Source organism: Anabrus simplex, chromosome 8, assembly GCF_040414725.1.
Source record: "Anabrus simplex isolate iqAnaSimp1 chromosome 8, ASM4041472v1, whole genome shotgun sequence".
Taxonomy (NCBI): domain Eukaryota; kingdom Metazoa; phylum Arthropoda; class Insecta; order Orthoptera; family Tettigoniidae; genus Anabrus; species Anabrus simplex.
In genome coordinates this window covers 158,022,182-158,079,431 of record NC_090272.1, presented here as the reverse complement: position 1 = coordinate 158,079,431, position 57,250 = coordinate 158,022,182, and the positions used below count along the sequence as shown (strand labels likewise).

The following is a 57,250-nucleotide window of genomic DNA, read 5'->3' as shown; positions in this document are numbered from 1 at the left end:
TTATTTAACTGTCAATATTAGTGTTCTGTTCTTAATCACATGATTTCAATGTGCTTTATAACATAATTCTTGGTTATTTTATTGCATCTTGACATTACATGTCCAAGACATCAACGATCCACAGTTAATACAGATTAATGATGGTTTTACTCTATACTGTATTCTCAGCAGATCCTCCGACTAAGGCCAACCAACGGGATCACTTCAGTCGGGTCAGTTTTTTGTCATTATCACCTTAAATTCTCAAATAAATAACGTCTACACTTTTTTGGGGTTTAGAACAAAATTTCAACATTCGGGGAATTTTTAAGTCTTCTACTACACATTTCCTACACCCAGTTGCGATGGCAAAAATACCTTCTTCCGGTGAAGTATACGAATCACCATTATGAGTTGTGTGCCGATACCAATCTCCTTCTATGAGCACGAATAAAATCCTTACCGCGGAGATTTGGAGAGGCACATCTAATACATGTGTGATTGTGAGTATTTCGTTGATATGTATTTCCGTAGTAGAGATGTGATTCGGCCATTGTTTCTCGATGGAATACCTCACATTTAGTGGCGTGAATTTGTCATATGATGATGCTGGATTTAGAATGTTAAACTAGTAGTATTTCCTGTAATATTTTCCTTCCATGGAATTGCTTGATGTACTGTTGTTGTTGTTGTTGTTGTTGTTGTTTTTGTTGGGTAATTCTATTTTAACTTTAACTGTAAGTTGCCATTGTCACAGGGATATTTCCCAATTGCGATGCATTTGTTAATAATAAAAAACAATTAACAATTTGTTACATAGCAATATTAACATCGTACACTGGCAAAAGACTGAACTAAGTCCTACTGCCAGCCTTGAATTTGTTACGTGTGGAGTACGATATCTAAGAAAAGAGGATTGAAGCTTCGCCGTGGGTGGATGCCAAGGAACACAGAGTAATATAGAGATGACGATAACTACTCGAATGTATTCGCTCGCTGAAGCCGAGTTTTGTGCCCGTCGTCTTATCAGCAAAACCATCAGTGCCAGCCAAGAATAAGATAGAACTCAGAGTTGAAGCCAACGGACACCTGCGGTCGCCTTATTGCTTGAGTCAAAATGTTATAGAAAGGTTCTGTACATTGTTGGTCAATCTAAGACGTTTAAAGCAAGTGCAAGAACACCGTATTACAATTTGAGTTTACTGCGGCGTTGAAAGTAGTTTCAACAAAAATAGAAGTATGCACTTAGCCCTTTCTCACGTGACCCATATGATCGAATGGGTTAGGTTAAAGCATGTGGCGTTAATGAGAAAATTTTGCCGCCTCAACGCGGACTTTAAATGGCTCGTAACTAATTCTGTGGGCGCTGGGCTGAGTATCTTGAACGGTAGAACGCTGGCCTTCTGAGTAGAGTTTGCTTGTGTATGTATCCTTCGAAACACTGAGCCGGCGCTATCAGCTGTCTCGATGCCTCGACACAACAACGCTTTACTGTTTCGATGATAATAATAATAATAATGTTATTTGTTTTACGTCCCACTAACTACTCTTTTATGGTTTTCGGAGACGCCGAAGTGCCGGAATTTTGTCCCGCAGGAGTTCTTGAGCACCTTCAAATACCACCGGACTGAGCCAGGATCGAACCTGCCAAGTTGGGGTCAGAATGCCAGTGCCTCAACCGTCTGAGCCACTCAGCCCGGCTTTCCGTTTCGAAGCAGTGAGATTGTTTCTTGTGTTATCAGAAACTCCAGTCGCTCCGTATGTCAGCTACTTCGATGCTTCAAAACAGTGACGGTGTTTTATCTTCTCGCCTCAATAGAAACATTCCACGTGACATTGTCCTGAAGATGAGCCGAGACGCTTCATATTCTGAACCGCAATTCACGTTACTAAAATAACAATGTACCCCGCGATGTAAGGTCTTTGTTTTACACAGAAAAAGGACATTATTTTCAAAGCAGGGTCATACTATAACAGAAAGACGCTCCCGTTTGTCAAATGCAAAATTTTCTACAATTATGTTTTTAAACTTCAATTTGAAGTAGATTTTTAAACTGGATTAAGTCAAGTTGTAACTTTACTTATAATACCAACCCTTGACTCTTGGATTTAATTTCTCATTTTATAACCGTTCAAATTAGTTAATTTAGTTTCTTACTATCTTACTATGCTTTCGTAACTAGTTTATGTTGTTCGTTAATGTACGTAAAATTCCGATTTCCGACTCATCTTGGGTTTCATTATTCATATTATAATTATTAGTTCATTTACTTTGACTAGTATTTTACTAAGCTTTTGTAACTGGATTAGGCTAAGTTTGTTATTGTACAAAGAATACCTATTTTGAACTCTTCTTAAATTTCATTAATCATTTTATAATTAACTTATTCAAATTAGTTCCTGCTTTCGCTTTTAACTGTAGAATGGTCCCCATTAACATCATGCCATATTTTATCGTTATCAGAACGTCGAACCGTTTATTCAGTGAGCTGAACGTAACTATGAAGCGTGGTTCATGTTTCACCACATCATCACGAATCACTGCTTCTCTTGTAGTCCGAAACAAAAGTGCTCCTTGTGTCGACTCACTGCTTCACCACGCCATCGCGAGACACTGTGCAGGTACTGCTTGTCTTGCAGTCCGAGACGGAAGTGTGCCGTGCGGCGACTCACTGCTTCACCACGCCATCGCGAGACACTGTCCAGATACTGCTTGTCTTGCAGTCCGAGACGGCGACACACTGCTTCACCACGCCATCGCGAGACACTGTGCAGGTACTGCTTGTCTTGCAGTCCGAGACGGAAGTGTGCCGTGTGTCGACTCACTGCTTCACCACGCCATCGCGAGACACTGTGCAGGTACTGCTTGTCTTGCAGTCCGAGACGGAAGTGTGCCGTGTGTCGACTCACTGCTTCACCACGCCATCGCGAGACACTGTGCAGGTACTGCTTGTCTTGCAGTCCGAGATGGAAGTGTGCCGTGCGGCGTCACACTGCTTCACCACGCCATCGCGAGACACCGTCCAGGTACTGCTTGTCTTGCAGTCCGAGACGGCGACACACTGCTTCGAAGCAATTCGCTGTGCCATATCGAACGTTTTAAAATAGTGAGCTGTGTCACTTCGCCCATCTCTAATTCTGAGACTAAGTTCGATCCTGACTCAGTGCGGTGGTATTTGAAGGTGCCCAAATACTTTAGCCTCGAGATTTACTGGCACGTAAAAGAAATCCTTCGAGACTGAATTCAGGAACCCGACGTCTCCGAAAACTGTAAAAGCAGTTAGTGAGGCGTAAAAACCAATAACATAATTAATTCAAGAGGTGGAAGGATATAAAATACTGCCACAAAGAATTAGTTACGAGCTATTTTCAATATTATTTAAACTTTTATCATTCTTTTATGCCAACTAATGAGAAATCTTTCTCAATAAACACGTAATCTGCACGATTGTTTTCGTATCTTTCCGGAACACGTATGGTGGAAAGAATTTTTTAGTATGTTGTCCCATTTACAAAATTTCTTCCATCACAATTTTTTTAAATTTTCAGATGAGAAATAGTTAGGAAAGAAAATCAGAAATGTCACAAAAATGAGGGAAGGGAAGCCACTGCAGTCAGACACCCGAGTATTAGCGATGAAAATTCAATGCCAGGAAATACTCAAAACGGGTTCATTATACTATATATTAATATTTATATGATGTTATGTTATAATTAGTAATATAATTATTTGATCCATTGTTTAATAATGAATTTAGAAACCATAGCTATTGGAGGGTATGGAGGAAATGCCTACTCCCAGCCCTGACCAACTAGGGTGGACATTATCCTGGCAGAAGGTATAAAATGCCCTCTGGGGCTCATTACTTCAGTTGTAATAACGCTACCGATACCGCGGTAGCCCAGTATAATACTTCGGCTTGTGAAGCCCCTTATGCTAATGTTGGTTCGTTAAACGGAACCAGATTGTCTGAGGTAATGCTAGGCAATCAGTGACAGGTGTGCTAGTCTCCTCCACAAGAGGGCAAAAGTGTCTACCACAGGGTGAACTTGCAGATTCCCAGTGCGGAGAGTTCAACCAATTTTTAAGTGCCCTCTGAGCTCACATTCCGGAAACCCCTTATGATTCTTAGGCACTAAAATAAATCCACAGCCTGTTTCCATTCATTCGTTCGGGTCAGGAACGGAATGAATGAAGGATAGGAATCGTGCCGGCTGCCGAAGCCTGTCGTTCTCTTCAGGGACGATGATTAATGACTGACGAATGAAATGAAATGATATTGGAAAGTGTTGTTGGAAGGATAGATGACAGTGAAAAGTGGAGTACTCGGAGAGGAACCTGCCCCGCCTCCATTTCTTCCAGCACAAATATGTCATGGAGTGACCGGGATTTGAAGCACGGAACCCAGCCGTGGGAGACCGGGGCGCTGCCGCCTTAGGCACGGAGACTACGATTCTTGGGCACTACACCAGCATGAATAACGTATCTGTTCGTTTTTTAAATATTGCTGTTAAATATTGTATATTGTTTTCCTTTTATTTAGTGATGAGTAAAAATATTCACTTACTCATAATAATAATAATAATAATAATAATAATAATAATAATAATAATAATAATAATAATAATAATAATAATAATGATAATGTCCGCCTCTGTGGTGTAGTGGTTAGCGTGATTAGCTGCCACCCCCGGAGGCCCGGGTTCGATTCCCGGCTCTGCCACGAAATTTGAAAAGTGGTACGAGGGCTGGAACGGGGTCCACTCAGCCTCGGGAGGTCAACTGAGTAGAGGTGGGTTCGATTCCCACCTCAGCCATCCTGGAAGTGGTTTTCCGTGGTTTCCCACTTCTCCTCCAGGCGAATGCCGGGATGGTACCTAACTTAAGGCCACGGCCGCTTCCTTCCCTCTTCCTTGCCAATCCCTTCCAATCTTCCCATCCCTCCACAAGGCCCCAGTTCAGCATAGCAGGTGAGGCCGCCTGGGCGAGGCACTGGTCATACTCCCCAATTGTATCCCCCGACCAAGAGTCTGAAGCTCCAGGACACTGCCCTTGAGGCGGTAGAGGTGGGATCCCTCTCTAAGTCCGAGGGAAAAACCGAACCTGGAGGGTAAACAGATGATGATGATGATGAATAATAATAATAATAATAATAATAATAATAATAATAACAATAATTAATATTTCGCACTCTGTTCGGCAGCCCCGAAGATGGTTTTCCAATTTTACGGTGGCTGCGCCTTAATTGAGGCCGCATCGTCTCCTTCCCAATTCTTGCTTCCCCAAAAACCTTCACTGTGTTAGAGGGGTGTTAGGCCAGTAGCAAAAAAATAAAAAATAATTCCATAATGTGGTATTTCTTGCAGTATATGATATCATACTATTTCATATCATTAATATTGTTTTAAAAGAATTTTAAAAGAAATTTCGAAAATTTTAAAGAGGTTACTTCCTTACTTCGTTTTATGGCTTTCCCTGCCATCGGTAATTTTAATAATTCTAATTAAAATAACATATTATCGTCTAAGAATTAATACCTCGTATCTCACAATGCTCTTCTTATAGTTTTGTATTACTTATCGATAACCCTCTCAAATATCAGCTTTTTCTTACGTAAACTAGGTATTATTCAAATAATGTATTTGTAGCATCAAAAACCCGTATATTTTACTTCACCTTTACAACCACAGTATGCTTTTAGCAGTTTTTATGGTTCATTAATTACCACATTAATTCTGCTGCTCTCGCAATGGTAACATTAGTTACTGCTTTATTTTAAAATGGGCTGCCTGGCCGAGCCGGTAAAAGGCATGCTCGGTCCCCCCGGAAGGACGTGGGTTCGAATCCCCGTCAGGAAGTCGTAAAATTTAAGAAACGAGATTTCCACTTCCGGAGGTGCATATGGCCCTGAGGTTCACTCAGCCGACACCATAAATAAGTATCAGGTTAATTTTTGGGGGCAAAGGCGGCTGGGCGTAGAGCTAACCACTCTACCCCATTGCGTGCCGAGGTTAACAATGGTGGAAGCCTTTACCTTCCACTCCTCCAAGGGCCTTCATGGCCTGTACGGAGGTGACTTTGCTTTACTTTTATTTTTAAAGAATTTCGAAAATTTTGAAGAGGTTACTTCCTTATTTCGTTTTATGGTTTTCCCTGTCATCGGTAATTTTAATAATTCTAATTAAAATAGCATATCATCGCCTAAGAATTAATACCTCGTATCTCACAATGCTCTTATTACCCGTTATGTTACTGTACTTGACAGGTCACGCCTCCCAGCCACATATGGATATGCGGTCCATCAGAACAATTTTCGTTGTGTTCCTTTTCCTATGGTTTCGTGTAAAGGAAAATGAACCTTACCATACACTACTGTAGGGATGTATATTTGTATGACGTATTTATCCACTCCTATAGTATACAAGGTGAGATACGAGGTATTGCTTCTCAGGCGTCGATATGGTTTCTGCTGAGATATTTCAACTCAATTACAACACACTACAACTCTTACCGTTTTGTTTCCTCTGTGCTTCTTCAATCCTCATTTACAATGAAAAAAATTGACAGCAAGAAATGTCACCCATTTCTTACCTACATTCAGTTACAAATTAACACATTCATGGTATCGAGTAAAACTGCGTCTTTAGGATGGGATGGATATTCATTGAAATAGTTCTAATTCACACTAAAAACAGAAAGAAATAAACGAAATGAAACATACATCATTAGTTTTATTTATTACAATCTTCTGTCACATTCTGAGCATTTAATAATACATATTATACTGAGTAGATCATCCCTCCCTGACATCATATAAAGACACTTAGCTAAAACACTTAGGCCCTATATTATGAAAAGTTGGATATATTATATCCAAACATCTGTGATCTGTAATTTGTACCTCATATAAATAAATAGAAGATAGCGCAGATGGAGATGTATGATAAACGACAAGAAAATGAATGTTACAAGGAATGACAGTGCGGTACCCACTTCATGATTGATGTAAATATAGAAATGGTCGATTGAAAATGAAAATAAACTTAATTATGCTTATACAAGTTATCTGAAACAGTTTGAAACGTGAAAGCCGTGAGATGGATGGTGAGAATGATTACGAACCATTCCGTCTGAAATGTATATTTGTTTTTAAAAAAAGTCACCGTATTACGTCTGTGAATTGACGCTGAATGATGTAGTGCACGGTTGGAAATGTGACGTTGCAATTTGTAAATATCGATTGCATAAATATGCGTTTATTCTCCAGTCATGACTTCCATGAATTCTGAAACAAAACAGAAAAAAATAGCTTATTATTTTTTACTTACTATTAGTCATGTTATAAACATTACATTCCAATTAGCATGAAAATTAGAAACGAAATTCACACACAAGATAATAATAATAACACTAATTTATATATTTAGCCGTTTGGTGATTACAAATTATACATAATTGACACAAGACAAAATTACACTTTAAAGTCCGAGCCTTCCAGTCACTTAATTAATTAAATTAGGGGAGAGAAGGGACAAGTCATCAGGAAATCCAGAATAAGAATTAATAGGGCAGCGTTGGACGAGATGTTCAATCGTCTGTTCTTCTAAACTGCATTCGCACATTGGTGAGCTGATTCAATCCCATTTGTACAGAAAGTAGTTACAGCAACCACGTTCAGTCCTTAATCTGTTGAGACGACACCAAAGGCCCCGGGTTCGATTCCCGGCCAGGTCAGGGATTGTTATCCGGATCTGAGGGCTGGTTCAAGGTCCACTCAACCTATGTAATTAGAATTAAGGAGCTATCTGACGGAGAGATAGCGGCCCCGGTCTAGAAAACCAAGAATAACGGCCGAGAGGATTCGTCGTGCTGACCACACAACAACTCATAACTTGCAGGCATTCGGGCTGAGCAGCGGTCGCTTGGTAGGCCAAGGCCCTTCTGGGCTGGGCTGTAGTGCTATGGGGTTTTCCTTTTTCTAACTTTCATTCAAATGAAATCTATCCGCAGTAAGTTTCCCTGCAATGACACTTGCAGGTCTTCTTGATCCCAATCGTTGCTGTAGCAGATGGCAGAATTCCTGATGCAGTGGTAAAGAAGTCGATGCGAAGAACTTGTTTACGTCTTAGGTGTGGTGGAAGCATGTGACTTAACACAGGTAACCAGTGACATGGAGTTGATTTCACAGTCCTAGTCATGCAAAACATTGTATAACCTTAAATTACCCTACACCAGACCCCTGGGTGGTGCTAAGCGAGCAACAGCAACAAATGTGAGTTACAACAATAATAATAATAATAATAATAATAATAATAATAATAATAATAATAATAATAATAATAATAAGTATAATTTCGTGTGGCTATTTCTAGCCGAGTGCAGCCCTTGTAAGGCAGAACCTCCAATGAGGGTGGGCGACATCTGCCATGTGTAGGTAACTGCGTCTCATTGTGGTGGAGGATAGTGTTATGTGAGGTGTGTGAGTTTCAGGGATGTTGGGGACAGCCAAAACACCCAGTCCCCAAGCCATTGGAATTAGCCAATGAAGGTCAAAATCCCCGACCCGGCTGGGAATCGAACATGGGACCCTCTGAATCGAAGGCTAGTACGCTGATCATTCATCCAACGAGTCGTAAGTAATAATAATAATAATAATAATAATAATAATAATAATAATAATAATAATACCAGCTAACTAAATGCACCCACAACAAACGATATCACTTGAACACCAACCTCAGACACTGCTACACTATAATTCGATCAGAATCTTCTTTTATGGATCAGTGACAAACTATCAGCCTCCCTACGTTAAATTCGCGGGTTCAAACCCGCCAGGGGTAACCGCGTTTTTGATGGAACGGAGAAAAGTCCCTCCACGCTCAATGTTGCACGATGTCGGCGTATGAAAGATATTTGGTAACACTTTTGGAGTGTACCCGACAAAATTAATTGGAACTCAGCTGCAGATTGCTCAACGGACATACGTTCCTCTGCGATCTGGTAGAATAAAATGAAACGTCGAAATTGAACCGCAGGCTGCCTTGATCGCATCAATTCTATATGCCTGCACACGGCAGCTGAGCCCACACGATAATTATTTATCCGATCAGAGGCCATGGATGCAGCGGGATGCCTCAGATTGGTCGAGAAACAGTGGCCAAGAAAACAAAAAAGGAAAGAAAGAGTTTGATAAAATCACGGTGCTATTCAAATACAACACTGAATGCAGAAGGTGGCACAACCACAAACTTCACATAAAGGTGGAAAAGGTAACCGACGTGATTGGGAAAAGAAGAATTATTATCTTTCACGGACATGTACAGTAGAATAGACCAACTGGATCTTTGCCTGCCTTCAGGAGAAGATAACCAGGAGGGCGTCGTTAACTGAAGTGGATAGGGTTCTAATTTTCCTAATGTTATTGGATTTATGTCCCACTGACTACTTTCACGGTTTCCGAAGACGCCGATGTGCCGGTATTTAGTCCCGCAGGAGTTCTTTTACGTGCCAGTAAATCTACCGACATGAGGCTGACGTATTTGAGCATCTTAAAATATCACCGGACGGAGCAAGGATCAAACCAGCCAAGCTGGAGTCATAAGTCCAGTGCCTCAACTACCTGAGCCACTCAGCCCGGCAAAAGCGTTCTTAAGGAAATTGGAATCACATAGGAAAGACATCCTGGATGTGACCCGTTTTAAAAGAAAATTCAAGCACGTCAGATTTTTTAAGCTACAGGCTAGAAAATCGAGTACTGTTTAAAGAAAATCCAAATTTTAAACATCAAAATTCAGTGTGACGGATTGGTCAGTTCGTGAGAATAAATTTGATCGAAATGTAGTCCAGTATCCGAAATAGTAACTCTGTGTTCTCTAGAAACATTAAGTCTGAACTCAAAATGTTGAAAGGGTAAGAACATGTAACTTGCAACTCGAATAACCACCGCTCACCACAAAGTTTGTATAACTATACCAAAGTTGCAAAATTCTTACCATCGAAGTCAACGGTTCCTGAACCGTCACTGTCAATTTCTTCAATCATCATGTCAAGATCCTCGTTAGTAATCTTATCGTCCAACTCCTTCAGGATCTCACGAAGTACAGAGGTAGTGATGTAACCGTTACCTGCAAACGGAATTTCATATTGTTATGATATTATGTTTAAGAATAGAACATAATGTATTACTTATTGCAATGAAATTGGTCTAGTGAGTACTGGACTGGTTTATAGAAATGTACCACACTAAGAGTAAATTATATATTCCGTACATGTGGTTGACTATGCATTAAGAATCACATGAAAGTTTGTAAAGCTAATTTTGAAACGAAAATTCTGTGGCTTGGTTCTAAAAGGGCCAATGTCATTTTTTTTTATCGAAATTGAGATATTAATTGACACAAACGCGTTTTATCCTGGCTTGCAGCATGTTGAAAGGACCGATGTCTCTGTTAAGTACTAAACGAACAGTTAACGTTTAATTAAATAAGCCCTTGCCAATACTGTTAGATTACCACTAAAGACTAGAGACCTGGCAATTTTTAAAGAATACGATAGAAAAAATTAGAGTTTAATAAGGTGACTTCCACAAAGAAAGTATAAAGTTATTTAAAGTTAGTTTTTGAAAAGAAATTGGAAAACTATCAGCAGAACTTCAAATGCTCATAGCTCAGAAACAAGTTTTTTGACATTGGCCCTTTTAGAACCAAGCCACAGAAATCATGAGTGGCCTGACTCTGGGCTGGTACCAAACACCCACACATTCCCTTAGAATAATTTAAAATGTTTTTTTTTTTTTATAACATATTTCTTTCTTCAGTTTATGGGGCTTTTATTTATTATTATTTGTTTAATCCCTTTACCCTCCAGGATTCTTTCCTTCCCCGGGCTAAAATAGGAATCTCACCTCTACCACCTCAAGGGCAGTGTCCTCGACTAAGAGACATTTGGTCTGATGGCTTCATGAGAATGATACTCACCTTCTTTGTCGTAGAGTCGGAAGGCCTCCTTAAGTTCTGCCAGCATCGCCTCACTATCTTCCTCAACCAAGAACCTGCTAGCCAGCTCACAGAACTCCTCAAACTCCAGTTCTCCGGAGCCTGTTCAGAAACACGTATGAATGAGATGTGAACATTCCAGTCATGAAGATGTACACAATAAAAATGTTATTATAGTGACAAGATAGCTTACAGAACGACACAGTTCTAGTTAAATCTGTTTTTAATTAGAAACTTCAATTAATGTACTTGAAAAATTAAAATTGTGTCGTCAAATATTCAATTCTTACTGAGTTACGTTATGTAGTGTGTACTGTATATGCCCTTTAAATATTTATACTTTAATTTGTCAATAAAATATTGGAAATAATTTTAAAATTGTACCGATTATTCTAGAATATTAAATATATAAGGTAAGGTCTACGCTACCGTACAATCGGAATAGTTTTTAAATAATTAAGTATTATTTGAGATGCGTCTAGCGCATAATTGTAAGTTTTACAAGTGTTTTAAAATGGATTCATTGAAATGATAATAATATTGAGATGAATTTGAATCACAGATTTCAACCCACAATATAGCAATAAATATTAAACGTCTAATCATGTAAAACCACTGAGGACCCTGAACATTTCAAGTCCTGATTCATGTTATTTTAGACCCTATTACAGTTTTTTTTTTTGCTAGGGGCTTTACGTCTATTACAGTTTTAATAATTGTATTTTATTTTTAATTTAGTATTATGTGCGAGTAATATACTCCTAGGGACGGTGAGACCAATTGTTTATCTGGCAGTGAAAAGGACACGAAGGGATATATTTCATTATTGGTACTTATGGTAGGAATACATTTTAGAGGACTTCCATTTTTAAATAAACATGAACATGAAATGGCTTATGGCTTTTAGTGCCGGGAGTGTCCGAGGACAAGTTCGGTTTGCCAGATGCAGGTCTTTTGATTTGACTCCCGTAGGCGACCTGCGCGTCATGATGAGGATGAAATGATGATGAAGACGACACATACACCCAGCCCCCGTGCCAGCGAAATTAACCATTATGGTAAAAAAATTCCCAACCCTGCCGGGAATCGAACCCGGGACCTGTGTAACCAATGGCCAGAACGCTAGCCATTTAGCCATGGAGCCGGACTAAATAAACATACTGAAGTAATATGCAAAGCTCACGTCTGTTCCTTCTCCTTAACGTATATCTATTTCCTGGGAGTTCATCAGCAGCGCTAAAGGTAAAATTATTACGAATCGGAATGTGTAAGCTGCATTCGGTGATCAAATTTGGGTATACATCAGTTCCGCTCGGTGGTAAGTTTCCCTATGCCAGCATCTTCCTTCCTATTGTATAGAGACTAGAAACTCTGCGTGGAGCAGTTTTCTATCAGTGGATAAAGTTAAATGCTGTTTAAAATAATTGTAGTAGTGACTTGGTACTCGTTAATGTGTTTAAATGAAATGGCGTACGGCTTTTAGTGCCGGGAGTGTCCGAGGACAAGTTCGGCCCGCCAGATTCAGATCTTTTGATTTGACACCCGTAGACGATCTGCCTGTCGTGATGAGGATGAAATGATGTTGAAGACGACACATACACCCAAACCCTGGGTCAGCGAAATTAACCAATTATGATTAAAATTCCCTACCCTGCCGGGAATCGAACCCGGGACCACTCTGAATAGAGGCCAGCACACTACTGTCCGCACACTTTATCTTGATGCATTTGTGTACGGGGTGAGGAGTAAGGAGCGAGCTGTCCCGGTATCGATAGTTCTGCCTGGTGCTGCCAACTGAATGAAAATGAAATCTGAATTGAATCGAGAATATGATCTATCGATATGAAATTTCTAAACCGTTATCATCTTAAGCCAACAACTATGTCACATACACATTATATAACATTATAAAACATATCTCTCGATGCGAATCTTGTTCCTAGCATGAATTCTATACTTTGACTTTGATGTGTAAACAACAACAGTACTAGTACGTAAAGTTTACGCCAGATGTCGCACAATGATGCTTAAGCGATTCATAGTTTGTGTTGCAAAGGTTGCCAGTATGAATCTCGAAGATCGCCGAGGTCGACCGATTCAGCACTAGGATGTAAATGCACCAAGATAGAGTGTGCGGACAGTAACTATTTAGCCATGGAGCTGGACAAGGTGTTTAAATTAATGTACCGGAAACGTTTTTCTAGTCAGAGTGAATAAAATACTTGGAATAGAATTAATCTGTATTATAATAATTACTAACGCCTTTGAGGAAATATCTCCTTGTCTGTATCGCAAAATTAGCTCATCGACATACAGCTAGTGATTTGTGTTTATGTTTTGGATTGGCTCTATTAGCATTTTCTAGGTCATTCACTTTACGTACTCGTTTGTGTTTCAATAGCATGTGAATGTTCAGTGTTAAAATTAAGTGAGAAAGCTCAATGAAACGCGTCACCTGTATTTGTAGTTCTTTCAGAATTTATTGAAGTTGAAACCCAAATCTAAGGAGGAAATAATACATCAGATGCAATGAAGCATGTAACCAAATAATCTGTGTCTGTGAATTTTGCGTCGACTGGTAGAATGATAATAATTAAATTAGGAAAAATATAATCAGCTTCTACAGAATAGAAGAATTTCAAACCAAATGTTCACTGTAATAATTACTTTTACCGAGCGCAACTGACGTAATTTCTGTTACATGTGTATCAACGGAGTTTGTTTTCTTCATTATTTTCTTCTGTTTATATCTGTTTCATCAAACATTCTTTACACTTCAACATGTCCCTTGAAACGTCATAATATGAAATATTTCTTCCCCTAAACATCACACGTTGGCCTATCCTAGTGTGCTTGATCATATAGTTTTGTGGATGTTCTCTCTAGTCACATAAACTTCAATAGTGCTTTATAATTAGTTAACCAGCTTGTGGCATGATGACCTATAAAACTATAGTCGTGATTTGGCTTGAATACTGCCGTTCTTTATCGAACTATAAGTCTGTTTAGGAATTATTTCCCTGGTATTACTGTAAGCGTTAAATACATATTATAATGTAAATATGAGTAATCAGAAATTCCTACCATCAGCGTCTACTTCCAGGATGATTTCTGCGAGAATTTCATCATCCACAGGATGTTCCAGCATCCTCAGGATAGTCCCCACCATCGCTGTGCTGATTGATCCCTTCTTCTCTCTGTCAAAAGCTTCGAAGGCCTTCTTCAGCACTGAAACAAGAAAAGTAATTAAATTTTTGAAGGTAGAAATCCACAAGATGGCGACACAATCGAATTACATTTACACAAGTTGACTGACCACCACACTGTCAACACTCTTGAAGGCTGTATTCTTTATCAGAATTGGGTACTTGCCAGTAGAAGAGTAGAAAATATCAAATGTGTGAACAGTAAGTTATTTATTTGAAAACGTCTCTGAGAACAAATGTTTGTGGATTTAATTTTGACACTAATTGAAATGAACAATGGAATAACTTTTGATTGATCTTTCGCAAAATATTGATGATAAATTAAAAATTTCGACAAAGGGAAATAAACAACAACAACAAATTTTGAAAGATGTTAAGTCCTAAAAACATACCATACGCGCTATGATACGTTTATCATTCACAGATCGCTAAATAATTTCATTTAAATTCTTCGTTCGCCAAATATGAAATCATGGCCTTCAAAGCTCTTCCCGCCGTCGAATTGAATCTTGGATGCCCTGATGGCGGGCTGATGCGTGTATCAATGCTAATGAGGGACATTTTGAAAATTCCATGAGAAATAGTTTCATTTGGTATGCTGGTACTTCCTGTTCCTGTGTGTGTTTCCGATAGAATTGTAGAAAATAAGTTCTAACATGGATATAAAACGCTTCTAGACCAATGTCCATATCACATATTTTATTCCTCTACTTGTGAGAAATGTGTTCTTAAAGTTTGGCCTACTTTATTGTTACATCCTGCATGTAAGAGCTTGGAAATCGTATATCCAGGTTTAAGGAAGGATTCATTCCCGGTAAGACTTGTAGTCGGTGAAGTTTGTCAGAATTCCAAAGAAGTCGTTTTCTTTGTGAGAAAATATTTCCCATATTGCTAACCAAAATGATTTCGTTCTCCTTGGACCTTACTAGTGAAAAATATACTTCCACATTTCTTTTAAATTTGGTACTTTGTACCTTGTCCGCCTCTGTGGTGTAGTGGTTAGCGTGATTAGCTGCCACCCCTGGAGGTCCGGGTTCGATTCCCGGCTCTGCCACGAAATTTGAAAAGTGGTACGAGGGCTGGAACGGGGTCCACTCAGCCTCGGGAGGTCAACTGAGTAGAGGTGGGTTCGATTCCCACCTCAGCCATCCTAGAAGTGGTTTTCCGTGGTTTCCCACTTCACCTTCAGGCGAATGCCGGGATGGTACCTAACTTAAGGCCACGGCCGCTTCCTTCCCTCTTCCTTATCTATCCCTTCCAATCCTCCCATCCCCCTACAAGGCCCCTGTTCACCATAGCAGATGAGGCCGCCTGAGCGAGGTACTGGTCATACTCCCCAGTTGTATCCCCCGACCAAGAGTCTGAAGCTCCAGGACACTGCCCTTGAGGCGGTAGAGGTGGGATCCCTCGCTGAGTCCGAGGGAAAAGCCAAACCTGGAGGGTAAACAGATGATGATGATGATGATGATGACTTTGTACCTTTCTATTGGTAAGTAGCCAATTGTCAGTATAAGGGCCTCTGTTTACAAATAAGGTCGTATAATACGATCACACACCATTTAACTTCACAGTTATGTATTTAAGTCCAATAGGCTCTGAGACATTTCTGAGAAATTCTGTTGGGCATGATAATTTTTTTATTTAAATTTAATGCAGTTCGGAAGATAACTTTTTTATCAGCATCATATAAAAGTAGTTTTAAAATTATAAAATTCGCAAGCTTATCTCTTAAAGTACTTTCTCAGAAAATGCCCAAACTATTGACATTTTTAGTAAGTTATTATTTCCCCTTAGAAATGTCTCATCTAGATTAAGTAAACTGTAAAGAGACAAATCTGAGGCTTTGATAAGTTACTGAAACAAAATCCTTTAGAAACTTTTGTTAAAATCATTACAGTACCAACATGCACATTTCTTTCTTTGGAACACGATCCGGTTCCCTGTATTTGAGATATTTTTTCACTGAATAGTTATATTTAATATACTTCATCAAGCTTCGAGGTAATTTAACTAATTTCTTAGAACTTTCGTTAAACTTAAAGTGAAACAGAGAAAAATACTCCAATAACACATACAGTCACCAAGGCATACCTGACTCATGATTTAAAGAATATACGAGACAGTTTATTTCAAACCAAGATTAAGCCACATTTTTTTACTAAATGTAGAGACAAACATCATGAGTACTTTTTTTCTGAATTCTAAAGTGATTTCAACAGGTTAAAATTAATTATCACTCACGAGGGAACACATGCATGTGTTACACTCGGATTCGCTTGAAATTTGGTAGGAATATTCGTGGGAGGCAGTAGAATGCTAAGGTGAAAACTGCATGTGCTCAGCGCAAGTTTAAACGCCAAAATTGAAGAAATAAATAGTCGTAAAATTAGAAGTGCCGCGGGGTATCGGTGTGTGGCGGAGAGGTAGGGAGGAGCGAAGCAGCGGATGTGAACCAACCAGGCTGCGTCGAGCTGCGCCAGCAGCCAGGCAACGTTCAGTTAGCGCGTCCTCCTTAACTTCCCGATCAGATGTGCAAAACGTAAAACGGAATATGAAAACAGCACATGAAACACTTATACAAAGGACGAGGTTTGAACAACGATGCCAATAAGGTTATTTTTTTTTGCTAGGGGCTTTACGTCGCACCGACACAGATAGGTCTTATGGCGACGATGGGATAGGAAAGGCCTAGGAGTTAGAAGGAAGCGGCCGTGGCCTTAATTAAGGTACAGCCCCAGCATTTGCCTGGTGTGAAAATGGGAAACCACGGAAAACCATTTTCAGGGGTGCCGATAGTGGGATTCGAACCTACTATCTCCCGGATGCAAGCTCACAGCCGCGCGCCTCAACGCGCACGGCCAACTCGCCCGGTCCAATAAGGTTTGAAAAATTACAACGAGTAACAAGAACTCGGGCATGAATTTTTCAAACCTTATTGGCATCGTTGTTCAAACGTCGTCCTTTGTATACTTGCTTCATGTGCTGTTTTAATATTTACGTTTTGCACATCTGATCGGGAAGTTAAGGGGAGCGCGCTAACCGTACGCTGCCTGGCTGCTGGCGCAGCTCGACGCAGGCCCGGTTGGTTCATGTCCGCTGCTTCTCTCCTCCCTACCTCTCCGCCACACCCCGATACTCCCGCGGCACTTCTAATTTTACGACTATGTATTAATAATAACAATAATAATAATATTAATAATAATGTTATTTGTTTTACGTCCCACTAACTACTTTTTAAGTTCTTCGGAGATGCCGAGGTGCCGGAATTTAGTCCCGCAGGAGTTCTTTTACGAGCCAGTAAATCTACCGACACGGGGCTGTCGTATTTGAGCACCTTCAAATACCACCGGACTGAGCCAGGATCGAACCCGCCAAGTTGGGGTTAGAAGGCCAGCGCCTTAACCGTCTGAGCCACTCAGCCCGACCGACTATTTATTTGTTAAATTTTGGCGTTTAAACTTGGGCTGGCCACATGCAGTTTTCACCTTAGCATTCTACTGCCTCCCATGAATATTCCTACCAAATTTCAATCGAATCCGAGTGTAACACATGTATATGTTCCCCCGTCAGTATTTTATAGCAATCTCCAGTTTCAATTTACACATATTATTTTTCCTCCCCTATTCACAGTGAAGTTCATAAACGTACTTTCTATGTAGAATATTTTACGACTTCATATTAATTTCCACATCTTCATGTACTGGAAGTATTTTTAATATGGAATATGTTGATCATTTCATATAGTATTGTTCATCTGTATTTGATTACAATCATTTGTAGCACATGAAATTACATTACATTACGTAATATTTTGGTTTCAAAAACACTTCAATTATAGGCTTCAACTACCTAACAAGGGGAAAGTGTTCCTCTTGACTAACATTTGTGAGCTCTGAGGTATATCTCTTTGGATCGAACAACTTATTACATTGATAGTAATTAATAATATTGATTCAAACTTGGCTTACATGTTATAAGAGAAGAGTTTGCATTGATAAGCAAAGTTGTTGATTTTATATGCAATGCCATAATAATTATAACACTAATAATAGCTTAATTTTTCTTATCAGTTAGCTTTACTTACTCAAGAATATGATCTTGATGAAGACATAAATCAGTGGAAAAATACATCATTATCAATTTGTCGTAGCCTAATCTAGAAGGTCAAGACACAGAACTTTACCTGGAAGTCACCTGATGTGTATATTAATTTATATGTTAGCATGTTTCAGTCTGTATCAAAGTCGTAGTCTTGAGTAAATGAGGATAAATCATTAATTCATCATCAGCCTAAGCATTCATCTGGATCACGATGCAATTAACCGTTATGAGTATACTTACGGTCAAGCTGTTCCTTTGGTAATTCATCCTGAAACAAAGGAAAAATGGTGGTTATTTATTCATAATAACCTGTGGTATAATACATTAAATAAAACATATTTGCAATAAATTCAGAAATACATGAATATTTATGGGGATTTAAATTACAAATTCAATTGTATATCGAAATTGAAGAAAAGATTAATTCACGAGAAGACAGACAGCCGGAGAATTCTTTTTATATTCTGATTTTTGTTTATGGAAAATAATTTTCAAGTTAACTATTTTATTAACGGTAAAATAACGTCTGAGGTCATTCCTTATTTTGATTTGATTTTCGTCTTCTTCTTTCCAGTCACACGCTGTTCTTTTCACACCATTGTATTTGAAATATTTAGCCCTCTCAAATAAAAGAAGTATATTTTGAGAATACTGTTTGCTGCTCTACCAGCCTTATGCAGCTGGTTTCATCAATCAGTTCATCTGCCATACATAAGAAATCTCTTTTTTTGTCGGCTAGAACATATTCAGTGATGAACTTTCTTTAACGCACGTTCAGATACGATATAAAACAGTATTGGTCATGGATCATATCCCTGTTTGACACTAGCATCAACATTAAAAGTATAACTGAAATTATTTCTAAATAATGATCTGCGCTGTTTTTGTTAACTTGGAGCCCATCCAATCTGTATCATCTTGTCTCGACAAGGCCTTTTGAAGAGTAGTTAAAGTGTTTATATATTTACAATACTACCGCTATCTAAAATTCTCAAAGCAGTTCATCACTTGTCAGTTGACATCGGCTTTGAAAGACTCCACCAATTTAATCACATATTTGTTGTTAAGAACTCTATCAAGAAAAAAACCATCTCCGCGTATACCATACAGGTCCTTTGAGGGGTGGCTGGTAAAGATATCCACGATCTGTAACCTCTTCACTAACAAAAGAAATGTTAGGAATGGATCAGAGAGATTTCAAAAAAACTTTGTAAAGAATCGGTTAAGGTATCCCAAGTTTTATGATAACGGTCATTCTGCTATAAAATTAACTGTAGTGTTACAACTAATTGCTAAAAAAATGGCTGAGTGGCTCCGAGTAATTAGCTATTGATAACAAAACTTGACCTGACGTATACTCTGTTTAATGATATTGATAGTCTATTATAAATGCACACAAAATGCTTCATATTGAAACTGATATTTTGACAAAACGAGTAGGATTTCACTCTCTGCTAACTTATTTTACTAATACTTATATAAAACTAATATTTCACTATTTAATGTTTTAATACTACTGTATCATTTGTAATGGAAGATAAAATATTGTATAGCATGAAATTTTGCTTATATTTACATAAACGTTCACCTTACCGATATAATATTATGGTTAAAAATAAAACAGTGGTAATATATACCACGTATTTGTTGCGGTCATCAGCATAATTTTATAACATGCCTTCAACACAATCACCGGAAAAGTTCTCGACCTCCTGTCAGATATGTGGCAGTCAGGATCCAGGGTGGTACCATGCATTCGATTATCGCTTTAGTTCGCACTCCTGCGCCGGTTCCACAGAATGGACTGCCGAATTGCATTGAGTATGCCTAGACCTTTCTTAAAAGGACAATAATTCCAACCGTCAACATCCACCACTACCGATTCACACCCAAAAAGATGCTGCCATCGAGGAGTGGGAACTTAATAAATGTTCAATGATTTGGCACTGAGCATGCCCCATCACATTCAAACGTTCCTCCGGGGTTCGTGGAGGACAAACACATTATTGACTCATGTGACTGCACTTTCTTAAATTTGTGATGTTCTAACTGAGGAATTCCCTCAATCTGTTTGGTTCACTCAAATACTGAGTTCTTCTTTTCCTTCTAGGTCCAAAGTTACCGAGAAAGGTACGTCTTCGTGATATTTACTACTCTGAGTTTCAAATTTAAAAATAAGGAACAGAACTGCTAAGACTGCCTTAAGGAAAAATGAAGTGCCATTAGATCTGGTACAAGATTGTCGAACATATTCTCTCCGAGTCAGACGAGCCGAGTCTGCGTGAGCTGGGGAGAGACCGTTCTATGGGTACATGTACGGCCGGGAAAGAAGAAGAAGGTTCCAATTCCGAACAACAGAAACTTGTATAAGTTAGGCTATGGTGAACTATTTTGATGAGTCTAGTGTGGAGCTAAGTTTGTAGAAGACTGTTTGCATCTACTCTGTACGTCATTTGATTTTAGCTAGGTAACCCCAGTCAGAACAGTAGTCTTTCGACCCCTGCACGCTTCAGGAATAATCGGTTGCATTAAATGTATTTCTTCAGAATTTTCTCTAATATCGTCATAGGTCGTTCTGCCCTTCTTCTTCTTCTTCTTCATGTGTCATGTCCTCGAAGAACGTTGACGATCAGAAGCATGATGTGTTGTTTGTTCGTAGCTGTACTGAACAGAGTAAGCTTTGTCACCCCAAACCATTGGCTCAATTTGCCGAGCCACTATGTCCTACTTCTCCCCGGACCACGTTTTCCATTAATTTTCCCTTGAAGAAGGTGGTATTTATTGTTCCGCACCATACGACCAAAGTATTCTGGCCTCCTTCTCTTGATGGTAGTGAGAATTTCTGTTTCTTTGTTCATACGGCGCAAAACTTATATATTGGTCATTTTAGCTGTCCAAGGTATCTTCAGCATCCATCGGTCCGTCCACATTTCAAATGTGTGTAACTTCTTGCACATGGTCTTAGTTAGTGTCCATGCCTCAACGCCGTATAACAGAAAGCTGAAAAGGTAGCAGCGGAGTAGTAATGTCCGTAGTGTAATTGAAAGGTCAGGGCTTGTCGAAAGTTTTCTAAGTCTCTGAAAAGAAGTTCTGTCCTACTCAATTCTGCATCGAGTCTCATGAGCAAGGTCCTAGTCATCATTGATGTGACATCCCAGGTATTTAAACGTTGCCACTCTTGCGATCTGGTCTTTTTATGCTGTGAGATTACATCCACTTTGTCTTCTTTACATTAAGCCTCAAGCCCATGGCGAGTGCTGGCTTCAGTGACAGCATTAAATAGTTCCTGTAGATGCTGGAAATTTGTTGCTAGAAGCACATTGCCATCAGCATACCTGATGTTATTTATGATGAAACCATTAACCACAACTCCTTGAGTCTTTCCGTAAAGAACATCTCGAAAAATCTTTTCTGAATAGGTATTGAAAAGCATGGGTGAAACTCCTTTCATAATTCAGACTTCTTCCGAGACACGACCATCAACTCTTATGTCAGCACTCTGGTTCCAGCATAGATTACCAATAATACGGATGTTCCGCCCATCTAGTTATAATTCTCGAAGAATGTCCATAAGTTTGTCATGGTGGACTGTATCGAAGGCTTTTTCGTAGTCAATTAAACAAGCAAAAACATCGACATTTTCATCTCCGCACCGTTGGACTAATACCTGCAGACTGAATAATGCCTCTCTATTACCAAAACCATGTCTGAAGCCAAACTGTGAGGTTCCGATATTATCCTCACATTTATGGCAAATTCTCGAATGCAAGACCTTTAGGAATACTTTCATAACGTGGCTCATCAAACTAATTGTTCTATATTCATTGCATAATTTTGCATTGGCTTTCTTAGGCAATATTAAGAAAGTTGATTTGAGCCAGTCGCGAGGAATGGTTCCACTGGGGTAAATAATGTTGAATAGGTCAAGTAATAATGAAAGAGATTTTTCTTTCTCATGCAGTTTCAGTATCTCAGCATACATCTCATCCGGGCCTGGAGACTTCCCATTCTTCGCTGTTCTTATGGCATACTCTAGTTCTGCACGTGTGATATTCACACCATCGTCTGCCCAAGCACTATGGTCCTCATTTCTGCGGTCCAAGAAGATATTTTGTACATATTCCATCCATCCATTCCTCCAGTTTCTCTTCTGTGCTCGCTAAGATGTCACAATTCTTATTAAGGAGAACTCCATTACCCTTCTTGTTGTATGAGCCGGCTACTTGTTTCACTTTCTTGTACATGTTGAGAAAATCATGTTTTGAATTAAGTAATTCTATTTCTTCGTTATCCTGAGACAGTTGTTCTTTTGCATTCCTTATTTTTTTGGCGTATTAACTTCTGCAAACTTTTGTACTTTACAGGATCTTTGCTCTTAAAAGACCTTCTTTGGTCCATCAGCTTCAGAATTTCTCCTGTCACCCACGGCTTGTTAATCCTTCTTCCAGCATCCCTTAATTTTACTTGACTTATGGCCTTAATTGCACATTATTGTGATTCCAAGAGCCTTCAACATCATTTAGATTCACGCTGTTTTAAACTTTCGCAAGGTTTACACGTAGGGCTGACTTAACTTCATCTTTCGGTGCTTGATCTTGAAGTTTCTTAATCTCGATCTGAATAAAAAAAAACCTTTAAGTAGCATTTCTTCAGCCGGAGATTCATAGAAGCAAAGAGTAGGCTAAGGTCTGAGTTGATATCGGCACCAGGGTATGTTTTCACACTTTGATAGAATATCTGAACCGCTTATTAATTGTGATGTAATCAATCTTGTTCCTAATACTGCTGTCAGCATTTGAGGTCCACGTATAGCGGCGACGTGGAGATAGCTGAACATATGTGTTTGCTATAATAAGGCCCTTCTCCTGGCACATCTGAACCAGTCGATCACATCAGGGATTGCTTGCTCCTAATCCATAGTCACCAACTATATCAACCCGTCGGCCATGGCCGACTTTAGCATTGAAATCGCCCATCACAATGTTTATCTCAGGTGGTTTGGTGTATGACAAGGCTGCTTCAATTTTGTGTAAAAAATATTCGACATCAACGTCTGACGCATCACATGTTACTTGGATGATATTCATCAAACTTGTTCGTGAATTAAGCTGTAATAAACATACTGTATCTGATACTGGTGCAAATTTTTCACAGACTTACTGATGTCTCAATGTACAATGGAACCCACGCCATTAAGATGGCGAGGATCGTCATTATCTGAATAGTATACCTGGTAACCACTTACTGCACTCTTTCCTGAATAAGGCCAGCGCATTTCGCTAATGCCAAGAACGTCAATCTTGAGTCTTACCATCTCTCTGATGGCGTTATGAGTCTTTCCACTTTGAAACAAGCTACAAACATTCCACGTTGGTATCCTTCTCATGACTGGTCAGGTGATTCTTAGCATTGCCTGCCCACTGAAGGGCTGTCGGGGACTGCGGGCCTTGGCTTTTAAGTTTTCCAGCCATGCTAACGATTTTCCTGGGGATTAAATACGAGTTGGTTTCCCGTTGCCTTCCTCGCGCAGTTTTGAGACCGCTTACACCACTATGGTTACGCTCCCAAATGTGTGTCACATCACCGTATCAGCCGATACCTTGGCTGGCGCCAACGAGCACTTATAACGAAGCTGCTGCCCTCCGCCATTATGGATTCCTGTGGCATTTCCTCCACTGAGGGACCATATCCCTTTCTAAACGGTCAACTGCCCGAAGCCATGGCCTTTAAGGGTGATCAGGTTATGTTCCGCCGCCAACACTCGGCCTTGAGACGCTGGCTGTACGGTCTACTCCATTACCGTAGCAGGATACCCTACCCTTAGGCAGATCCAATCGTGGCTGTGATCTCCATATCTCTCTGCCTTGTGTACTTTTATTTACCTATACTATGCATATCCTTCCTTTACTTTTCTAATAAACGAAATCAAAATTGAAGACCTGTTATCTTATTTTACCGCAATAACCACAAAAACCAATAAATCTGCCTATAGATACGTATACATTCCTAAGAATGGTCAGTTGTCAAGAAGACACCCAGCAATTCTTACTTCTTTCATTTTCATATGGTTGTTACAACAAACGTCCTCAATATTTTTCCTATTACAACAGTTCCCAGGTCTTCCACGTGGATATCTCTTTTCAAAAAATTATTTGCGAATGTAACCCGTACAATGGTGCATCGCATGCCCCCACTACTCTTCTTGTTTGATTGCATCGGTGATAGAAGGTCTATTTTTGACATTGCTGCATAAAATTCCTAAAATTGATGATTATTTGTTCATACAGACAAAAGTGAATTCTTCTGAGGTGTTCCTTCCGTTATGCAGCAAATTTTCTATGCTCTTAATATTATGCATATAACTATGAATTTTGTGCTGTAGAACAGAAATTTTATCGCAAAATCATATTGCATATGTTTACAATGTATTGATATTAAACAAATGGAAAGTGCCAATATCATCAGCCATAGAAAAGTATATTTCTTCGTAAGGATAACTAAGTAATGACAAAGAAACAAAGAAAAAATGAATGAAGTGTCTCAAAACGATTTTTACTCTCATTAATGTCTATTCTTTATTATTTGAAGGTTATTAGAATGTTTATAATTTATCATTCCAAAGGACTTTCATTAGCTCCTCATTGCATAACGTTTCAGATATTTCGAAGTATTTGAATTCGTTGTGTATGTATTTTCACAAATGATAGTGATATCAACTGTGATATTCAATGCTTTACTACTGTAGGGCAACAATTAAAAACAATTTCAGTTAACAAATTTCCGGCTCCAGTATTAAATTGTCAGAATAGTGGCCTTCGTTGCAGAGAGCCCCGTGGTCGACACCCCGGCGGGTCGGGGACTTGCATCTTAAATAGTTAAATCCTTTTGTTCGAGTGCTTTGTGTTTGTGCTGTCTAGAACTTCCCTGTAACTCATACATCACATACAACACAGTAACACGTAGTGTCTTGACTTCCAAGGGCTGCACTAGGCTCTACTAAGTGGCTAATAATTTTTCAGTTATGAACCTTATAACAACATTCATTCCCATAACCATCCTTAGCACTGTTGTTAAATAAGCTGCGCTGTGCGTTGCAAACGACTATAAAGTTAATAAGAAATCTAGTACAAAACGTAATTAAAAACTCTTATTCCATAAAATTATTTTACAAACATTTACGATATAACCGTCCCAGAAAAGTGTATTTTTTCGTAAGGAAGATGTAATTTACTTTACTTTGCTAATATCCAGTTCGCAGAAAATCAAAGGAGATAATAATTTATCACAGTATTGACTTATCAAGAGTTCACCTTTGTTTAAAAGTTGAAATTCCGGAATCCTCTTGAAATTCGTATCGATATTTTACATTGTTTTAATCAGTAAGTGTATTTCTATTAGGCTGTTATTTTAGCATAACTACAATTAATTTTGACTATAATTTAATATTTTGTGTACGATAGTTACAGATGATATCATATGACAAGATTCTATTTTCAGTATCACAAGGTTGGGTAATTGTATCCAAATTATTATTAATGTCATTTGCTTCACGTCCCAGTAACTACTTTTACGGCTTTCGGAGACACCGAGGTGCCGGAATTTAGTCCCGCAGGGGTTCTTTTATGTGCCAGTAAATCTACTGACACGAAACTGACGAATTTGAGCACCTTCAAATACCACTGGACTGAGCCAGGATAAAACCTGCCAAGTTGAGGTCAGAAGGCCAGCGCCTCAACCGTCTGAGCCACTCAGTCCGGCATTATTATTATTATTATTATTATTATTATTATTATTTGCATTTTGAGTGAATTTGCCACTAGTAATATTGTGTTAGGTTAGAAATGGTTAAACATAAGTAAGAAAATACATCCTGAACTTAAATCGTTTTATCTTACCTAGAACTACAAAAAGAAATAAAGAAACCAAACCCCATGGCTCTACAGCCCTTGAAGGGCCTTGGCCTACCAAGCGACCGCTGCTCAACCCGAAGGCCTGCAGATTACGAGGTGTCGTGTGGTCATCACGACGGATCCTCTCGGCTGTTATTCTTGGCTTTCTATACCGGGGCCGCTATATCACCGTCAGATACCTCCTCACTTCTAATCACGTAGGCTGAGTGGACCTCGAACCAACCCTCAGGTCCAGGTAAAAATCCTTGACCGGGCGAGTTGGCCGTGCGCGTAGAGGCGCGCGGCTGTGAGCTTGCATCCGGGAGATAGTAGGTTCGAATCTCACTATCGGCAGCCCTGAAAATGGTTTTCCGTGGTTTCCCATTTTCACACCAGGCAAATGCTGGGGCTGTACCTTAATTAAGGCCACGGCCACTTCCTTCCAACTCCTAAGCCTTTCCTATCCCATCGTCGCCATAAGACCTATCTGTGTCGGTGCGACGTAAAAGCCCCTAGCAAAAAAAAAATCCTTGAACTATCCGAGAATGGAACCCGGGCCCTCCGGGTAAGATGCAGGCACGCTACCCCCTACACCACGGGGCCGCCACAAGAAGAAATAATGAACGCATATTTGCCTTAATAGTTTAGGAATATATGGAAGTAAAATACATATTAGAGTTTGTTATACCACTGCTACCTAATAAATCAATGTGTTTATCTATGAATATTACGAAGATGTTACTTTTATTTAGTAAACTAGGGTGATATTATACCGGGCGAGTTGGCCATGCGGTTAGGGGCGCTCGACTGTGAGTATGCATCTGGGAGATAGTGAGTTCGAATCCCACTGACGGCAGCCCTGAAGATGGTTTTCCGTGGTTTCCAATTTTCACACCAGGCAAATGCTGGGGTTGTACCTTGATTAAGGCCACGGCCGCTTCTTTCCAACTCCTAGGCCTTTCCTATCCCACCGTCGCCATAAGACTTATCTGTGTCGGTGCGACGTAAAACCACTGGCAAAAAAAACGAGTTTGGCAATGAACTGTTTGATGTTTTTGTAAGATGGATTTTATGAAGTACTTCATTTCTCATATTGTCTGAAACGCTGTTACAGAAAAAGTAATACATTGAATGGAGTCACCGAAATGAATTACCTAGGGCTGTACCTCGAACGTAAATGTTTATCGATGAGCAAACAAGTGAATGGGTCTCTTGAGAAAATGCCAAGTTGTGCACCATTTACCAGCTGCAAGCAATTCACACTCCACTTTGTAAATGGTTTAAGTTGCATGCCGCGTTTACTAACTGATGTCACACTCCACGTCTGCTTTAATCAGTGCAGGTACACAGTGGGATTTAGTATTCTTTAGTTGAAGAGCAGGAAACCGGTGATGGACAGACTGAGAGACAAGCGGATAGCCAGACTGAAGGGCGGACAAGCAGAAAGACAAACAGAAAGATGGAGCGATGAAGAGGCAGCCAGTAGACTGAAGATTGACAGATCTTCTTTTCAAAATAAATATTCAGTTGTAAGAGCGTACTTACCATTAAACATTGGTTCCTTAGTTACTTTAGAGAGTAGTGAAAAATAATAACATATGTTCAAAATTCATGTCCAACAAGTGCCACTAGAAGGATTCAGTAATGCCTAGAATGACCTAAATATGAAAATAGTGTCTATTTTTATATTACTGCCTAAAATACCTAAAATCAATGATAATTTATTGATATACCGGGTGAGTTGGCCGTGCGGTTAGGAGCGTGCAGCTGTGAGCTCGCATCCCCACTGTCGGCAGCTCTGAAGATGGTTTTCCGTGGTTTCCCATTTTCACACCAGGCAAATGTACCTTAATTAAGGCCACGGCCGCTTTCTTCCCGTTTCTAGGTCTTTCCTGTCCCATCGTTGTCATAAGACATATCTGTGTCGGTGCGACGTAAAGTAAATAGCACCAAAAAATGTATTCGTACAAACAGCAGTGGATTCTTCTGAGTTACTCATTATCACATGCAGCAAATTTTCTATGCTCTTAATATTATGAATGTAACTTTGATGTAGAAGAATAATAATTTTATCGTAACATTTTTAAAGTTTCCGACATTTTGGGAGCATATAAATAGATCATTTTCGTGCCTAAACTCCCTAAGTCTGTTTATCGCTAGTAGATGGTAATATAGTAAGAGAATATGATTTTAAGCAAAATTTCTAAGTCTCTGCCTTCATAAAAGAGACATGTCATTGCTACCTAACATAGCTGGGATAGTATGAGCGTTATATACAGTTATTATATTATCATGATTAATTAATTATTAATGTTATTTGCTTTACGTTCCACGAACTACTTTTACGGTTTTCGGAGACACTGAGGTGCCGGAATGAAGTCCCGCAGAAGTTATTTTAACTACTAGTAAATCTACCAACACGAAGCTGACGTATTTGAGCATCTTCAAATACTACCAGATTGAACCAGGATCGAACCTGCCAAGGTGGGGTCAGAAGGACAGCGCCTCAACCGTCTGAGCCACTCAGCCCAGCATTTCGATGATTCTGGGGCTGGGTGTGTATTCCATTTTCATAACTGAATCATGGTAATCAAAAAAACTTCTAACTCCACTTATTCTCATTTTTCAGTGTTATGGGGGGAAAGTATTGCAAGTGTGGCCTACTATCCATATATAGCACAAAACACCCACATCCTAAGATAACTAGTCAGCTGCAATCTGTTTGTTATTTCATAGAAATTACAAACCAATTTATTGCATGGAGTCAGCCAGTTTCTCCTTTCCATAAATAACTTACTGCTAGATGGCAGCTCTATCACATGCCAACGGAAGAAGAGAATGACACAAAAACCATAGTTTTCGACTTCTAATGAAATCTCCCTGTTCCCATCACAAACGTTTGTGATGAATTCTACCTCAGGCAGATGTGGGTGGATAACTTTGGTGTACATCGAATATCAGACGATAATCAAGTAATGTATATATACAGTGAAGAAAGGGTATTCTGATGCTTGCAGTATGTTAAGACACTGCGGAAATCAAAAACCACCTACTTACAATACATATAATATTTTTAAAATAAAATTCTATACAACTATCGTTATTTTGATATTCACAGTTTGTTTTTATTATATTATAAACTTAAAAAATATCAAGATGATTTAATGGGAAACATGGCCATAAAATAGTTTTTGTCCCTCCTGTAAAATTTGGTTTACTAGAGTTCGTGGGTTTTTGATTTCCATAATACAATTACATTTCATCACAGATAGAACCCCACTCAAAGAAGCCTATCATGCGTCAACTCGAAAGACCTGTACCAGGCCTAGCCTGGAAATATTCGAAAAATAACTGAAGAATCTTTGAGAGGCTGATCTTGACACTACATGCGTGCTCTTCCTTTGGGGTACGGAATCAAGAAATGACAAAGAAAGGAAAAATATGAATGAAGAGTCTCATAAACGATTTTTACTCTCATGCATGTCCATTCTTTAAGCCTCCGTGGCTCTGGCGGCAGCACGTCGGCCTCTCATCGCTGGGTTCCGTGGTTCAAATCCCGGTCACTCCATGTGAGATTTGTGCTGGACAAAGTGGAGACGGGATAGGTTTTTCTCCGGGTACTCCGGCTTTCCCTGTCATCTTTCATTCCAGCAACACTCTCCAATATCATTTCATCTGTCAATCATTAATCATTGCCCCGGAGGAGTGCGACAGGCTTCGGCAGCCGGCACAATTCCTATCCTCGCCGCTAGATGGGGCTTCATTCATTCCATCCCTGACCCGATCACTGACTGTAAAACAGGTTGTAGGTTTTCATTTTCATATATATTCTTTAAATGAAATATCGCTCGGTGTATATCATATTTATTTCTATTCTTCATGATTCTACCTAGTGACTAGACTATCATCCCAGTAAATAACGTACGAGTACCTTATGGATAATTTTAAGCTCTATGTGAGCAGGTGAAAATCCTCTAAAATTATATCATAAACTGTAAAAGAATGCCGAGGTCTTATGATGGCAATGGAATAGTACAGTAGGCCTACTAGGACTGGGAAGTAAGTGACCATGATTTCAATTCAGGTACAGCCTCAGCATTTGCCTACTGTGAAAACGGGCCGCTGATAGTAAGTTACGAACCTACCATCTCCCGAATGCAAGCTCACAGCTCCGTACGCAAACCGCGAAGTCAACTAGCTCGGTTAAAAAGTCGATATTTAACACCACGTAGAGTGTAATGTTTGAGCATGTGTACAATTTTGCGTTCTACTCGTGTTCTCCTCCCAGGCATATAGTGATAACATAGCGCAGACGGTTGAGGCGCTAGCCTTCTCACCCCAACTTGGCAGGTTCGATCGTGGCTCAGTCCGGTGGTATTTGTAGGTGCTCAAATACGCCTCGTATCGGTAGATTTACTGGCCGGTAAAAGAACCATTGTGGGGAAAAATTCCGGCACCTCGGCATCTCCAAAAACCGTCGATAGTAGTTAGCGGGACGTAAAATCAATCAATAAATTTATTATTTATCGAAATGAGTGTCTTAAAACGGGATTTATGCTCATTCACGGTAGTAACCCCTTGAATTACTATTCGGTACATTTCACCTATTTTTTTTCTTTTCTGCAAGACTGTTACATAGTAGCCTACCAAGCCAGGGAAAATATGTTATTGATATCTTTTAAACTTAACTTAATTAGGTGAAAATGTTCAAAAATTAAGTCATAAATAAATAATATTGAAATTTATCAACAAGGGGTGTTATCTTTGAGAGATGGGTTTTAAGAACTCAGTAACATGAGTATGAAAATTAAAAGCGACTCTTCCTACACTGCGACGAAATCTACTTGGATTACAAGTGCAATAATGTAGTGGACAAAGTGGTTAACCTGGGAAAACAACTGAAAATATCCAAGCTTCCTCAGCCTACACTATACTTAGAAGGCTCTTTTCTTAATTTCACCACAACATTAGTTACTTTTTTAAAGCCATCAAAATAGTGCAAAATATTCACACAGACGAACACACACAGAAGGTCAGAGAATCATTACTAGTCAGTAATCTTTAAAATAAGACAATATTAATCAGAAGACTACTTATTGACAACCTCTGTTATAGTGTATACTGTGTATAGTAAATCGGCTTGAAGGGATTTAATATGAGATATTTAAGCACAATTCAAAAGTACGGCTTTCACACTGCCATTGTGCTTCTTGGAGAATCATTTCATCATCCACTTACGATAACTTCATGAAATTTCAAATCAATCGGAGTGATGATTATAGTATTACGGTATCTCACATCAGACTACTCAGTAGATTTTACGAGCCCATCAGCTAGTGCATTGCCGCCTTTCGTCACGTTACCTTTAATTTGTGCTATATATAACACACAGGACAGTCTTTAAGTCTCTCCCTATAATATACTCGTATACACCCATAACCGCTGGCAAATGTAAAATGTACTATTATTAGTAGTAGTAGTACGACAGTAGTCGTAGTGTACACATTTGGATGAAATTTGTAGTAAAAGGGATGGAATTTTGTTCAACATATTTTTTGATCGGAACTGTTTCATAAAAATGTTTAAATTTGTGGTTTCACTTAGATTAGCCATATGTGGTGTTAAATGCTATGTTAGTGGTTAACGATCAAGATACTACGGTTTTTTACAGGCTTATTTTAGTTTCACTCTGGAGCAAAATACCGATTGACTTAGGAAAGTAATTTATATATATATATATCTGCGTGTGTGCTTGTTTTTATTCTTCATACTGAAAGTGTAATTAAACATGTTTTGACGCATACTGTTAGCGATATCTATAACTGAGCCATCGGCTCTCTAATCTAGAGTTCCTAGTTCGAATCTGAATTATTTCAGGTGAGATTTTCACTAGTGTCAGCGTATTGTAGTAGTAAGACTATTAGTGAAAGAAAAATATTTAGAATATGTTTCAAACCTGAGCTCCTCTGTATATTTTAATATCACCTTCAAAGGAAATCTTGTGAATGAAAGCGTAAGGGCTTAAAGCTAACCTAATTAATATATTTTCTGTACGAAAATATACCATAGGCCTATATTGACCATAAAGTTTAGTCAAGCATGAAACATTTGTAAAAGTAAGGAATATTTCGTATATTTTCTTATAAGCAAACTAAACAGTAACAATAACAATGACGCAGTATTACGCAACAGCTTGACAGAATGTCTCCTTGCTGCAAAGACACTAGCCAAAATAGAAGATACTTCGACTGAGATAAGGAGAGAGTGTTCCTCAGGAAGATCACAGGGCCCATGAAATTGTCAGAATGATTTGCCTTCCACCTGAGGACCAACGTGAAATCACATATGAGAAGAGAAGAGATTATTACCATAATGAGATAAAAGGGCTTCATCAGGCACCTGAAGAGAATGAAACCAGAGAGATTGGAGTATAAAATACTCATTATTCAGAAGAAATGGAAAACCTATCCCCATTTGCTGACCGAATTTCACAAAGATCTCAGTAGAGGTAGTTCAAAATCATCAAAAATTAAAGAAACAAATGTGCAAGCATAATTCAAGTATAATATTTATAAACAAACTATTAAACCGCGGTACAGAAGAATGGCAGAGGAGAATCCGAAGTTGTAAAACCAATGTGGGCATTTAAGAAAAAGGCGTAAGCCTGGGAACAAAATATGGTCAAACAGCTTGTGTATTCGTAGCCTACAGTTGGTATTTTTCGATGTAAATAAATAAAATACATAAATAAATAAATAATGCAATGGCATGTGTTACTATTATTATTATTATTATTATTATTATTATTATTATTATTATATTATTATTATTATTATTATTATTATTATTATTATTATTAGTGGTTGTGGTGGTGGTGGTGGTGGTGGTGGTAATGCACTTTCTTTACGTCCTTTTGAACTGTTAATGGCTCTAAGAGAACTCTCTCCCTTGAATCGGAAGTAGGCCTGTATAATATGGAGATTTAAACTTCAGCAAATGTCACCGACCTTAGCCGGGAGCGAGTACGCTATTTTTGGAACAGAAAGACAACGACTGATGGACTATATCACAAGGGAAAGTTTCCATAATGAAGTTTAAGGCAAGAGCACAATATCAGATCCAACATGAAGAACACCCTGATTATGGTAAAATACCACATATCCTAGGCCTATACATTTTTGGGAGAAAATTTCCGAAACAAAAACCGTGATAGTACCCATAGCAGATTTTCAGACCTGACCCGCTGTCTGAATCCTCTCCACCTCTCGTTGTTAAACATTTCAGTTATGAGTAATGAGAAGTGAATACCATAAACAAAAGACTTAAAATATTTTTCTTTTGAATTTTTACGTGTAAGCCCTGAAAAACTCTGAAAACTCGGAGAAACATCCAGTGGACTTAATTACTACAGTAAGTGGATACGCAGTTTTGAAGAATGTTCACTCGGTCTATTTCTATAGATGACGAGATATTAGCCTCAAATGCTGACAATTGCGTGAGTTTAGAAGTAACATGTCTCAATTGTTCTGTGAGGATATAATGTCCAGGTATTTTTTACATACAGCATAACGAATTGTATTTACCGTCATTATACCAAATTTCTGATGTTTTTCTTATGTAATATTTCATAGAAATTTTTAAACTCCTATAAATACCCACCATCACCTTATTCGAACGATGTTCGCAATTGCCTTTCGGGAACGTTATCATTATCACAAATTATAGGCCTACGAGGAATTCCACGAAGAGTAGAGAAATTATAGCCATACCAACAGGCCCAATTCACTGGCTTATGTTTGACTCCACCGTTTGAAAAGAGGTTTCCGAAATCCAACCGTTGGGTGCACATAAAGAAAATTGCAATAGCTGCGAACCCATAATTCGACACAGCAATACAGATTGGATAGCAAATCTGTGAACATGGTGGTTGTAAATGGTTCATTACTTTTTACTTTTAAGAAACGATTTTTTAATAGTTCTGTGTAACATACGCAAGAGCTAACCTTTCGCTGCTAGACCGCATTACTTTCTGACCATCTCGATTACAATTACACGTATATTTGGAATTGTCTACAGAGCAGACCCCATTTGGAGGAAGAAGAATCCCATTTGTTGTTCAAAATAAAATTGAAAATACCCTATCCTTTATTTCAAAGTTTTCCTTTAAAATTATAATTGGTTGTGCTTTAATGTCTAACCGAAACGTGTGTGTTCATAAGTAAACGTTCCTAATTTTTTAAAATTATATTCTTGTTATTCAAATAAAGTGTATTAACTCAGAATTTAACGATAAAATGTTCCAAACATATTGAGTTCCTCAAATTTAACAAATAATATTTCCCTTATGACTGACTATGTGTACTGTATAATGATAAATATAAATATTTTTTCTGAAACTTTTGCTAGGAGTTATTTCTCTAAAATATAATTTCTGATAGAAGAATAAGAAGCAATAATTAGATTGAAATTTCCAACATATTAAAGCCAAAAGGATCGGTAGCATTCAAAGCATTAAAAACTAGTTTAACCATTTGTATTCACATTGAATCCACGTGCTATCACGTCAAATCGACGTTCTATTGGTGTGGTGTATTAATCTTCTATTATTTCGATAGATGTGCTCGTACGAGATGTGAAAACGAGGGTATCTACTGGGAGACTACTTTGGACGGACAGGGGAACACAATGGCATGACGTACCATGACGCTGGCTTGTTGACGAGAGAGAGAAGCTGCCGACTATCCACTGAGCGAGTTGTACACCAACTGAATAACCTGTGCCTGATCCACGACCACTTCGCACGCACACGATCGCCAGCTAATTTTATCATATAAGAAGAAAAAAGCCAGGAGCACCTCACATTAAAAATACACAAGATACAACTACAGGCTTTGTTTCTTTGTCTGTGTTCCATTTATTGCAAACTACTACAACTTTTCTCTACAGTCTGTTTCCTGACCATATTCATTATAGGAAAACAAATAATTTTAAGCTCTCTCCAGCTGTTTGCTAAATAATTATATGTTAATTAAGGGGCACGCAAGAAGAAAGCTGCTATATTATATCTTAACTGATCTGGCAAAGTGAAAGACAGCAAGATTTCAAGGAATTTTACATAAGTTCTGGATGAGATTTAACTGTATAAAGATAAGATACATTGTGATCACTATTAGGTAGCAGTTCTGGATTTAATTACAATATATCTAACAACCATAAACCATCAATGATCTGCATTTAGGGCTGTTGCTCAGGTGGCAGATTCCGTACCAGTTGTTTACTAGACTTTTCTTAAAAATTTTCAAATAAGTTGGAAATTTATCGAACATCTCACTTCATAAATTATTCCAGTTCCTTATTACTCGTCCTAGAAATAAATATTTGCCCTAGTTTTTCCTCTTGAATTCCAACTCTATCTTCATATTATGATCTTCCTCCTTTTAAAAGATCCACTCAAGCTCACTCGTCTACTAGTGACAGTTCCACGCCATCTCTCCACTGACAGCTCGGAACATACCGCTTAGTAGCGCAGCTCATCTCCTTACTCCCAAGTATCCCTAGCCCGAAGTTTGCAACATGTTCGTAACACTACTCTTTTGTCGATTGATGATCGATTGATTTATGTATGCAATGAGAGAATTATAAATTCAGATGTTATCAAACAAATATTCCACAGGATGCTTAACAAAATCTGCATGCATAAAGATCGCACAAATGAATTTTAAGTTGTACAGCAGCTCTGGAGGCACAAGAGTGATTAGATTTACTTTCTTCTATATTTTGCTGCGTCGATACATGAACATACACTGTTAAGCTCCCTAGGTTTCATTTCCGGCTCTAACACAAAATTAAAACTGGTTCAATAACCTGAAAAGGAGCACACTCAGCCTCAACTAACGCGATTGAGTACAGAAGAGAAGATAAAATCTCCCTGTTGGTCACTCCTCACGGGGTTTTCCGTGGTTTAACACTTCAACTCCGGAAGAATTCTAGGATGAAGAAAATAGTTGCTTGCGCTTATACATTTTTATTTTTATTCTTAGTCATTTGGTGCCTGCTTTCTAATACTCTGGAGAAACTGCGGGTGCGACTTTTGTCTCACATGTCACTCGGGCAAGTTTCATGGCGGTATGCCTTTCTTGACGACAGTTTTTATTTCTTTGGTGAAGGAATACATTCAATAATTACGTGTCTGTGGTGGTTGGTAGTGTGCTGTGTAAATGAATAGGCGTATTTTAAGTCAAAATTCAGTCCTCGATACAGGGGAGTTAACCAAGCTCGACTGGTCCATGGTTAGCATGCTGGCCTTAGGTCACATGAGTCCCGGGTTCGATTCGCGGCTGGGTTGGGAATTTTCACCATCATCGACTTATTCCGCTGGCACGGGGGCTGAGCGTATGTGCCCTCTTCATCAGCATCTCATCCTCATCATGGGGCGTTAAGTCAAAATACCTGCACCTGACGAACTGAGCATGTCCTCGGACTCTCCCGATATTAAAAGCTATAAGCCATTTCATCTATCAGCCTCGACTGAAATCCCCGGCTCGGCCAGGAATCGACATGTGACCCTCTTCCAGTGATCCAAGAAATACCTGGGGAAAAGTAAACACATTTATAAAAAAAATTAAAATATTAATAATTTTGGTTTTGCGAGTCACATACTAACTGTTTCAAGAGACACCTAAGTGCCGAAATTTTGTCCCGTAGGAGTAGTTTTTTCGTATGGTGTATTTGAGTAGCTTCAAATACCACTGAACTGAGGCGGGATTGGATCCGAAAACCTGGGTTCAGAAGCCGTTACTCTACTGTCTGAGCAACTCAGCCCGATCTTTCAGCTTGAGAACCGAGGTCGATAGCTGCAGTCGCTCAAATGCAACCAATGTCCAGTATTCGGGATATGTGGGTTCGAACCCCACTGTCTGCAGCCCTGAAGATGGTTTTCCGTGGTTTCTCACTTTCACACCAGGCAAATGCTGGGCTGTACTTTAATTAAGGCCACGACCGCTTCCTTCACATTCCTAGCTCTTCCCTGTCCCATCGTTGTCATTAGACGGTGTGTCGGTGCGACGTAAAGCAACTTGCAAAAATAAAATCAACTTGAAAATATTCTTATGGTCTAGTGGAGAATACTTCGGAAAATGTATTTATCATTATTTTACGATACATTTTATACTGTTTTTCGTGTTTATAAAAACGAAGATATGTTTTTAAGGAAAGTTAAGAATATAATAAAAGTAATTTCGGTTTTAATGGACTGAATATGTAACTAGAAGCTCTTTACACGTGTCGCAAGGATAGAGGAGTCCTTGCGTTAGCTCCCCCTGTGTAATCAATGTGCATCTGGAGTGGGGTCCACTAGTTTAGTTTACAAATATTTAATGTACGTCGCACCTACACAGATGAGTCTTATGACGATGACGGGATAGGAAAGGGCTAGGAGCGGGAAGTAAGTTTCCGTGGCCTTAATTAAGGCACAGCCTGGTGTGAAAATCGGGAAACCACGAAAAATCACCTTCAGGGTTGCCGACAGTGGGGCTCGAACACACTATCTCCCAAATGCAAGGTGACAACTGCGTGATCCAAACCACGCCGCCACTCACTCGGCGGGATCTACTAGACCACAAGAATACTCCAATGAAACGCTTTTAATGCATCCCTGGTCTTTGTAAACATAGCGTCCGTCACACTGTACAAAGTGTGCTCGAAATGGTGTACACCTGTGTCCAGGACAGTCTGAGAGCGTAGAACAGCTTGCTGCTCGGCTGTACTAAGCATACCTCCATGGATATGCCTGATGCCCCTCTTGATACGCTTCTCTTCACATCGGAACATGTGGGAAGGTTTTCCTGCGCGACCCTGTCTTGCAGTTACCGGTGAATCATGCAAATATTGTAACCCATATCTGGACATTATTCCTACCGAGTTTGGTAGGTGTACTGTGAACAGTTTCTTGTCCAGGGTGGGTTAATTAGGGTAAGTCTAATCGTAACCACGCGATATGTGTATGTGTATCGGCGTTCCTTTATAACTCGAGAACTACTAGAAAGATTTTTATGTGGTTTTTGATGTTGTCTAAAAGGTCTTCTGAGGAAGGTTTCCATGTACTATGATGACTGGAAGACGAGCAGTAATGGTCTCTGCGAAACAACTCGAAGCATTAAGAAGGTCATTATTCCTATTACAATACTAATATTAAAATGAATGAAAAAAGCACAGGGAGACGATTATACCTGCACATTATAATCAATAAACACTTGAAAAAGGTATTCAACACACATTTCACCAACGAGCACTCTTTTACATATTTCAGAGAAAATTGTATGGTTTCAAATAAATAATCTATTTTACATAAATATTTAGCCTATTCATATAAACAATTATGCGCTCATAAAAACGTAGGTTCGATCAATCAATCAATCAATACTGATCAGGATTACCGATCAGGAATTCGAGAAACTTATAAGTGTGACTTCCGCTTATGGAGAGGCACAGGGCCCTGTTGTCCACTCATCCTGCCCCAGAAATAAGCATCAGCTTAATTTTAGGCGACCGGGTATAGAGTCAATCGCTGAGATTACGAGTCTTCGTGTCCCTTACATTGATGACTTTGATATTAGGAAATACGTCTCCAAGTTCAATTCTTATGTGCCTTTCTTGGTGCAAGAAATGGATGGCTGAAAACGTTTTGTCTACCTTGCACAAGCAAACATTAAGTAAGGAGCATGTTATCAAGGAGATTTCTTGGCTAGCTAATACACGGAGGTTGGTATATAATTTTGCCAATAATGAAGTGGTCTTCTAAAACTAGTTTAACTGGTAACATTCACTAATAGGTAAACAACTGATAGGCAATCTATCGTCTGGGTTACAGCTCTAAATACAGAATTGCTCTAAACTTTGCAGGTCATTTTATTAACACAATACAAATACGTATGTTTATTGGCGAAGTGAGTATTGGATGAAAGTATATTTGAAGAACGTAGTGCCGGGATGAGGAAGATGGTGGTAGTGTATTGTTTTAACAGGAAGTACAACTGGATAAGAATCCTCTTTTAGCATTAAGCAGAGAAAAAATGAAGGAGTCCGACACTTCGAAAAATGAAGGTATCAGGCAAAGAAAGACAAGGGCCACGAAGGAGGTGAAAATGAAACAATTCCTAGGCCAGGCGACCTAATACCTTCGGGGTCTGGAAACAATGCCAGGACTTATCTAAGGGCCCCGTGTTCGCCAACCATGCTGTCAAGTTGACAGCCCCTAGGGCCCCTTTTAGTCGCCTCTTAGAACAGTCAGAGGATACCTTGATAGTTATTCTACCACTCTGTTATGTTGGGAAGGATCTAAGCTACAGAAAAAATATGGCCTAGGCCACCATAGCTCAGTGGTAGACCAATCGGCGCTTAATCGGGAGGTTGTGGGTTCTGATCTCACTGGTATTCGGTTGTCCATTTTTGTTCTGTACTTAACATTTCTTCAGCTGTACGCGAAGTAATAGTTTGAAAGTTTATTTCGATGAAAATGCGGTTGTGAAAATTTAATATTCATTTACTAAAATGAACTCTCAAAACTTCTGGATGTCTCTTCTGCGGTGGGAAACATATACTGGAATCAATTTAGGATTCGCCTAAAAATATCAGTGCTGTATTTTCGTTTTATTTTAATACGATTTGCTTTATTACAGATTTAATTCAATTTATAAATTTATGTGCGGGGTGCGCATAAAGTTGACGGCGAGGAGCCCGATACAAGTAAGTAGAAGCAGTGATAGATAGGTGCGCCATGGTGGACATGTGCTCAAGTTGAGAGCCCCTGAGGAGTTATCGTTTGGGTCCTGAATGTGTACTCTATGCCCCACCCAGCGTAGAGAAAGGTGGTTCAGTTTAGTTGATGTGGGTGATAAAGGAGACAAGCAGATTAACGTCACCCTCTACAAACAAATCCTTAACCGATAAATCTCTGGTTGGCATTGTACCATTTACTTGGAAGGAATGACACGCTGAAAGACTCCGTGCCAGCAATTAGCTTCGCAGGGAGCAGTGCTTTAGTGCAACAGTTGCGGGAAGCATGTACTCTTAAACAGTACTAACAAGAAAGATCACAGGGTTCAGAACTAAATGTGCACTAAATGCCATACCCTCTTTACAAGCTTCTGTCTTTTTTTTTTTTCCTCTGCCGTTCATGTGCTCGACATTAGATTGCTTCCGACTCAAACAAGGCTGTGGTATGGGCATGAAAAGAAAAAGTTACATAATTCAGGTGCGGATTCCATGTAAATTGAAGGTCCAGTGGCTATGTTCTTCTTTTTTTGCTAGTTGTTAAACGGTGTATTATAGACTATTCAATCACAGTTGCGGTAGTTTTCTTTCCTCCTCGCCTTCTAGTTTAGTATACGGTACAAACAAGCGTAACAAACAGGTTAAAATGAGTATAAACGTAGTGTCTACATTTCACATGCGTCTTTGTTCCAATTATCAGACAATATCCATTGTAAACTCGTGTTGCAACTGTCATCAAAGACGTTTAATTTTTGTTTTTCATGCACTGCTTTACTTTGTTTTATTTATGTTTGTAACTATAGTAGGGCAGAGTGACCGATTTCGGATGGTTTCCAAATATTTAGTAGAAGTTCTTCTTTCAATACCTGATGTACTCTCGCATTGATGGCAGGGACTGCTTCGTTTGGCTCTGCCAAGCCAAAAGAGTTTCTTCCCGGTGACTGATGAGATTGATACTGACATGGCCATTTTTGTGTGCAGTTGGAAAACATTTCGCAGTGCTCAGTGTATCTAAAAAAATAAGCTGAGTGGAAATATTCATAGTTTCATGTTGTTGTTGTTGTTTCCAGGTCATCAGTCCATGGACTGGTTTTATGCAGCCCTCCATGCCATCTTATCCTGAGCTAACCGTTCCATGTCTAGATAAACATTACATCTTACATCTCCCCCAGTCTATTATATTCATGCCTTGATCTGCCCCTACCATTCTTACCGCCTGTACAGACCTAAAAATATAACTCAAAAAGTTCTGTATGGCGTAAGATGTGTCCTATCATAAATTTATGATCAAAGTTAGCCAAATGGTTCTTCTGCCATCAATTCGATTCAGTATCTCCTCATTCGGAATTAAATCTACCCATCTCACCTTCATAATTCTTCTGTAACACTACAATTAAATAGCTTCCTTTCTAAGCAAGTTATTGTCTATGTTTCATTTCCGTACAATGCCACTCTCCAAACTAAATTCTTAAAAATCATTTTTATAATTCCTATATCAGTGTTAGAAGTGAGCGCTTTTATCAAGAAAGGCCTTCCTTGCTTGTGCTAATCCACATTTTATGCCCTCCTTACTTCTGCCATCGTTGGATATTCAAATACCCAAGTAAAAATATTCATCTTCTTCCCTTAAGAATTCATTTTCTAATATAATATTTCCTGAATCTCCTGGCATCATTCGACTGAACTCCATTAGTTTATTTATTTTCATCCTGTACTCTTTCTCCAAAACTGGGTCCATATCACTCATCAGTTACTCCATATCATCATCAGACTCAGACAAGATAACAATATCATCAGTAAATCTCATAGATTTGATTTCCTGTCCTTATATTGTGATTCCCCTTCCAATTTCTTCTTTAATCACTTCTACCGCCTCTTCTATAAAATCAGTGAAGTGGAGATTCGTCGAACTGCAGCGTTGCCACAACCCTTTATGGATTGCTGCTTCTTTTTCACAGTTCTCGATTCTTATCACTTCAGATTGCTTTCTTTTTTTTCTTTTTTTCTTTTTTTTTTTTTTGCTGTATCTGACCTCGATCACCTCCAGAATCTCAACTATCTTGGTCCAATCAACATTATCGAATGTCTTTTCTATATCTCTGAATGTCATGTCCTTTTTAATCTGATTCTCTAAGATCAGACGTAAAGTCAGGATTGCTTCACGTGTTCCAACATTTATTCTTCTCCTAACTCAGCTCCAAATTACCTTCCCATTTTTCTGTAAAAAATACCCGCTAATTTTTTTTAAACGTGCGATGCTAAACTAATGTTGCGGTAGTTTTCACACTTGTCAACAACTGCTTTCCTGTATATAAAAATAACTATATTCTGTCTAAAATCGTATGTCACTTCTCCTGTATCATACATCTTACAGAATAAATAAAATAACCTCGCTATGCCGATTCATCGTAAGGCTGTCATTAATTTAGAGGACAGGTCTTCAATTCCAGGTGCTTTTTCCCTGGTTTCTTGTGCCTTGCTTCATTTTATGTACAGCTTTAATGCTGACATTTCAAATATGTTTATAGGAACTCACTTCGTGTTTATACGTAAAACATATTAAAGTCATGAGTCGTTATATTGTTAATAACGTGCAATTTAGGATTATTTCCATTAACGAACAGCTTGTGGATTCTTAGTTTCAGATATCCGATATCAGGCTTCAGTTATTTCCTTCACATGTGATTTGTTTTATTAGAATATAGCACATTTATATTTGAGAATGGTCATAAAGCGCCGTCTACAGTAGGATGTGAGTAGTACGATACTCGTTGTTACCGTCCAACAATCTTCAAAGAGGTAACAACTATAAGAGTACAGAAGTATGTATCGCGTGTTTAATTTAAGTTCGAAGAACTACTCAAGCAAAAATGGGAAGAGCAAAGAGGAGGAAGTTTCTTAATGTCATCATCGTTGAGGCAGAAGCAGGTTTCAGGGGGGATAAGACCACGGAAATGTTCCAAAATGTGAAGTGTTTTGGCGAAGAAAACCAGGTCAGACTGGAATTTGTCAAAGGCTGATGACGCAATCCTGAATAACTATAGTAACATCGCCGAAAGATGGAAGGAATACTTCAATCAGCTCTTCAGTTGTGATGAACCTGAATTCGATTTCCAGTTCTCAACCACAGCTGACTCAGAATACCCCTCCACCAACCCTGGAAGAGATCAAGTATTGAATCAAACGAATTAAGAAGAATGAGAGCCCATGTGAAGACGGAACACAGCCAGAAATGATCCAGGAGGGAGGAGAGAAACTTCAAGAAAGAATACACCTGCTGATACAAAAAATCGGGGCCAATGAAGAACTACCACCACAATGGAAAACGGATTTGATCTTTCCGATCAATTAGAAGGGTGACAAATTGAAATGTGATAAATATGGAATAATTTCCGTGCTACAAGATCCTATCCAATTACTTCATTGATACAATTCAACGCTTGGAAGAATCAGTAACAGGTGAATACCATGAAGGTTTCTGGCCTGAACGAACCATCTTCGTTCTCCGACAGCTCACTGAAGAAGTGAGAAAATGCGGGAAAGAACTGCACGTGCCATTTGTAGATTTCAAGAAGGCTTACGATTGCATACACCGTGAGAGCTTGTTCAGCTCCCTAAGAGAGTTTTTGATGGCTGGAAAACGTATCAACTAAGTAAGGATTTGCCTGAGCGAAATACGCGGTAATGTAAAGATAGGAAACAGAGTAATAGAAGGCTTTGAAATTGTGACGTGTCTTAGACAAGAAGACGGGTTATCACCTACCCTGTTCAATTCTACCCTTGAGAAATTGAGACTTACCGAGATAACTTCAAAGGGAAGAACCTGGTGTACTAAGCCTACACAGGCCATATCTGTTTACTCACCAGTTCTGTGAAGGAGTTGATACAAATGACCAGAGTACTGGAGATGACCGTCAGCAGATTCGGACTCCTCATGAAAGAAGCTAAGTTGGACTGCCTCGTTGTGAATTGAGGGCAAGGTCAAGTTGCTCGATAGCTACGGACACTGCGGGTGGGAGATCGCTCCTACAGGAGAGTCCGCAAATCCAAGTACCTGGGAGCGCTTTTCAAGGACTAGTCACGCAAGGCGTAAATCAACGCCATTATCCAGGCAGGATACCTTTTTCAGCGTAAAACAACAGCTCCGCTCCAAAAGTCTCTCGAAAAAAGTCAAGATTTGGTTGTACAAAACCCTGATCAATCTCATTTGGCTATGAGACGTGGAATATCCATACGCAGAACTTTCATAAAATCATCCTTTTTGAGAGAAAAGTTTTGCGCAACATCTTCGGTCCGGTGTTGGGCACAAACACGGATTAATGGAGGATCAGACACAATCATGAGCTAGAGGAACTGTACCAATATGCCAACATGGCAGCTACCATCAGAAGCAAGCGTCGCTTAAAACAGCAACTGCACGCAGACAGATTCGAACACACAGTCTATTAACAAACACGACACATGACGAATGTTCGTTGGATCGACTCCAGGGTAATCCATCTCTCACACAGTCAATATAGTCAATTCAATTATCTCTCAGTCAACGCGGCCATTCTTCACAATGGACTACACAGCGCGTATTACAACAACACAGCACCACTAAGCGAATAGCGACCGCACTTTAACATTACTGCCAGACTCACTCCAATAATGTAACAACTCTGACCACAGCCACATTACTGCTGACACTGAGACTGGCTCTCTTGGAACACCCACCTCACACTCGACACTCCAACACAACAACAACAGCAACAACTTCTCCTAAAGTACTGGTATCTTCGAAGTACGGCTAGAGAAGGAAGGTTTTCGTTTCACCTTTGAGGAGGCCGACGGGGAAACTAGATGAAAGCACAATAGGAGAAGCCACGGCATATCCTAGGGCTGGCTGGGAGGTCCACGGCCTGTCTTACTCGTCTCTTCCAGGATATACCGTAGTGGGCTTCCAGAGGACTGGCAGTCGCCAGAGCACCGGACAATATATACAGTATACCTCAGGGTGTGGTATACGTATATCGTCGTTGCGCCTGCGAAAACCGCTATGTGATAACATCGTGGGAAAAATACTGACCCACATATACTGTGGGTCAGTATATATATATATATCATAAGAGAGAGAATTCTTTGAAACTATTCGCACAGTACTGATCCTTAAATGACGGAACCTATCCAGCCAGAGTTCTAAGCTGAAATATTTCACATAGCGGTTTTTGAGGGGTCAACGGCGGTGTATGAATGGGAAGAGATCTTCAACTGGTAACTGGATGTAACACCGAACAGACAAAAGTCCAAACTGCAACAATAAATTTTACACCTCTTTGGTGACGTACCCGAGTAGCGTTTCTCAGAAATTATTCAATATCACTTACCTTATAACCGAAGGCGCAGAATAATTTTTTAACAAGCGCCCGCTTAATGCGCATTTTAATTCAAATAAAAGTATGTCCAAAGGAACCACTACACAGTGTATTTCAAGATATACTTAAAATATTTGCAAGGTAGTAAATATCAGTCTTTAGTTACGTTCCTCTGATGATCCTGAAGCAATACCGGTCTTTTATCAAGGGTATTTGGTAAGACTTTTTACTAAGTGAAATGTTTAATCATCAATATTAATTAAATTAAATTAACATCGGTATTGGACATACTATTATTTAATTGACCGAGCGAGTTGGCCGTGCTGTTACGGGCGCGGAGCTGAGAGCTTGCATTCGGGAGATAGTGGTTTCGAACTCCACTGTCGGCAGCTCTGAAGATGGTCTTCCGTGGTTTCCCATTTTCACATCAGGCAGATGCTGGGGTTGTACCTCAATTAAAGACACAGCCGCTTCCTCTCCACTCCTAGCCCTTCCCTATACCATCGTCGCCATAAGACCTATCTGTGTCGGTGCGAGGTGAAACAGATTATAAAAAGTGAGGAATGGAACTGAATTTTTTGCATACCGATGTGATAACGTCACTTTTACAAAACTTCTTTATAATTGCCGCTATATTTTATTTTCTCACTGCCTTGTAAAGATACGCATTAAATTACAATTCGGAAAGAACTGCAAATCACCTTCGATAATTTCCAACCAGTTGCTTATCAGGTGCAATAATCTAATTTCGATAATATTTCAGTGATAGTCGACCATGATTGGTTGAAACTGATACGAACTATAAATTGGATTGGTCAATAGTCACTGCGTGATGGATTAGGTAATTAGTCATAAAAATCACGTTAGCAGATACACTTGCTCATTTATTTTTAAATAACTTCATGCTCCTATTTTAAGAATGGTAGGCCCATATACTGGTCTTCTCTGATATTGTTCTACATGCTATGTGATTATTTTTATGCGTCTTAGTGGTTCCCCGAAATGGTTTAAGCCATCTGGCTAAACAAGGCCAATAAATTGTCTACCATAATATGAGTGTAGTATTATAATAAATGCAGATATTAACATATCATGAATTTCCATGAAAGAGACGATTTATTTCTTCACAGAACATCGTTTTTCTCATTCGCTGCTCACTAATGTTGCAGGACCGAAAGACTTCATGTCATGCAAAACGTTGGCATATTACCAAGTACTTGAACACTCCTTAGCAGTATAATGCAGAGTTATTCGTCTGTTACCTTTCAGTAGCATTCGTCTAGAATTACACTTTTTCCCCGAATATCCCGTCCGATATTATGGATTATTGTACTCAATAAAAATAAAGCCGCGTGTTACTTGTTAATGCATTATTTAGAGATAATAAAACAATATGGTCTCGGTCTCATAAACTCTAAATGCATTGTTTAGATTACGGCACTGTCACAAAAATTGGTCACTGTTTAGGTACAAGAAAGGACAAATTATCCCCACTACTACTTCCTGAGATAAAATAAATTCCTCTTACTTGTGGTAAGGTATGCATTGGCAAACATGTTGGTCCATTGGACTCGCAAATAAAGTAAAATAAAATGAAGATATCCTTCTCAACCATCTATAAAAATCGACAATAGCTGAGCACGCCTAGCTTCGGTTGATGATTAATTTTTTAGGGACTCAATCGCTTGCCCATATAGTGCACAAAGCGATAGAAATACACAAAATAGCAAAAATTTTCAAAAAGGGACACTGGCTATCATGTAAGCAAAATTTAGTTGCCAGGTATTAAAGATATGAGTAGGTAGATCTCTCCCTGCCTTTCACTGTCGCTATTTCATTCCAGTTTTCCAAATTCATACTTTCTTGACTACCAGACGGTTTTCTCAATGTGCATTATCTATGTGCACTCGTTTTTCAAGTATTTCTTTTTCCTCTGATCTCTTTAAATTTATTTTAAATATTATGTCCATCTTTTCTATCTCCTCCCTCATTTTTGACTCGTTTCTCTCTTCTTTGTAATCTGAAATCTATCCGTCTACATTATCTCTCCCTTTGGTCTTGATTTCTTGCACTTGTGTGTCTCCCCCCCCCCCCCCCCCGCAATGTATGTTATTATTCTAATGACCTTACTTTCTAATTCACGGACGATAAAACATCAGACATGGATCAAGAATGGTGACATGAATTCCTTCTCATAATATGATGGCATATAGTGTGCTATATAGAGACAAACAAGAGTATCATAAGAGCAACGGTCAATATATATTTCAAACCTTACACCATAGTTAGAAGAACTGAAGTGGAATTCAGTTGGCTTTCTCTTCTGAGTACGCGGAACACAGTCTTCGCGAAATATGAAGATTCTATGCAGTTTTAATTTTTCACACGACAAAACCCAAAATATATGTTTCTAAATGTGTTGCTTACATTTGCTCTGTTTTAGGGACTAAGGACAGAGAAGTCTTATGATACAATGAGCAGAGGAAGTGGCAAATGAAAATGTAAATTTTTAAAAATACGCCTGGATACAGACGAGCGACTGACCCGCTGGTTTTTCGTAATAACGTCACTCACGGCAAGTCTGACAGACTGCTATGAAACATACATATATACATTATCATTATAGACTGTTATGCCTTTCAGCGTTCAGTCTGCAAGCCTCTGAGAATTTACTAAACGTCGCCACAATCCTCGATTTGCAACTAGTGTTGTGGCCTCATTTAGTTCTATACCTCTTATCTCTAAATCGTTAGAAACCGAGTCTAACCATCGTCGTCTTGGCCTCCCTCTACTTCTCTTACTCTCCATAACAGAGTCCATTATTCTCCTAGGTAACCTATCCTCCTCCATTCGCCTCACATGACCCCACCACCGAAGCCGGTTTATGCGTACAGCTTCTGCTATGAAAGACATACTAAATAGGTAATTCAATACAATTGTATTTAAAGTTACCAATGGCTACAGTAATAGAAGAATAAAATCGCGGTGGGTAACATGTTCCTAGTGAATGTAAAGTAGACGTTTGTATCACCAAGGGTAGTCAGAGAGTTGATATCATAATTCAGACCGACTGTAAAGTCTATGAAGTGGAAGAATCAAGAGTTCTGAGGGTCCCTGGCATCTACTGTACATTGGAGTCATTGGAGATCAAGTTAGACGTCTCGGTGTCAGGATTCAAGTCCGGTACGTGAATCTGAAGTCCTGTTCGAATTCCTTTTTTCCGGTGATATCAAAACTGGTAATGTTTCAAAACATTTTGTACGTCACTTTCGTACAGCATTTAGTTTCTGCCCTAACTGTCCTAAGTCTACTGCAAGGATACCATTACAAAAAGAAACCTACAGATCCTTAGGTTTTGTGGTTCGAATTCGAGGAAACTGAAAAATGTCGGTATATTAATTACTTGCTATAATACATTTGTGCGTAGTAAACTTGAATATGCATGTGTTGTGTAGAGACCTCATTATCAGTCCCATATAGATAAGATCGAAAAAGTTCAGAAAAAGTTTCTTCGCATTCTGTATTACTAAACGCATCATACTGCAACACTGAAAGAAAATGTTTCATACAGCAACTTACTAAATGAATTTAAACTTTCGTCATTATGTAACAGAAGGGAAGTTCTTCAACAAATATTCTTGTACAAACTCATAAATAATGTGGGTGAGGACAGTGAGTTACTTGCTGGAGTGAACTTTAATATGAACATTACGAATTTAAAAGACAAGACAAACGTTTTATTGCGAGCAATCCAAAATAGTGAGTCACAAAAATTCTCCAGTATAGTCGCCATAAGACCTATCTGTGTCGGTGTGACGTAAAGCCCCTAGCAAAAAAAATTCTCCAGTAGTTAGAATATGCCATCTTTTCAACAAAATTGTTGCATGTAATCAGAGATTAACTTTACTATGACTCTTGGAGACTTCATGAATCATGTGGAAACTGTAGTTTCACACAGGTTTCATCCTCTGATATAAAATCAAATATTGCAGCATTATTTTGTACATAGTGTAAATAAAAAACGGGTATAATATCACTTTAGAAAATTATATTGTTGTATAAACAGTGGAACCAAAATTCTTCCTAAATGTGTCGTATTATTTAACACGTTTACTTTTTTTTATTTATATAGTAAGTACTACTTCCTTGCTGTTTATTCACAAATTCCGTGCTTTATAATGTGCATTATCTTGTATAAAATTCACCTGAAAATGGAGGATTTCTCTGTTGGTAGTATATGTTTAAATAAATTTTGGATGTAAGATTCTCTATTCAATGAGTCATGGGTTGGAATTAACATTCAAAATTCGATACGAAACAAATGAAAAATTCTCACAATTTAAACTTCCGCATATTTTCGTCTCTGAGTATTGTAACATAACTATTCTGGTACCATTATCTCTGGTCGAGAGGAAGATTTCCAACGGTACCCCAATTGAGAGGTCAGAATTGATAGTAAACCGTCAAATCCTTGATTTTTTAAAATAATTTCGAACTCCATACTCTGGCCCTTCCCTTGCTATGTTATATTTCTGAGTTTCAGGCCATTTTTATACAACTGTACGAATGCTGTTCCTTTAGACATCTTAACCACCATCGCACGTCTTCTGGGTCTTATAGTTTCGGAATTATCAATCGCATTTCAAATCAATGCCTCAAAATCGTTACTTTATTTAAAGCACCACGAGTATTTAATTGTGGCCCACTGAATGTCATATTTTCTCTTATTTCACACATCCCCAGTCAGACGGTACCTCAACCACACAATTTAGATCTTCAGTTCTTCAGTTACAAGCCTGAAAGTGAGCCCATTATTTCGTTTCACTAGGGGTGGAATGTACGTAACCTGATTTTAAGGACGTCACGTCAGTACGAAAATGAAACTGGACTGACCATGCAGTGAGAAAGGTATAGAGTGTAATAGATGAACAGGCTCTAGAGTGGCAGCCTACATACAGAAAAGATCAATATTCAACAAAGGGATGGAACGAGAGAGTTGACTGTGATTTTACGGTCGCCTAGTTGCGAGCTTGCATTTGGGACATGGAGGGTTCAAATCGCACCGTCGACAGCCGTGAAAAAAATTTCCCATGGTTTTCCATTTTCACACGGGGCTAATGCTGGGGATACGGCCACTACCAACCCTTTTACAACCTTGCGTCGCCGTAAACCTTTACTGTGTCAGTGCGATGTGAAATCACGAGTAAAAGAAACACACACACAGAGTGATATTAAGGTGAGGAAAGCCGGAGGGATTTTGAAAGAACAGCAGCCAAATTAATCTGATGTTGACGATTCGTGGAAGTTTATGATGCGATAGAAACTACAACTAAGAATCGGAGTTGTGTAACGTTGGGCTCAAAGAAACAAACCTTATCCCCAGCTACTACTGGATCAAGTGATTTATTTGTAGTCATTTTCTAATTGGAGATATCCTCCCCTGAATAAGAATGCAACCAAAAATTTTTTGAAGAGTGAGATTTCAGTGGAAATAAGGTGTAACATCACGGCCTCTATGCTGTGGTGTCATCTTATGTCTTACATTTGAACTTCAAGCTGGTTTACAGCCTGCAGAACTTTGTCCCCCGTATTGTGAGGATGGAACATCAGTCAGTGCTTGTGTTTCATGACCAGGTGCAATAGAGGATTTAAATAAAGGCCATAAACGAAATTAGATTCATATATTGAAATATTTTCTTGACATTTTTATTGTTATTGTTGTTGCTTTTATTACTACACTGATATGATTTTTATTCCAGGTTTGTGTACAGGATTTACCTTCTGTTATTTACAAACGTAAGACATACTTGCAGATTATTTTGCGTTGTATCACCTCCAATTCATCGGTCGGTAGATGCAGAGTGGGTTTCGGCCCTTAACAGGCCACGGCTGGTCCGTGGTACAACAGCTCTGTACCCTGACCGGCCAACCGAGCAGAGGAGAGGTGGCCACGACTCTACCGTGGCTATACCCCTCTGCATTCGGGAGACGGGACATGGCTGGACCTTACGGCTGGCCCCCACCGTCGGCTGTCCTGAGAATGGTTTTCCGTCGTTTTCCATTCTCCTACACTAAAGCGAATGCCGGGACAGTTCATAGTATAGGCCACGGCCGCCAACTCCCCCTCACCTCCTCCGCACATCTCCTTCACCGTAACAAATCTCCCGGCCTGAGAGACGGCGTGACCGTCTAAGAGGCCCGCCTCCCCCTTCAGGGGAGGAATGAAAACGTTTAGTAGTAGTAGTCCAATTCATACATTATTTTTAAAGCCTTAACTTACAACAATAAAATGTTGTTTAATAGATTGGTTCAAGTAGTACTCGTATATACTATGAAATAAACCCCAATCATAATCTTCCTCTTTCCTGAAAAAACATCTGCCCCTACCGGTACTTACGTTTAACTTTGCTTTGTTGGTTACATCCATATTCCGGGGAGATCTTCAATTGTTCGGTTACATTCTGCGTTTTCAGCCATATAGAAAGGATACAACCTCTTAAGGTCATGATGAAGAAGTTGATGATGGTTATTACTGTTATTGTTGTTGTTTGAAAAGGTCTAAGATCTAAATCATCGGCCCCTACTTACAGTTACCTTTTAACTCGAATGTTGGCAGAGTTTCTCATTATTTCTGACGAGCTTACTATTGTTAACGTTCATGTTACCGTATTGTGAAAACCCGCTACAGCTACAGACACTAAAAGGAATGGTTTCAGGAATGTTTTTTTTTTTGCTGCACCATCACAGGCAGATTTTATGGCGAAGATGGGACAATACAGGGCTACGACTGGGAAGAAAGTGACCGTAGACTTACTTAAGTTACAGCTCCACCACCTGCCTCATCTGAAAATGGAAAGCAACGGAAAAATATCTTTAGAGATGCTCCCGAATATAAGCTCTCCTTTAAGTGACTGGAATTACGCACCCAACTACTGAGGTGCTTCAGTCAATCAATCAATACTGATCTGCATTTAGGGCAGTCGCCCAGGTGGCAGATTCCCTACCTGTTGTTCTCCTAGCCTTTTCTTAAATTATTGCAAAGAAACTGGAAATTTATTGAACATCTCCCTTGGTAAGTTATTCCAGTCCCTAACTCCCCTTCCTATAAATGAATATTTGCCCCAGTTGTCCTCTTGAATTCCAACTTTATCTTCATATTGTGATCGTTCCTACTTTTAAAGACGCCACTCAAACTTATTCGTCTACTAATGTCATTCCACGCCATCTCTCCGCTGACAGCTCGGAGCATACCACTTAGTCGAGCAGCTCATCTTCTTTCTCCTAATTCTTCCCAGCCCAAACTTTGCAACATTTTTGTACCGCTACTCTTTTGTTGGAAATCACCCAGAACAAATCGAGCGGCTTTTCTTTGGATTTTTTAAAGTTCTTGAATCAGGTAATCCTGGTGAGGGTCCCATACACTGGAGCCATACTCTATTTGGGGTCTTACCAGAGACTTATATGTCCTCTCCTTTACATCCTTACTACAACCCCTAAACACCCTCATAACCATGTGCAGAGATCTGTACCCTTTATTTACAATCCCATTTATGTGATTACCCCAGTGAAGATCTTTCCTTATATTAACACCTAGATACTTACAATGATCCCCAAAAGGATTTTTCAACCCATCAACGCAGTAATTAAAACTGAGAGGACTTTTCCTATTTGTGAAACTCACAACCTGAGTTGTAAAATTATAATCTACTATTAATTATCAGAATTAGTGTGTCTAGCAACAGATACATTCACGGGTAAGCATCGAGCCTTAACTTGCACGGGTATCAACTTAAAACTCAGTCGCAATTTTCTGGGAGTGTTGTACAGTTGAAAGCCTCACATCTTGCTTCCTAATTCTCAGATGATTTTTTTTTTAAGACAGGCATTAGGATCTATCAATACTGATCACGGCCAGTGAAAGTTTGAGAATCCTTTCTTTAGATTAAACACGTGAGGGAGACGTGATTTCTCACCCTCCGAGAATGAGTCTTGTAAAATATCTGAAGCATTGTGCAAACGTCATAGTACTGTAGACAAAGCGCCGCTATGTTGTGACGGTGCCAGCTTCTGTTGGCCCAGTTTATATATTTAGTCTCTTCTCAACAGCTCATCGGCTCGCATGTTCAACCCTGAGATATGCGAGAAGCCAGGTTTTCTCTTCAGCGTAGAACTACAAAAACCTAAAAATAGAAACCTTGAAATCCTACCGAACAGTCTCACTCCTAGGGTGCAAGTGAAAACAAAATATGTTTATATCTGAGAACTTCACAATGATCTACTTCATTCCACCCGATAACCTGTGGTTTGAATTACTTTCATCTGTATGTAATTTTGCGTTAGATGTAGTGATTAATCCAAAACTTTTGGAGAACTCCCTTTGTAGAAAGTAGTTTTAAATTTTGAGGTGATGTATTAGTCTATCAGGAAGATGGCTTAGATATAATTTCTTCAAATTCGACATACTGTAGTTTGATGTTCAATCTAGAAGTTCCTGAGCAACTAAAATCCTCTTACCGGGCGAGTTGGCCCTGCGCACAGAGGCGCGCGGCTGTGAGCTTGCATCCGGGAGATAGTAGGTTCGAATCCCACTATCGGCAGCCCTGAAAATGGTTTTCCGTGGTTTCCCATTTTCACACAAGGCAAATGCTGGGGCTGTACCTTAATTAAGGCCACGGCCGCTTCCTTCCAACTCCTAGGCCTTTCCTATCCCATCGTCGCCATAAGACCTATCTGTGTCGGTGCGACGTAAAGCCCCTAGCAAAAAAAAAATCCTCTTCTTACCTTCAAGGAATCATCTTTAATTACCATGGGCACCTACTTAATACGTTATAACATTTTTCATATCCCTCGGCTCGTTGATTTTATACAGACTGTAGGTAATCTTTTTCTCTGCTCATGCGCTACAGCCACTAAAGGAATTGAAGTGGGTTTTGTATCATTAACTGAAAATAAATGACCTTGTAGAGCTTTCCTTTCCACATATTTGATTTAAATATAATGCCTTACCGTGTGAAACACTTAAATGATACAAGAAATAAAGACTCTCCCACAATGGCACTACAGCCCTTGAAGGGCCTTGGCCTGCCAAGCGACCGCTGCTCAACCTGAAGGCCTGCAGATCACGAAGTGTCATGTGGTCAGTACGACGATTCCTCTCGGCCGTTATTCTTGGCTTTCTAGACCGGGGCCGCTATCACACCATCAGATAGCTCCTCAATACTAAACACGTAGGCTGAGTGGACCTCGAACCAGTCCTCAGATCCAGGTAAAAATCCCTGAACTGGCCGGGAATCTAACCAGGGTCCTCCGAGTAAGAGGCAGACAAGTTACCCCTACACCACGCGGCCGGATAAGAAAGAAATATATTCTTGCACATTGTATCCAAATTACTGTTTATTAAATTGATTGTACAATGATTACTTATACATAACAAAATAAAATGTTATTGTAATATTCATTGAAAAATAATAATAATACTAATAATAATATTGCTTTACGTCGCTCTAACTGCTCTTACGTATTTCGGAATTTAGTCCCTCGGGAGTTCTTTTACGTGCCAGTAAATCTACAGACACGAGGCCGACGCAACTGAACAACTTTAAATAAGACCGGAATGAACCAGGATCGATCCTGCCAAGTTGGAGTCAGAAGTCCAGCGTCTCAACCGTCTGAGCCACTCAGCCCGGCTCTGCTAGAACTATTAGCTAAATTTTACTATCAGAGATAACACAGATTACCAAAAAAGAAACCAAAAGCAGTGCACTGTGCTGTGTGTTTGATATACAAGTATACATGTATCTACACTGCTTACGTATACGTCATAAAACATGCCCCAACTGGCAATATTAGTAGGCTATTTACAGCTGTAATAAAGATGGCAACATGAAACAATTTCTGTCGTCCCTAATTTTCTGGCTAGCTTGCAATTTGGCAATGAAAATATGTGCTTTGAATGTTCGAAAATAAAACTTTCTTTCGAAAAGTTTTTTTTTTATGAGTTTACCTGAGTATGTTTATACTTTCAATTTGTGAGCCTCTTACATGTTTGTAAACCTGTGAAATAGGTATTTCGATATCTTGTTACGTCTTATAGTAATCTGATGTGAAACATCCTCCTATTTGCAAGTGTAAAGAAAATGAGTCAAATAAGTAATTATTGTTGATTGGCAGATATAGAGGATGTTCAAAACAAGGCTCCTCACATGAATGATCTCCTGTGCGTGAGATGAGGTCAGTATTCTTACTTCGATCGACTTTTACCCCCAGAGGGAATGCGCTCATGGAGGATGCCATTCCGGAACATATTTCGATATAATCGATACGACGATCAAGAGGCACCTAGAAGATGAGGACTCCTCTTAGTCCACTGGTATAAACCGAGGGTAAAATTTCTGCTCTGAATCGGGGAGATAACGCCTCACTTATGGAAAAACTAGAATAAACAAAACACTATTCTACTCCGCTGAGAGTAATGAGAGTTATAATTCATCAAGTTTAAAAAAATTATACCTTTTCTTTTTTGATTTTATGACCCTGAAGTTCTTTTGATTTCGTATGAATTAAACCAAACCAAACCCCATGGCGCAACATCTCCGAAGATCCATGGCTACAAAGCGACCGCTGATCAGCCCGAAGGCCTGCAGATTATGAGGTGTCATGCGGTCAGCACGACGAATCCTCTGGGCCGTTATTCTTGGCTTTCTAGACCGGGGCCGCCATCTCACCGTCGGGTAGCTCTTTAATTTTGATCAAGTTGGCTGAGTGATCCTCGAATTAGCTCTCAGATCTAAAAGTCCTGACCTGGTAAAGAATAGAACCCGGGGACTCGGAGTAACAGGCAGGCAGGCTACCCTTACACCGCGGAGCCGCCTTCGTACAAATGTAAATAAGTTTTAATTTTGCATGGTTTGTTCCGAAGAAGTATTTGCAGATCGATCCTTTTCAGGTACGCGCTGTGGGTGGGGGTGGTATGGTAACATAAAGAGGCGAATAAAAGGGGTCCCAGATACTCTCAACTTGGGAACGTGAATTGGCGACTACGGGGCTCTCAGATGAATCCTGGCATTGCTTCCACGTACGTGTTCAAGGCTACTCACTTTCATCATTCCTATCCGACTTTCCCTAGCCATTTCTTGTTCTTTTACATACCCGATGATATAATGAACCCTTGAACTTACCATTCCATCGTTGGTCGGCCACAGCTGCTGCAGTAGAGCAATATCGAACTCTAAATGTTGGAGTCGTAGCGGGGATATTTCGGTCACTATCTTGACCAAACGATGGGGTTCAGAAGAGAGTCTAACTACTTAAAATGAGGAGCAAATATGTGCTTAATAGTTTTTATTTAATTAGCAAAATGCAAAAAGATATGTTATAAAATCATTCATCAGAAAAAATTAATTATTTAACGTTTCAACGCAGTCACATTGCATTGCGTGAGTTTTATCTGTTACATTTATCGAAGAAATTTCTTCGGAGGAAAGTAAAAAATATCACAAATTATTGGACAGCGAAAACTAGAAAAACGAAAATAAAACCTGAAAATCGGGCATTTTAGATCCAAACGATAACTGAGAATTAATCCACACGATCCGTGGAAAATCTGACCTTCAACAAGTAGAATTCCAGATTTACATTTAATTAAGGTTATCGACCGGTCAAATACCCTCTCGGATATGGGAACCCCCGCCGAATGGAACCTTAATCGAACCAAATTGACTATCAGTTGCTTTGGATAGGTTGCGAAATACTACTGGAAAGCATGGTGTTCATTACAAGTTAACAGCAGCAGTCATAACTAAAAATGAAATCCCACCATGTATTGTCATCTCGTGACACCCTTAAGTTATGGAATAATCCCCATGCTGAAACATGCATCACCCAAACAGCTGTTCAGAAGGAACCAACAAAAACTCGATCCGAGAGGATCTTACGTTACGTCATTCTGAAAGAA

At 39.3% G+C, this 57,250-nt stretch overlaps 1 protein-coding gene across 1 annotated transcript; it reads right to left on the bottom strand.

Annotated features, from left to right (window-relative positions):
- Nucleotides 1-7,136: 7,136 nt before the first annotated feature.
- On the bottom strand, nucleotides 7,137-34,998 carry LOC136879236 (troponin C, isoallergen Bla g 6.0101). Its single transcript, XM_067153044.2, has 6 exons — nucleotides 34,873-34,998; nucleotides 18,525-18,552; nucleotides 14,062-14,205; nucleotides 10,960-11,079; nucleotides 9,976-10,107; nucleotides 7,137-7,265 (listed from the first exon to the last, which is right to left on the bottom strand). Exons 1-6 carry the CDS (start codon nucleotides 34,873-34,875, stop codon nucleotides 7,237-7,239), a joined length of 456 nt encoding a protein of 151 aa, XP_067009145.1. The 5' UTR covers nucleotides 34,876-34,998; the 3' UTR covers nucleotides 7,137-7,236.
- Nucleotides 34,999-57,250: the final 22,252 nt, after the last annotated feature.

Excerpts from the sequence above, each read along its gene's own strand:
- LOC136879236 (XM_067153044.2), bottom strand. Across the intron at positions 11,080-14,061 it reads CCTGGAAGTAGACGCTGATG|GCTCCGGAGAACTGGAGTTT; the intron begins GTAGGAATTTCT and ends GTTTCTGAACAG. Across the intron at positions 7,266-9,975 it reads AGGAACCGTTGACTTCGATG|AATTCATGGAAGTCATGACT; the intron begins GTAAGAATTTTG and ends GTTTTGTTTCAG.